The 71222-nt window shown below is 41.6% G+C and overlaps 4 protein-coding genes across 9 annotated transcripts in view; 2 read left to right on the top strand and 2 right to left on the bottom strand.

The window, feature by feature from the left end:
• The window catches only part of kdr (kinase insert domain receptor (a type III receptor tyrosine kinase)), an 18419-nt gene extending 240 nt beyond the window's left edge, over positions 1-18179 (bottom strand). Inside the window, exons 1-30 of one of the 2 annotated variants that reach the window (XM_069150692.1) lie at positions 17930-18179; positions 16818-16911; positions 16522-16724; positions 16195-16316; positions 15289-15457; positions 14896-15035; positions 14340-14523; positions 13168-13288; positions 12118-12284; positions 11869-12025; positions 10910-11030; positions 10678-10789; positions 10219-10563; positions 9523-9669; positions 9300-9431; positions 7437-7543; positions 6868-7003; positions 5990-6094; positions 5794-5907; positions 5435-5523; positions 5039-5201; positions 4845-4936; positions 4613-4735; positions 4413-4524; positions 4230-4329; positions 4024-4129; positions 1882-2024; positions 1698-1782; positions 656-735; positions 1-531 (exon numbers count right to left, since the gene is read on the bottom strand). The exon at positions 1-531 is cut by the window's left edge and continues 240 nt beyond it. In XM_069150692.1, coding sequence (XP_069006793.1) covers positions 315-531; positions 656-735; positions 1698-1782; positions 1882-2024; positions 4024-4129; positions 4230-4329; positions 4413-4524; positions 4613-4735; positions 4845-4936; positions 5039-5201; positions 5435-5523; positions 5794-5907; positions 5990-6094; positions 6868-7003; positions 7437-7543; positions 9300-9431; positions 9523-9669; positions 10219-10563; positions 10678-10789; positions 10910-11030; positions 11869-12025; positions 12118-12284; positions 13168-13288; positions 14340-14523; positions 14896-15035; positions 15289-15457; positions 16195-16316; positions 16522-16724; positions 16818-16911; positions 17930-17990 — 4047 coding nt within the window. In that variant the 5' untranslated portion in view covers positions 17991-18179 and the 3' untranslated portion in view covers positions 1-314. The remainder of the gene's footprint in view (positions 532-655; positions 736-1697; positions 1783-1881; positions 2025-4023; positions 4130-4229; positions 4330-4412; positions 4525-4612; positions 4736-4844; positions 4937-5038; positions 5202-5434; positions 5524-5793; positions 5908-5989; positions 6095-6867; positions 7004-7436; positions 7544-9299; positions 9432-9522; positions 9670-10218; positions 10564-10677; positions 10790-10909; positions 11031-11868; positions 12026-12117; positions 12285-13167; positions 13289-14339; positions 14524-14895; positions 15036-15288; positions 15458-16194; positions 16317-16521; positions 16725-16817; positions 16912-17929) is intronic. The other variant, XM_069150693.1, reaches the window with a different exon arrangement.
• Positions 18180-30537: 12358 nt separating this feature from the next.
• Positions 30538-34469, top strand: srd5a3 (steroid 5 alpha-reductase 3). Its single transcript, XM_069150688.1, has 5 exons — positions 30538-30767; positions 30953-31104; positions 32140-32325; positions 32408-32533; positions 33423-34469. Exons 1-5 carry the CDS (start codon positions 30544-30546, stop codon positions 33680-33682), a joined length of 948 nt encoding a protein of 315 aa, XP_069006789.1. The 5' UTR covers positions 30538-30543; the 3' UTR covers positions 33683-34469.
• A 612-nt stretch (positions 34470-35081) lies between these two features.
• tmem165 (transmembrane protein 165) lies at positions 35082-38763 on the top strand. The gene is made up of 6 exons (XM_069150689.1): positions 35082-35413; positions 35738-35963; positions 36053-36228; positions 36399-36581; positions 36787-36892; positions 38107-38763. Exons 1-6 carry the CDS (start codon positions 35270-35272, stop codon positions 38181-38183), a joined length of 912 nt encoding a protein of 303 aa, XP_069006790.1. The 5' UTR covers positions 35082-35269; the 3' UTR covers positions 38184-38763.
• A 2886-nt stretch (positions 38764-41649) lies between these two features.
• clocka (clock circadian regulator a) lies at positions 41650-70017 on the bottom strand. Of its 5 annotated transcripts, none has more exons than XM_069150682.1 (23): positions 69857-70017; positions 63105-63191; positions 55810-56022; positions 55636-55727; positions 55367-55426; positions 54508-54656; positions 54329-54420; positions 54155-54244; positions 53896-54016; positions 53654-53767; positions 53435-53553; positions 52733-52815; positions 51046-51152; positions 50790-50937; positions 50610-50685; positions 50371-50515; positions 50165-50265; positions 49918-50052; positions 48325-48483; positions 48011-48220; positions 47667-47854; positions 46418-46736; positions 41650-45511 (listed from the first exon to the last, which is right to left on the bottom strand). In XM_069150682.1, the coding sequence occupies exons 4-23, from the start codon at positions 55653-55655 to the stop codon at positions 45212-45214; spliced, it is 2736 nt and encodes a 911-aa protein (XP_069006783.1). In that variant the 5' UTR covers positions 55656-55727; positions 55810-56022; positions 63105-63191; positions 69857-70017; the 3' UTR covers positions 41650-45211. The 5 variants fall into 5 exon arrangements, with proteins under 5 accessions (XP_069006783.1, XP_069006788.1, XP_069006785.1 ...); XM_069150687.1 differs by having other exon boundaries at positions 49918-50049; XM_069150684.1 differs by lacking the exon at positions 69857-70017 and adding an exon at positions 69648-69723.
• Positions 70018-71222: the final 1205 nt, after the last annotated feature.

The raw sequence follows: 71222 nt of genomic DNA, 5'->3' as shown, positions 1-71222 counted from the left end.
ATACCATTTCCTGCAGTGGAGGAAGTAGGTGGATTGTGCCTCAGGAAGTGGGCGTGGCGTCGTGTTTAGGCTCCTCAGACGTTTTACTCACTGTGTAAATATGATAGAATTCCTCTGGCAGTCCAGAGAGAACTGCGTTTACAAACTTATCATACAACCTTCATTTTTTCCAGCTGACTTATTAAGTTATCGCTTGTGAAAATATCTCGACACCACAATGACTCCAGTTCTATTGCATGTGTTGTCTTTGTTCCGAGTGTGGAAAAGTAAACAAATACTGTACAGTGAAAAGACTTGTTGGGGGATGTGTGGGGTCAGACAGGCGGCGTGCTGTAGCGGATCTCCATGTTGAACTTGTCGGGCGTCTTGGGCAGCGGAGGCTTCTTTAGCATGTTGTGCTTCATGATCACCTCCTCGTTGGCATAGATCGGGGTGTCGGTGTCGTCAGAGTGGTATCCTGACTGATATCCACTCGTCTGGTTGGACGACTCCGAGGCCAGAGACTCTTTGCTCTTACAGCGCAGCAGCTGACTGAGGAGTCAAACCAAGATGGAGACACAGATTTTAAACTTGATTCACAGCTAAAAAATAGTTATTACATGAGTAATAGTGAGTGAAATGTATTGTGGATTATATTCTGGGGCTTCATCTTCACCTGAAGTTGGGTGTGGTTTGGATTTGTTGAGTCAAACTCTTCACTTCCTCTGGTGAGAAACCGCTGTCTGTGTGACCCTCCTGTAGAAGTGCCAACAATTCAAATGAACACTGATGGGTGCTGCATGGCAGTCAGACGTCAGGTCTTAATCACATTCTTTAGTTTCCACCTTAGTTTGTTTGTAAAGTTGGACTGCAATGATCAATTTCATTATTAACTTGCTGTTTCTATTAATCGATTCAGTTTTCTGTTCGACCAACACGTTATTACCAGACCAAAAGTCACTCCGGCCACACTACATTGGGGATTCTTTCCATTTGTTGCATCCTACTGGGTGTAGACTTCTGGATCATTTTAAAATCATCGGAGCAACCTTTAACCAATTGGCATTGAGCACCATGCGGCATGTGTTGTTCACCACCAATGTGATACCATGTCAGTAAATGACCATTGCTGATGTTTCTATAACCGTTCATATAGTTTCATCTAGCTCTACCACTGCCACCGTTGTTGGAACTACAATTAGAGACAAGAGTCTGCCTTTGACATCATTACACTTAGCCACCCCCACTGGGGTCAGCACTGTGACCACGAAGAAGGAGAAAAGACGGTCGTGTAATAGAGGAGAAAGAGTGACAAAGCCCACGTAAAAAAGAGGTAGTGGTTGGATTGAACATACACGTAATGTACGTAAGGTAATTTATATCATGTATGTAACATTATTTATATAAAATTACTTAATTTAACTCAAACAATGATCTTCTACTAAACCAAATCTGCTGGTTTTTCCTGCCTAAACCTTAGACACCTTGTGCGTATCTCTGAGACGCCAGCAGTTTGTGACAAAATGGCAGTATTTAACACCCTGCGTTGAGATTATAATGTTCATTAAAATGTTCTGATATTTTCTCAAATTTCGTGTACATGATAAAGGACAGTTACATTCAGAACATTTTGTTCTCAAAATAGTAAGCAGCTACAATGTGTGACAATATCTATTTTATGAACGAGGTGTTGATTGTGCAGATTCACGGACGCTCACCATGACACTGCTGTGCGCCACAGGGATGTCTTCAAACGTCTTCACACTGAGGGGCCGACTGCACCTCTCACTCTGCTGGGTCAGTCTGCACAGAGAAGATACGTCAGTGGGTCACCACTGAGAGCTTTAATATTTCAAAGTGGCAGCTTCAGTGGACAGCAACAGGTAAGAGAATCACACTTACCCAAGGGATGGCGGGTGGTCATAGTGAAGCTGAGCTTCCAGGATTTCCCCACTCTGAGGCCTGCTGTAGGGGGTTCTCAGCTCAGGGGCAATTGAGCATCCTTCTGCTTCACCTACTGTCAGGGGGATGTAGTCCTTACCATCCTGGAAATCAACGGTACTTTAATGCCTTTATGTCCAATATGTCAAAACTCTGCTCTTAAGTTATGACAATAACACACACACACACACACACACACACACACACACACACACACACACACACACACACACAGAGGCAGGTAAGGCAGGTGCTGTCACAAATACACACTGGATCAATGAATTTTGCATTAAAAGGTAGAAATATGAACTTTGAATTATCGTCAAAAAAACAGCAAACTGTTAAATACTGTCAGCTAGACATATTTAATACCCATTAAATCCTGTGCTACATAAGTGTTTGAATGTGTTTCAGCTTCAGATGATGACTTCCTGAATTTCCAAGAGGATTTTTGGCAGCAAAGACAGCTGTAACAGGAGCACGGTAAAAGACACAGACAGATACACTAACGAGCCACTTTATTAGGTACACCTGGCTAGTACCGGGTTGGACCCACTTTTACCTTCAGAACTGCCTTAATTTTTGGTGTCATAGATTCAACAAGGTGCTAGAAACATTTCTCTGAGATTTTGGTCCATATTGACATGATAGCATCAAGCAGTTGCTGCAAATTTGTCGGCTGCACATCCATGATGCGAATCTCCCGTTCCACCACATCCCAAAGGTGCTCTAGTGGATTGAGATCTGGTGACTGTGGAGGCCGTTGGAGTCCAGTGAACTCATCATCATGTTCAAGAAACCAGTTTGAGCTTTGTGACATGGCGCGTTATCCTGCTGGAAGTAGCCATCAGAAGATGGTCCACTGTGGTCATAAGGGGATGGACACGGTCAGCAACAATACTCAGGTAGGCTGTGGCGTTTAAACGATGCTCAATTGGTACAAAGGGGCCCAAAGTGTGCCAAGAAAATATCCCCCACACCATTACACCACCACCACCAGCCTGAACCACTGATACAAGGCAGGACGGGTCCTTGCTTTCATGTTGTTGACGCCAAATTCTGACCCGACCATCTGAATGTCGCAGCAGAAATCGAGACTCATCAGACTCAACTGACAGGAGTGGCACCCGGTCATCATCTGCTTCAAGGTTTGACGTGTTGTGTGTTCAGAGATGGTCTTCTGCATACCTTGGTTGTAACGAGTGGTTATTTGAGTTACTGTTGCCTTTCTATCATCTCGAACCAGTCTGGCCATTCTTCTCTGACTTCTGACCCTCTTTTCGCCCAGAGAACTGCCGCTCAGTGGATATTTTCTCTTTTTTGGACCATTCTCTGTAAACCCTAGAGATGGTTGTGCGTGAAAATTGCAGTAGATCAGCAGATTGTGAAATACTCAGACCAGCCCGTGTGGCACCAACAACTATGCCACGTTCAAAGTCACTTAAATCACCTTTCTTCCTATTCTGATGCTCAGTTTGAACTTCAGCATGTTGTCTTGACCATGTCTACGTGCCTAAATGCATTGAGTTGCTGCCATATGATTGGCTGATTAGATATTTGCGTTAACGAGCAGTTGAACAGGTGTACCTAATAAAGTGGCCGGTGAGTCTATATTACTTCACACATTATGATACAAATATTCAGTGTTCATGCAGTTTAGAGGGGGAGAGTGTAACCCACACGGTTTTCTGAAGCTACAATTAGATATACCCTAAACGCCTCACATGCAAGTACTTCAGCAGATGCTATTCAAACAGTCAAACAGGTGTATGGCCAAAAATTTAAAAGAGTGATTTAAGGCGTTCTAATGTAAGTTTTACCATAGTTAAAATTAAGTGGGTTTACATATGTGGGCAGATCGCCCAAGAGGCTACGTATGGTAACTGCTGTGGCTCACTGATGAGATTTACTCCTGCATAAACGTAGCAAAAGTTTTGCTTTTCCAAAAAAAAACATGTCTTCATGAACGTAGCCTAGGTGTAGAAATTTGGTACAGATAGACAAGGCATTTTTCAATTCTAGATAGTCCCAAAGCAATTCAGTCGGTGCCATAAAATATCATAATTATAGACAGAGTAGGTTTTTGTTTTGACCCCAACAGACCTGTTGGGCACTGGCCTGCAGCAGGTTTCCAAGATGTTCAACCAGTTCTGTGAACGTTGGCCTGTCTGTGGGACGATCCAGCCAGCAGTCCAACATGGTCTGGTATCTACCAAAACACGCAATTTGGATCAGAGTTAAGAGCGATTTAAGGAGCGAGCTACATTTCTGTGAAGTGCTCGGCTGCATCATGTGAACTTTCCCCTCACATCTCTGTGGTGGCGTATTCTGGGGGTCTCATCCTGGTGCCTTCCTTCAGCCTCCTGCAGAAGGACTCGTCGATGCAGACGCCCGGATAGGGAGAAGCTCCTGCAGGAGATACAACAGAGATGATGTTGCATGTGCACAGTGGTCATAATGTATTTATTGTAATGTATTAATACTAGGTTTACCCAAGGAAAAGATCTCCCAGAGAAGGACCCCGAAGGACCAAACATCACTTTGTGTGGTGTAAACCCGGTCAAATATGGTCTCAGGAGCCATCCACTTCAGAGGGAGACGGGCCTGTAGCAGCGATGACAGAGTAAATTTCACAGCTTCACTGGCCATATTAATGGAATAGGCTGTCTATATATCAGTTTAAAGGACCTACATCTCCTTTGCGGACATAGTCAGGATCTTTGTAGACATCTCTAGCGAGGCCAAAGTCGCAAATCTTCACCACATTGTTCTCTGAGAGCAGGATGTTTCGGGCTGCTAGATCTCTATGGATGCACTGCAGAGCAAACAGAGAAATATACATTTCACGCACCCAAAAATGTAAAATAAAACCTCCAGTTTGAATGCCAAGATGGACACAGAAAGTCAGACACTTGTGATTTCACCTTGCGAGAGGACAAAAACTCCATTCCTTTGGCCACCTGGAAGCTGTACCTTATCAGGTCCTCCATGTTCAGATGGTCGTCATCTGAACTCTCTGCAATCACAAGAGGCATTTCAATGTGAGACATGATGGACATCACAAAGTGTACACAAGGAAATAACTTGGTGCAAAATTGTGTTGTTCTGTCTTCAGCACCTTCCGGAGGGTCCAGGTTGCTGCCTGAAGCCTTTTCTCCAGCGCTGGAGCAGACAGCTGTTCCTGTGCAGATGTCCAGCTGGGCAATCTTCCCCAGACCCAGATCCCCTTCGGTCACATCCTCCCCTACAGACGCCCACCTCTGGCTATCCACTCGCTTCCTCTGTCAACCAGAGCAGAGTAGAAGCATTAGGCTAAAAAATATGTTTTCTTTTATTCAGGATGCTAGTATTGTTTGTATGGACTGCAATATGTGAGATACAATCTGTGGGCGAGTGCTGGAGCACGTCGCCATGTAACGATCTGTGGTCGGTGCTCAGCCGTCTGGGCTGCGTGGAACCACATCAGAGGGCCGGCTGCGGTTTATTGGCTGCATGTGGGTTACACACCATTTACCTTGTAGGGGCTGTACTCGCCCCGTTTGCTCTTCAGATAGCTGGAGAGGTTTCCGTGTTTACAGTACTCAACAATGACCATCAGAGGCCCTGCAGGGAGAGGGAAGAGGAGAGAGCTTGATGATCAAAGTAAGAAGGACCAACAACTCATAAGTACACCTCAGAGGGCCACAGATGACGTGCAGGCTGATTTAATGAGAAGTGTGAAGCATGTATAAATACCAGCTACCCCACATAAAGTACCATTATTCGCCCTTATAAAGAAGTTATTAAGGACCGCTGCATCCTCAGGAAACAAAAGAGGCTAACATCAAGAGGCTGGATGTAAACTACAGGTATGTCCTCTGTGTGTTGGCTCACCCCCCGGCTTCGTGCAGGCTCCCAGCAGGTTGACCACGTTGAGGTGATGCCCGATGTGGATGAGGATTTTCAGCTCTGACATCAAGGCGCGGTACTCACTAGTCGTGGCTCCCTCTGTAACACAGAGCGATAACATTAACTCCGAGAGGCTGAAGGCTGTCACAGTGTGAGCTGTCTGCGTGCAAGAAATACGAACCCTTGAGCATCTTGACTGCAACAGTGGTGCATGTGGTGGCTTTCTCGATGCCAAAGGCGGCTGCTTCTACCACCTGACCGAACGCCCCTCGTCCCAGAGGTTCACCTTCAATGGAAAACATTAGTCATGAAGACACATTTGAAAAAAAACTCATCCATTAACAACCCGTCATAGTCCAGATGTGTTTACTTGGATTTATTTTAAACTAGAAGATATGTTAATTACATAATTGTTGGACAATTGGCAATGATGAATTTTGTTTTTCACAAAATTTTTGACTTTGGTCATCTCCAGACTTTTTTTTTTTTACTGTCACCATTGTCAGTGGTTATTAGTTTGGACGAACATTAATGTCCACCTCAGGATGACTTCCACTAACTGTTTATCCACCGACACGTTGTCTTGTTGAAATAGGAAGGTCTAATCCCACACGTTTCATCTTTATCCCTCTATTGAATACTTGATATTCCTATTGCTTGATTTTCTTCACTTCCCGCATCACTGTCAAAAATGCTCATTTGTAATCTTGTTGTCTCTATTCTTGCTAAATTATCTCAGTCAGTCTCTCGGCTACAGAGCCCCGAAGTGGCCATAGGGAGAAAAAAACATTAAATCGTAGGCACAAATTATTAAATCGAGGCCACGAATTACTAAATCATGGCCACAAGATGTTATTTAGTGCGCACGTTTTAATTAATTTAATTTAATTTGTGTGATGAGCTCTTTTATGAACTCTTTGGGTGAGACAATATTTGTCTTTCTTCTCTCCACATGCTGAAAACTCTCTGCTGGGACTTGTACGTGGCAGTGCAGATGCTTGTTGTCACAGGAACTGTCTCCTCACTCACTCACACTTTGCTGCAACAGTATTTTCTCACCTAGCTTCAGCCTGTCCCGAGGGAACTCCCATTTGTTAGCATCGTACGTGAGCCTCTCGCACTGCTCGTCCATGGGCATGTCCTCTGAGTCCAGGATCATGGACAGGTAGCCCGTCTTCAGATCCCCTCCATTCGGCTGAAACAGTGACAGAGTGAGAGATATCAAAGACAAGCAGAGATGTAATGTGTGAATTAATGAGCTGCTATTTGTCTCAATTCTCCCCTTTCACTACAAAAAAGCTGTACAGGGTTTTTCCACTGACTCTGGTGCCCCTCGAATAAAAGGGGCCCAGTGAGTGTTGCGGGACTACGTGACTTACAGGAGCACAGAGTGGCACTGTTGTTTCTGGATACAAAAGAGAGCTGCCACTGAGAGCCAGACCAGTCACTTCTCATCAATCATACACCCTCACAGTGTATGTGCCCGTTCATGTGTGTGTGTGTGTGTGTGCGTGTGTGTTTAAACATTTTGTATTATTCTGTATTATTATTATTTATTTAGATGTGTAACTGAGGGTAAAATCCAAGGAAGAAAAAGGGTGGTAAAAGGAGGGTGAGGATGTTCTTACTCTCTTTCTTCCACGGATGACAAAGACGATGAGTAGCCAGAAAAACATGGCGATGACCACTGACCCAATAGGAACGATCAGCTCCACATTGGTCTTCTCCTGTGCACCTACAACGTAAACAAACAATTTGATTTGAGGGAGAATTCAAAGACTATAAGACTTTGTCAGAGAACAAATCACTGAACAAATAAGACAAATGTGGGGCCCATTCTTCAGGAAAAATCGTGGGACAGTCACAGAGGAATGTCAATTGTAATTTCAGTGACGCGCCTCGGCAGCGTTGCATAAAGTTCAGACAGGTTTGCAATTTTCTTTGGCCTGAACACATGTGTGTGCCTGTGTTTGGGTTGGAGGAAGGAGACTGTTGGAATCTAGACTGAAAGTAAACTGATATTTTATCTAGTCATAACAAATGGCCAGGAGTCAGCAGCAACAACTACTGCCAAAGACAACTTGGAAAAGGGCAATCACAGCCATAGTAGTGTGTCACTACACGCTGTAATGGACCGTTTCGCTCCACTAAGTCAGCTTAGGGATGGATCATGCAAAAGTAATTTGGGGGGGAAGATGGAGTCAGAAAAAGGTTACGTATGTTTGTTTATTTTTTTCTAAGGGAAGGATCATGTAGGAAGGAGGGTATTTCAGGGGACTTTATCTCACCCCAGATTATTTTGTCCTGTTTGAAATGTGTTGTTAAAAAGTTTTAAACTGTGATTTGATGTCAGACTTTGAATCAGGTCCATCAAAGGCCACTGAGTTGTCACCTGTGCTCATTATATGGCAGTAATATCTACTTATGTGACAATTCATCAATAGAAAGCGACCATTTTTTACAATTTTGTTATGTTTACAATGGATGTATTATTTCATTCTGTAGCTCTCTAAACCCAGCAGGCCTCTCTACCCTCCCTTGTTAGCAGAACTGGCGCCTGAGCAAAGCAATGAGCGGCTGTAACTGGGTCTACATTCTTCTGGCGTGGAAAAGGTCACGTAGGCCCAGCTTCTAGTTAACGCATTTGTTTGTTTTTCGCTGTGTGTCTGTGTGGACAGCAGAGCAGAGGCTGGAGCTGGGGCAGGGCTGGGCCTCTACGTTTGTCTTCCAGCCTCCTTATTGTGCTGGATTTAGAAACTCCAGAAGGATGTGCGTTAACTTGGCAATCTTCCTGTCATGCGGAAGGAAAGTTATTCTTACTCTCCATCTTTGATATCAAAAATGTGGTATGTGTGATGTGAAGCGGTGAAAACTTAAGGCCCGGTATAAATATCCAGTCTTTGTGACTATTGTTGGAGTTGATAATAGGTTACGGCTAAACTCTCTCACATGAACTACGAGAAATACATTTCTGACAATCTGCCGTGGATGCATTATTGCGCAGGAAAACGAAGAAGCCCCTGAGCCACACAAGACACACAAAAGGACGACAAAACAATGAAAAACAACTAGAAAGAAATGTAAGAAATTACTATGACATAGAAAACAGTTGCAAAGGGACACAAAACAGAGACAAAGAGACACAAAACAAAATCACAGCGAAGGACACACAAAAAAAACTCAGAACAGTTACAAAGAAATGCAAAATGATAACAAGGAGACACAAAACAACCCAAAGGTTTAAAACAGCTCCAAAGACACAGAAAACAACTGAAACAAAAGACTACAGAAACACACAAAAGGCTGCAAAGAGACACTTAACAACTATAAAGATACAAAAAAAGACTTCAAAGAGACAGAAAAGACTACAAAGAGACAGAAAAGACTACAAAGACACAGAGGACTACAACGAGACACTGAACAACGACAACTTTCAGTCTAGGGGTCGTATTCCTCGGAGGTGGGGTGTACCAGTTAAGGCGGAGACTGACCTTCAGTCGTCAAATAAGCCTGTGAGGTGTCACAGCCGCGGTTGTTACACGCAGTGCAGGTGTACAGACCGCTGTCCTCCTTCTTCACTCGTTGAATTGTCAGACTGTGGTTGTTTTGGCTCAGAAAAACACCTGGAACAAATGGTTTTGGTTTTAGAACTACAGTAACTAATGAAACGAGTCCGTCATCAGAGAAAAGCTGTTCCATATCCCTGTTTCCCACCTGAGCCCTCCACCACAGTGTGGTTGTTTTTGGTCCACACCACCGTTGGGTTCGGCGTCCCAGCAGCTTCGCAGAGGAGAGTGATCGTCGCGCTCACATTAACTTTTTGGTCGGTGAAGTTATTGAGGATCCTCGCAGCCTCGAGATCTAAAATCAGAATGGAAAGGATTCACAGCTCTGGTGTCTCTTTGAAACAGATTCAAACTGGAACATATGAATTGGTTAGTGTTGCAAAACGTTGCAGAGAACTATAGTCCTCATATTTGAATTGTGTTGTTAGCCTATTCTGCCTTGTTTAAGATAATGAAACGTGTCTTTTAACAGCTATGTGACTGTAACTGTAAAAAAAAAAACATCTCTTCCTATGTTTTCCACATGAGACACGCGATCACATGTTTACCACATGTTGCAAAGTACGTTGTATGATAAAATGGGAGAAATATGTGGAAAGGTTTTCCCATGAGAATCGACATGGACTTCACAGATTACACCATACAAATTTTCATAAAGCTCTGGTTTCCCGTCGGCAAAATACATGTTTCACATGTGCACAGTCACATGTGATCACGAGTTTTTGCACATGTGAAATGAATGTGTTTTTTCTGTAAGGGGTGTGATTTCCTGTATGTTCTTTATAATGAAATTATGGCTTTTAATGTCTCGAATCATACTTACCAAAACAACTGGAAGTCTTACCTCTGAGAGAAAGGCGGCGCAGCAGGCAGGTCCTCCCCCCAGTCTTGATGTTTACCACCTGACAGGCATACAGACCCTCGTCCTGACGGGACGCGTTCGGCAGCGACAGCTCCAGCGTCACGTTGGTGCCCCGCAGGGTGGGCAGCACGGCCTGCGACAGGGGCGTCCGCTGCAGCGTCAGGGAGCGACAGGGCTGCACCGGCGCCACCTGCTCCGACCCGGATATGTTGGCCACGCGGAACCAGGTCAGGTTGCCGTAGATCAGCATGTCGGCTTTACACCGCAGAACCACATGGTCCTCCTCCAGGGGCTCACTGGATGGAGACATACTCACCTCGAGGCCGCCTGAGAGTTTCCAGACGGAAACACAGGCAGGAATGAGAAACGACATGATGAATGCTGAACTTCGGGATTACAGAAAGAGGCCACAAGAGACAAGAAGGAAGAAAAAGCGCTCACGTGTCACATGGAAAAAGATGATGCGTGAATCCTCTCCTACTTTGTTGGCAGCTGTGCATCTGTAGAGGGTGTGAGCCTCGGCCTTCTGAATCTTCAAAGCGCTCATGATTTTCTACAGAAATGCATTTAATCAATTTTTTTTTATTTACTCCACATCAAAGAGTTAAAAAAAAAAATCTGGTTTCTTGGTAGAAAGCAGAGGAAAGGGGTGTAATCAGGAGGAATTGTTTACCTTTTGGCGATGATCGATGTCAGTTGTAATTCTTCCTACGTGGTTGTGACCGGTGCTGTTGCTGATATCTCTCCAACCTTTGCACTTCTCCAGCTGTATCTCAGACATGATCAGCCCTGACCTGATGGACAAAAAGAACAGAAACCAGGTGAAACTAAAACATATGACACTCTTTCATAATTATGGCTGTTTTCATGCGGAAAAACTGAGGAGCGCATTTTTCTTCTTCTTTTCTTCTTCTTTTTGCTGCATTTTTCTTAGCTGCAAAACTGCTGTCACCCCAAATTACAGTAAGAAATGGAAAACTTTTGAGTACATTGCTGAAACATTAGTCATGTGATAATAGGGGAAAGAACGTATATAAGAAACGCAGCTCTGGCAGGAAGAAGCGCTATTTTTTGAAAGAGAGGAGGATGACGGGAACAACAGGAAACGCAGTGCAGAAACTAGGAAGTTCTCGGATGTGTAGGCAGAAGATAAGGAACCTGCTGCTGTTCTTTTCTGGTCAAAAGCAGCTACACACACACACACACACACACACACACACCTCCCTCTCTATCAACATTCGTCAAATCCCGGCAGGAGTAACTCATGCAGTTGTGTAACCTCTGAGATATCCTGGCAGGATGGACAGAGCTGCTAGATTGTGGTTTGAGTTTTTGATTGTACAAAATTAGTAAGCACATTGTGCACCTCAATAATTGATGCCCTTCTAAAAATGGACATTGTGAAGAGAATGAATCACATCCGCTGATCTGCATCAGGTCAGAATGGGCGCTCATTGTCTTTTCTCTTGTTTTTGTCAACATCACAAAAGCAGCTATTTCTCTGCTAAATCAACAACCTGTTGACAATGAGTGAGTGAGAGTCATGTGACCAATGCATGCACACACAAAGGAAGGCCCTCTTTCTCCTTCTTCTTCTCTCTCTCACACACACAGTGAAGAAAGGGGACCTACAGGAAGGCCTTGGGACAGTCGTCTTTGGACATCCACTGCCACTGGATGTATGCCGGTGTGGGAAATGCACGGGCGGTGCACCTCAGGCTGGGGCTGCTGCCATACGGGTATACATCAGTGTCCATTGCCACCTCCTTCTCCATGATATGAGGAGGCACTGTGGAGGAAGACGTAGAGTTATTATTACTGTCTCTTGACCGACAGCAGCTGAAGAGGGAATACCGAAGAGTAGGAACACTGGACACATACTGTTGACCAGCAGCTGGAAGGAGCGTCTCTGCTCCTCTTTAGTAATCTTATTGGTCAGGACCACTGTGTAATTCCCAGCATCCATTTCTGTGACTCCACGGATGATGAGGGCATCAATTTTCTGTCTGATTCTGTAGTCATCCTTTAGTGGAAAGCCATTCTTCAACCTGGGCACACAAAAGGGTGTTACAAAAAGCATCTAACATACATTAAATAACCTTTTCACATGTTGTCAAAGCATAAAGTTGTATAGGATACAAACTAGATCAAAAAGTTCAGAGTCTGTTTCTGTTACACACGAACGGAGCGCAGCACAGTGATGTGCATGGAGCAGGGGGATGCTATAACTTTTGTGAGCAAGAATTTCAGGTTACATCCCTTGATGAACATCGGCACGTGTTACCCACGTTTTTATGACCTCTGGTAGGCGCACATTTGCAATTTCACCATGGACTTCTGCAGAAATGGCACCTCCAATTTTATGTCAAACTCAGGAATTTTGCAGCAGAGATCCATGAAATGCTTCAGAAAATCTGAAGCAATGAAGCAGTGAGCAGGGCAAGGAGTTTTACGCAGGGTTCATTTCAAGAAGGGCACAACATCCAAGACCGAAGGAACTAATTTTCTGAAGGGTCTGAGGGGAAACTGCAGCGTGATGGCAACTGGATTTTTAACTATATCAACGCGTGCTGAAAATGCACAGATTTCTTGCCCTAAAAAAGATAAAAGTTGCATCCATCCCACCGAGTTTTCAGATTTGGCTCTCTGCAACTCTTTCTAATTATACAAACTTTTTATGTGCATTCTCGGCTCTAGGTTCAGATCCATGGCAAAATTTCAAATGCATAAAAACATGTGTAACACAGGTGCTGATGTTGATAATGCAATATAACTTGGAGTAAGTTATCTTCCCTCTGTTCTTTGCACATTATTGTGTTGTGCTCCATTCTTTTGCAACAGGAACGGTCCGGTAAAATATTGATCCCTCCTCATACAGCAGATCAACTGTGACTCATACAGAGAGAAAAAAGTATACTGCTGTGAAACTACCATTTACAGCTGGGCTCAGGGTAGGCCGAGTACTTGACAGGGATCAGTGTGGATGTTTGATCTCCCACGTTTACCTCCCGCACCTTCGTCCAGGGCTCCTTCATGTCAATAAAAGGCTTTTCTGGAAGCACAAGAAAAATCACAAAATGCTTTGAGAGACATAAAACAAATGGTAAAAACATGAAATGATCAAAGCCAAAGTAGTCAATCACATCAATGACTGAACGATTGTTGCCGGGAAAAAATATAAAGTTCACATTGGATTTTTTGTTGGTCAAATTTACACAAATGTTTTAATTATATTAAATACAATTTTAAAAAAGAGATGGGTGGAGGTTTTCAGATTAGCAAACGGGTGTATTTATGATTCCCAAAGCACAGCTGAGTAAAAAATTATCAGATGCATCAAAACTATAACTGAATATAACAATATAAGTCACTAAATAATTGAAATTGATTGATAAGGAAGACAGGAACCAGCTTTGCACAAATAGGTAATGTACAGTGCAATATAATATGAATGACTACATTTGTGCCAAACAGATATGAAAATGACAGAGTTTAAAATGAGCCAATCAAAGACAAACAGAAGAGTGAAGTCAATTTCATTTTAGGGGGGGGGGGGGGGGGGGGGACAACGATTAAATGAAACTCAAATTCCTTTTAACTATTAAACCATCAGTGTGATTAATGATTTATTTTTGACAACCTTTTATGACATTCTTTCAGTTTTAGGGCTCCACTGGGTAAATGCAGAGGGGGAAAAAAACAAAGAAAAAACTTTGTAGAAAAATATGTAAAAAACAACTTAAAAATGTTAAAACTTAACGGAAGGTCAGCTTACATGATGTTTAACTCTCCAACTTACATACTGCTCGGTCCTTCGTTCTAAGTTTATAAAAGGCCACTCAAGAGTAATCAACCAACACATTCTGAATCTTTTGGCCCAGTTAATAGCTACGCTAAAAATCGTCTGCTGCCTTTTGCAATAACAAACATGGAACCTGAAGAGTTTTCATGAAGGTAAAATTATTGCTTTTATGGTGTGGAAGAGTTTTTGGACGAGATAAATAATTTTGGGGAATTTTGTAAGAATGTTTCTGGCCATTGTAAAAGTACTGGTTAAATCCTGACAGCTGTCCAAGATAACATGATGATTTCAGTGCACCCACCATACACCTTAAGAAATGCTGAGGCGCTTTTGTCCATCTGCCCGCTGGAAGCCGTGCAGGTGAATTCGCCGGAGTGATCCACCGTCACGTTCTCTATGGTGAGTGTGTTGGACAGCCTCAGAGAGTTCCACAGCTTCTCCTTGTGGGACACCTTGTGGGACGGCCTCGAACCGTTGACCGAGGTCTGACATAGGGAGACACAACACACGTAATTTGTCTTTTATAAGAAACACAAATAAAAATGAGGAGGATCTTTTTTTTTCAAAAGAGAGAAGAGTTGAAATATTAGCCTCAGCCTGCAAAGCTTTTTCTTATGTAAGCAGTCAGAACATCACAAACACATCTGGTCACCTTTGCACTTTGACCTGCAGAGGTCTGAAGGATTCCTGAAAGCAGGAAGTAACGAATATGTGTAAGAACAACAGGAAGTGATATGTATCACTTCTGGTATCTGTCTGTGTTCAGTTGTAAGTCAAACAGACTGATTGAATGCTGTCACACAAGTTCATTGAAAGTATACAAGTCCATTAGGAGGACAAGGGGCTCGGGCACTGACCAGGGCACCGCCGGAGTGTGTCCAGTTGAATTCGATGCCCACATTGAGCTCGGTGCGGGCGGTGCAGTTGAGCACCAGCCGCTCCCCCACAGACAGCCTCACTTGCATGGGGGTCAGGGTGAGGTCGTAAATCTTGTATCCTGCGGAAAAGGGAGGGAAGACGCGGTGGTCAGCCGACAGCCTATTGTTCTCCAGAGAATACAGACTCTCTCTGCACCGACTCACTCACTCACTCAGTGCTTCACCCACTCACTCTGTAAACTAATCATCACTCTTGCACAGAAAAAAAAAATCTGAATTTCCATTAGGTTCTGGTGTTTATTAAGTAAAACAAACAGTACATTACACCTACAATTTTGTTATATTGTTCGATGTATCTTTTTTCCATCTTACCAACAACTGCCACAATGTAGAGAGGAGAGTTAAAGGTCTCATTTCCAATACGAGTCTGGCAGGACACGACGCCGGCATAGCTGATCAGATGAGTAGGAACAGTGAAGCCCGTCCTGGCGTCCCACACAGAGTCCTTTCCATCGGGATGAAGCTCCTTGATTGGATGCTTCTGACAGACACAGAAGTTTGAAAAAAAAAAAAAAAACATTAAAAAAAAATTTTTTACACACGAGCACACTTATCTTCGTATAAGACACACCAGGAAAAAGAAAATAGGAGCTGAAGATAATAGAGGAAGTCATTTTAGGCCTGAAAATGTATTTTCCACAACGCTGAAAGGCCTTTTGTTATTGATTAAAAGGTTCATTCCACCAGTTTTACACATAAAGGTCAATTTATTCATCATGAGGGGTACTACACAGCCTTGTATAATTAACTCTGGGTCTGGAGAAGCTTTCTAAAGTCTGAAAAATAAGACCATCAACCAGGATGATGATGTTGGAAACTACAAATGTGTAACAAAAAGTCTGTTACAAACTGGGGCTTGGATTATGAACAAATTTAGGAATAACCAGGCATCAGGGTAAAAAAAATTATGCTACATTCTGAGAAATGTAGGGCCCCGGTGTTTTTGAGACTTGGTCATAACTAGGTAAAGAGAATTATAGCACATGTCCATCTCTTTGGCTTTTATTTTGACCATTCTTTTAAAAAAAAAAAAAGTCTCTTCTGAGTCCCCCAACTCACTCAATGAAAAACTAAATTACTAAAATTATTGTGTCTTACGAAACAATAAAGCCTTAAATTTGAAATTCTTTAACTGCTGTGATGCTTTTCGCCTTCAAGAAGTTGCTCCATCTACTAAAACTCTCTTACTAAGAATAAATTAAAGAAACAACTTCTTACAATGTTGAGTGTAACATTGAGATTCTCCACAGAGCCGCGGCACGGTATCACCACCCGCTCCCCTTCACGGATGAACACCACCTCATACTCCTTCTCCAATGGCACAAATGGCACTTTGTAATCTGAAATAAATGCAAATTTAATGTAAATTAGGAGAAATTTAAAGAGTGAACTCGGCACTAAGAGGACCACTGCTAAGGAGTCTAGTCTTGAAATGCAGAAATACAGCTGTTCTAACTCAGATTTTCTTGTACATGACCGGATGTTTGAATAAACACGCTGCATTAAATGTAAAAGCCCCCCTGAGTAACTTAAAAGGATATATACCATTCACAAACACATAAACCGACACTGAGGTCTTGCCATCTTTGACCTTCAGGTCTCTGTAGGAGCACTGATACTGCCCAGTTTCATTGACAGTCGCATTGGTGATAGTCAGTGTTGTGCAGAAGAGTCCTGATCCACTGCAGTCACTGGTGGAGAAGCGAGTGGTTGTAGGAGGAATCGTCCACCTCAAGTACTGACGACCTCTGCCAGAGGAAGACACAGAGAGTTGAAGTACACAGAGTAGATGTTTGGGTCTCTGAACGGATGGAGCTTAGTAAGGGTAAGTTCTCAAATACCTGCATGTCAGTTCAAGGTTGTCAGATTTGTTCATCCTGTGGATGCCGTAGATGTTGAGTGTTGGTGGATCAGGCATAAACCGCAGATCTATGGCTGGAGGAATCAACAGTACAAGTCAATTACAGTGAAGACTCACTATAAACAGAATCGGCAGGGATGACTGTCAAACTAATCCTAAAGGGGTCAGAGGTTATGTCACTATTGCTTTTGAAAACACATAGTATGGAAATTAAAACAGGTCAAAAGCACCTGGTTGAAACTGAAAGTGTGAGACAGAGGCGGGGGGGGGGGGGGGGGGGGATTGCGATTATGGAATGTCTTGCACAACTACACAGGGGCCATTTTTCCACTACTGCAGCAAATGGCGGAGCTGTGTCAAAACAGGAAGCAGGGGAAGATGGGCCGGGTCAGGCTCAATAGCCCAGCACAGTGTGGCATTAGGTGGGGTTCCTGTTTCTGATAGGATACAGGCTGCCTACGCCTCCCTGTGAGGACCTAAAGCACAGAGAGCATTGTATGGAAAAAAAACAAAAAACTCATCACGTATTATACATATTTTCCTTAATAAGCCTTAAATTTACATTTCCACAAACTTTGTGGAAACAAATTCCATTCTTTGTCAGACAGGCACACTTTCCCTCCTTTTCTGCACATTAGCCGAAGCAAAATGCTTTTTACATTTCACATGTACAATTTAAAGAGAGTTCAGTGCTGTTGTAAAGTTTTAGCCACTTTAAATGTTTAGATCTATCACTCAGTACCACCAGTACAACTGATCTGTCCCAAATTCATTCTGCCGGGTTTCAAATAGCCCCAAACATACAGTCAGTCATGCAGAAATATGCAACAGATGTCCTGATATTACCCTCATAGAATAAATCAGCGATTAAATAAAGAGACAAAGGACACTGAGACAGTCTAAATCCATAGAGAAAGTGTGGCAAGTTTTCCAGGATGTCAGAAAACTGTGCGCAAGTGCACCTTGGAGAACTGGTACTGAGAACTGGGAAATAAAACAATGGCAGCACATTTTGACTACAAACTTCTGTATGTTATTCAGCTTTGCTCGTTAGGGTAAGCGATTTGACTAACAGTCATGTTATTGTCTTACCAGCAACACAAGTGATTCCCAGAATAAGTAGTGGAATTACGGAGACAGTCTGCGCCATCATCGGACAGAAGACAGAGTCCTCATCAAAGTCCAATTAAAAACGGTACTGCAGTGATAATAATAATCCTACTGCCTCATTACTAATCCACTGTCCACCGATGTTTCATATTCCACTCCAGAGTAAGTGTGAGAGTCATGAAAACAACCAACGGCGGATGGTGATCAGCGGTGAGTAAAGTGTGTGTCCCCATGGAGCTGCTGCTGCTGCTGAGGATGGAGAGAGACACTCAGTCTGAGCAGCCTGCAGGGGAGGAGCGTGTCTCTCTCTCTCTTTCTCTGGAACTAAACACTATATGACACTCCTGGACTTGTTGCTGGTTGTTGGAAGGCCAAACACTGAACTGCGACCATAACCTTTGAGGGAAAACCTCACCTAGTGAGCAGCAGTAACTAAACCCCCTGATAACGACTCTACAAGTGATAATTAGGCTATTAGGCCTGGTGAAACTTAAAAACTTAGAAGGTTAACTGAGAAAAAGTTCCCTTATCTTTATTTGAAATAAAAGTAAGAAGGGAATATGGCAGTCTTGTCAGCAAATAGTTGCCTTGTCACACCTAAAACAGATATGGAGCACCTTGTTATGATTCCCATCAATTTCCGTTTTTGTGTCCACCTCATGAGTCTCTAATTTTAAGTTTGTGTTGGTTGCTAACTCCTGAAGGAAATGCACAGTGCTTGGTTTGCAGAGCTTTTTTGGCTCAGAACAAAAACATCTGCCAAAATCAACGGAGCAAAACAGTTGAAAAGTTGCAGGTTAGAAAATAGAAAAACGTTTTTGTTTTTTTTAAAAAGCTCAAGGTTGCTTTTAAACCCTTCATAACTTTGGAAAGCTGCAGAATTAGATGGCCGTTATTAGATGATTATTACCGTCACTGACCAGTAGTCCTATCACCAATAAACATATTGATTAAAGCCACTTTCATAACAAATAGGTCATTACAAAAGCATTTTTATTTTTTTTTGAATGACAGAAAAAACATCTAATTCAAACATTTAATTAGACATTGACAGCCTATCATCTATAGTTATCTACCCAACTGAGGCAAATTTAAACAGGTAATGACCTTATTTGGAAAATTAAAAACGAGTCCTTTGTGCAGCTAATGGCAGCAACTGTATTGAAAAACATTCTTAATGGTGCCAGTATAAGGTTTTGCTGTGGCTATTTTCTTGCTATTCTGGTCTGTCTAAAAATAGAGATAAGCAAGTTGTAACATAAACTTAAAGCTTAACCAGTCACCTTTTTTTATGCACAACTGCATCCATAATATAATTTTACAATCGTTAGTTTGATTTTTTTTTTTTTTTTTTTTTTTTTTTTTAATTTTTAAAGAAAAAGCCAACTACTAACTAGCTGCAGGGCAAGACAATGCAAAAGTCGACCAATCTGCCAAAACAATGAGAGCCGGACTGATGGCAGGCTGCCTGGACGCGACAGTGACTCACTATCACCTCTTAATGTACAAAATGGTGGCCTATTACAAGACTTAAATCTTACATATTGCATTTTTAAGCATTTGTTTGCATACTAGTTCATAAATAGAGTTTAGTACTGATATAATTGCAACTCTTTGTGACAGAAAACCATCATATATGTCATATTCCGTGGGCTGAAGTTGTTTTTCAGGGCCAAATGAGTCAGTGGATCAGGTTTCACTGCTGATATCTGATATCTGATATCTGCAAAGGCTTGGAAACAGAAACAGATCATTTGGAACAGTGCCACAAAAAAAAGTCAGAGAGTAGCGTACCCTAAGATGAAATCTTCATCAGAGTGTATGACACATCAGCTCTGCCTTGACAAAAGGAAAGCGATGAAAGTTAAAGTTGTGTCTGATGATCGTGTTTTTTAAACAGAAATTCCAATTTGCCCTCAACATGATGAATGTGTCATTTCACCTGATGAGGAGGGAGGAAGCTTGTGTGTTTTTTATGCTGGCATGAGTTCAGCAGGGTTTAGATGATGAAGTTGTATGTTACGTGCCACATCCACATGTTTCCTGGCCTGGTCACTTCTACAGGGACTCTCTGCCCACTAATCTGCCTACCCTCTTCCAAACTTCCTGGAGGACACTCCTTAACAACTGCCCCTCTGGAAAAACTGGAAACAGAAACATTTTCCAGTTTTCAATCTGCTGTTGTTTTCCACATTCAATTTGAGATGATTGCTTTGAACTCTGGCCGACTCACACACAAAGAAAATAGAACATGATTTTTAAAGCATTAAGGGAGGAGGAAAGAATGGGCAAGGAAACATTTGCCATTCTGTGAAATAAAACACACCTTTTATTAATAAAGTATTGGGTTTTAATCAGGGAAAAAGGCTTGATGAAAGTGATATCTGCACCTCATGGGAAGGACACTCTCAAAGGCAGAAAACAAGACACACATAAACCAGGAAAAGAAACACTCAAAAAAGAGCACTACTAAAAAATTATATGAAAAAGAAAAACATGGCAAGAAAATCCCCATGGGAAAAAAATCTCAAAAACATTATTGCCATTAAAATCACATCTCAAAACAAAGGTCTTTGTAAGTAAAAAGCTCTGAATTGTCTTGGCACTGTTTGGGTTTATGTTCTGAAATCACAGGAGAGAATTCAAAGGTCAATCTCCCTCAATTCAATGCAGAAAGAATGGCCACAAAGCGTTCGTACACCAAGAGAGCGAGAAAGAGAGAGAGGATGGGAGAGGGTTGTGTTCACTTTGTATTGTTGCGATTGGTCCGGAAAAGAGGCGCAGATGGCATCAGGGAGGAGAAGCATGCAGCACTGACAGGGCTGATGTGTAAATCAAAAAATAATTCCTCAGTTTTGATAGTTAGGTTATGATTATGGTTCATACAGAGATTGAGGCAAATGGTTTTCTTTTCAAATGATGGGAAATTGAAATCTGAGTTTTAAAGGTTCTGGACACATTACTCATCTGAACTTTACTTAATATCACTTTAAACACCACACAGTCAATGGAAAGTACAATACAGAGCAGAAAGAAACAGGACAAAAAGAAAGGAGAAAGTAAGATTTTTTTTTTTTTTTTTTTTTTTTTTTTTAATGAAAATCAGTTATTACAAACAACTGCAAAGAGGCAGCAAAGATTCTGAAAAATACAGGAATCGTGAATAAAAGAATAGTTTAGTATTTTGGGAAATAGAAGTATAAACTTTCTGGCCAAGAGTTAGATGAGATCGATATGACTAAAAGGACAACTGTGTTTATTTTATTAATTATTGATATAGTTCATGGATTTAAGTGTGCGGCTATCTCTCCTGTTTGCGCTTATTGATGGTTTCAGTACCTCAGCAAAGATGGAGCAGTGGTATTCCTGCATCATAAACCACAGTGATATAAAATATATACATATATTTAGTGCACTTTAGAGGTATAGTATACATATATGTTTTTACCCAGACAGAGTCACGACATTTGTTTATCCCAGTTTTCAAGCTCCTGGCTCAGTGTTTGACCGGCAGCTTGTGTAACTTTCAACTGGGTAAAAGTGTATTTGCATGTGCAAACCGTGATTGAAGTAAAAACTGCATGGCAATAGGAAGTCCTGAATTAAGGCATAAATCTTGAGGCCCTTTGGTAGGCTTGTGATGAATATGAAGTCAAAAAGTGTAAAGCTCTGTAAACAAACAACAGGACGTTTGACCTCCCAATTTAACACCTTCTAATGTGATTTCTCCTTTTCTGCAGCACTTTTTCAGAGTTTCCTTAATAGGAATACTTAAACATGAAGTTCAATGTTTGTACAGGTTTATCGTGTAACACAGGCATCTGGATATTACCCGTACTGTAGGCGATGGTGTGAAAGACGCAAAGGGGAGAATGTAAAGTCGAATGTTTCTCTGAAACTTTAGGTTATTTTGGGTTCATCGATTGTCGTAATCTAAACACAATTATTTGGATTTTCACAAAATGTACAGAATAAACCAAAGAAACAACATCTTGACAACAAAGTGAGATATTTCTGCAATCTTTGGGGTCCAAAGAGGGTCCATAACTTGGTACAGTAAAAAAGAAGAGGACACTGAGGACAGAGGAGGGAGGGAGGCAGGAAACAGTCCACACTTCCTCAGACAGGATACTGCGCTCCTCTAAGAGGCGTCCTGGAATCCAGTGCCTCAAAGGCTTCAGCAAGTCGGTCCTTTTCCTGCTCTGCAGCAAGAACTGAGAACGAGTGAAGTACAGAGGTCATTAGGTCGGCTAAGTATCTTTGATAACATCGTCCTTAAGATCAAATGTGATGAACTGATCTCGAGAACTGCCTTGAGTAACCACTTCTACCAGTTACGGCATGAAAATACTTTTGTTATGTTAATCAATCACTATTAATTATCCAGAAATATATAATGTCTGTGGTGAAGTAGCCTATATTTTTTATATGAAATTTTTGTGAAGTGAAAGGTCAAAAGACTTTAGAATCTTAATTTGAGCTGAAATTATTATTCAATTACGTGATTGATTGAATATTTGATTGACAGAAAGTTAAAAGGCAGCTATAATGATTAATCAACTGTACGAGTACATTTTTAAAAAACAAATCTAAATATCAGTAGATCAAGCATTTCAAATGGCCATATTCAGTTGTTTTCTTTGGGTTTATGACATGTCATATTGACACCATTTGAATGTGTCACTATGACATTTTACAATTTACGATTATTGATTAACTGTGAAAAAAACGAAGTGAAAATAATCATCCGTAACCCTGATCTGAATACCTGTTAATTACTTCATTGAATTTTTCATGTTCAAAGTCAAACTGATGCAAGTTTAGATAGGCTCATGGGGTGTATGCCAAACATGGTCATATAATTTTCAATACATTACTTGCCATATGGAATAACAAAACCGGTCTCTGAAATTATACAAGATCTCTGAGGCAAGATGGATCTTGGTCATGAAGAGTTTTGTGAGTCAGCATAATTTTAAATTCTATTATGGATTTTACTGGAAGCGAATGAAGACAAGCTACGAGAAATATGACAAATGTGTTAAATCACAGTACTCTCAGTACTCTCCCTGCAGCCTTTTGGATCAACTGCAAACTTTTAAATGAGTAATTTGGACATGCTAACAACAATGAATTACAATGATTTAGCCGGGAAGTAATAAATGTGTGGATTATCTTTTCTGCATCATGCTGAAGCAAGATGTTCCTGATTTTATTGATATAGATGAAAGAAGGCAGTCCTGGATAATTGCTTCATATGTGAGCTAATGGACAAATCCAAGTCACTTTACATTTGTACTCCACCTCTTTGTTCATCCTGAATAAAGATGTTTTCACAAGTTAGCATTTGTGTTCATATTGATATTCAGCACATCTGGAGAAAATAGATTTCATACATTAGAACTACATATCGGGATCTGTTGTCACATCAATAATGAGAGTGATTGTAGTACATCAAATGAAACAACTTAATGCCACGTCACTTTACATCAGATTACATACTAGTGACGTGTTGTAAAATAGGATGTTGTAGGAGTTCCAGTGGAGAATTATTCACCTCAAAGGTTTGAACGGGGTAATAAACTTTTTTTTTGTGGAAAATATATTAGACACATATCAATGAATAATGCACATTATGAGAAGCAGTTTTGGAAGTTTTTGGTAAACAAAGGATTTCAAGCGGAGTAAGTGTTATACTGAACATACAGATGTGTTTAGTTCTGTTGTATGTCAAGTGCAACTGTCAACTTAGTTTAACATATGGGCTAATTAATTAAAGATACAGTGGTTGTGCCACATGCGTAAATTCACAGAGCTCGCTTCCTTTGGAGACCCTCATATGGATCCTGCTGCTGTGTGATACTGCAGGTAAGAAAGATTCCCCTTAACAGCTGTTTTAAAAAAACTAAAACAAAAAACAAGCGACAGCTTATCAGCATTTAGTCAAAACTGAACTAGACCATGTTTTATTGGTGGATCTCATTAAACTATAGAACGAAGTGACTGACGCACAAGAAAGGGCCTTCGTTATTGTGGAGAGGTTTTTAGTGTGCACACGCCCCTACGTTAACTAAACCCTCACGCTTGATCTTTGGATTATTTATGGAGCAATGTTGCTAAATGTAAACATTTTGTCCAGTCACCTGATCAATTATTATTATTATTATTATTATTATTATTATTATTATCAATTATTCTTATTATTATTACTGGAGTCGTTGAAGCCCACATCCCATTGTCATGGTGATGACTGATGTGAGGCGGCACAGTGGCACAGCATTGTCGCATCACAGCAAAAAGGTTCCGGGTTTGAATTCGGGCCTTTCTGCGTGGAGTTTGCATGTTCTCTGTGTGCCTGCGTGGGTTCTCTCCGGGTACTCTGGCTTCTTCCCACCATCCAAAAACATGTGTCTCAGATTAATTAGTGGTTCTACAAATTGTCCTTAGGTGTGAATGAGAGTGTGAATGGTCTTTGTTTCCATCTGTCTCTACGTGTTGGCCCTGTGATGGACTGGCGATCTGTCCAGGGTACTCTGCCTTCGCCCAATGTGAGCTGGGATAGGCTCCAGCCCCCCCGTGACCCTGTTCAGGATAAAGCGGGTATAGATGATGGATGACTGATGTGTTCAGCTGCTCCTATAAAAGCAGATCCTGAAGTTCTGATGTCTGATGTCATTCGGCATCTGAGTCTGATTGACGGAAGCGAAACTCTTCAACTGCGTTAAAGTAAAAATTTGTTGAAAAGTTTATAAAATCCAGTTCTGCGTTGAAACCGAAAAGTGAAAAAGCAGCTGCCCAAGTTAAACCGAGCATGGCCTCCAGAAGAAAACACATGCACACAACAACACATGCTGACCGTTGGCATCGTCCGTGTGCTGGATGACTGCTATGGTAAAACACATCGGAGCAAGCCCAGCTATGGCGAGCTAAATTAAGATATGTTTTACTCCAGATCTTTATCGAATAAGGCACATTATAAAACAGTAAGATGCTGTGGATAGATGACACGGCGCTGTGCATCTGTCTAGTGTTTAAACCACTTTTGTATGGAGCGTCATCACATTTAGTAAAGTTATATTTTATTTTGATGGGTCAAGACTTCAGGTAGCGTGAATTTTCTCTATACGTCTCTTTTTGAATTCATAAATTTAAGAATTTTATAAACTCATATGGGGTGTAACCATCACTTCTGGACTGTTGCTGTATTAAAATAATTATAAAAGCATACATACAGTGAGTGGTAAATATGAATAGCATGTGACTATTATTGATGGGCATTTTTATTTTGGTCCCTCATCGCTTTTTTCTACACATTAATCAAAGTAAAGTTTATGATAAATATGACCATTTGTCTTTATTTATCACACACTGACAAACACCACCATCTGCTTGAAACATGGAGCTTAGATCTGGATTGTTTTTAAATCTCTGCCCAGCACAGCAGTCCTTTCAGTTCATTTTTGCTTTAAGCTACTAAAATTTCAAATATTTATAAAAGAAATACTTCTAGACCGTGACAGCAGCCTCCAGGTGAAAGAAGCATTTTCATTTTTATTTTTTTTTCCTTGTTTGTTCTTTCCATCCAGCTCACCTTCTTCGCCCATCATGAATTCTTCAGCTGATGGTCCCCAACCTGATGAACCGTCCTCTGAGGAGTACAAGTCTGGACTCCATGAGGCAGTCAGTGCTGAACCTGATCACCGGCTCGAAGGACTTTCCTGTCATCCCATACAGAGGGTTCTTCCGCACGCTTCAGGTGGCCACACCTTATCGTGCACGTGGAGCCGGAGCACACGGAGAACACCACACCAGCTCCTTTCATGGAGGGCCCAGCAGGCATTATGGTGCCGCCTGCAGGCTCCGGTTCTGTTCCTCCACCAATATTCACTCCTCTTCTGCCTGGGAGGACAGAGCTGGGAGCCCTGTGGGCCGACCGCAGGAGCTGTGTGCGGCGCATTGACTTGGAAGGCAGCACCGTCACCAGAGTCATCACCTGTGTTCTGCTCCAAACCGACAAACCGCTGGAGGGTGAGCGACTACGGGGCAGATTCACAAGTCCTCATGTCTGTCCTGTGTCGCTTCACCAAGGAGTCTACGCAGTGTGCACCGACTCCCATGAAGAGGAACGATGGGATGTTCTGACTGTTCTCATTAACAAATTAGGAGATCTGTTCATTCCTCAAGGACCTGCAGGCTGCAGACTCTTGGATGATACTTTTGGTCGATCCCGTCCATCCTCCCAATGTCAGTTTTAGACTCATAGGCTTGGAGGGATCCCTTGTACATATGATTGACACAGATTCACAGAAGGCATTATTTTATTTCTTGAAACTAGCCTGTGCGTCTGGCCGGGCTGGTGAGGCCCCTGGTAGCATCTTGCACCAGGCCCTCTGACTGAGATTGTTGATTGTACAGCACAGGTCAGCGTTTTTGGTGCATCTTGCACCTTTCTTTATTTCTTGGAGCTGACCTGTGTTTTTTTGGACATGCTAGAAAGCCCAGCAGAGCTACGAGGAACACACTGCTGAGATCCATTTTAAAGAAGAAGATTCAAGTGTCTCCAGGATCAACTGGGAAATGTCAGCTGCCTCTTAAATCAGTGTGTGTTGGGACAGTCTGCCTGCAGTTCAGATGGATTTCTTCACTTCACAAAAAATGCTGACTGTGTTTTCTTAATCCAAAGATACATCCAGCTTTGCTTCATGTTGCTGACTCGTCATCAGTCCAGATGAAGCTTCAGACTTCAGTCTGAGTGAAGAATGAGGATTACAGCTGATGGCTGTTTTTGGACAAACTTGTCCATGCATTCATCTTCAGTAGACTCGACTACTGTAACGGTGTGTTTAAGGGTCTCTGTAAAAAGTCAATCAGACAGCTGCAGCTCGAGTCCTCACTAAGACCAAGAAAGTGGATCACATCACTCCAGTTCTGAAGTCTTTACACTGTCTTCCTGTCCAACAGAGAATCCACTTTAAAATCCTGCTGTTGGTTTATAAAGCACTGAATGGTTTAGGGCCAAAATACATTTGTGATCTGCTGCAACCTTATGAACCCTCCCGGCCCCTCAGGTCGTCTGGGACGAGTCTCCTTTCTGTCCCCAGAGTCAGAACTAAACATGGAGAAGCAGCGTTCTGTTTTTCTGCTCCACATATCTGGAACAAACTTCCAGAAAGCTGCAGGTCTGCTGAGACTCTCAGCTGCTTCAAATCAAGATTGAAGACTTTTCTGTTTGTTGCCTTTAATTGAACCAGATTCAAGGAAATTGATCAATTTCCTGCATTTCTGCATTTTATTACTATATTTTATTTCTTAAACTGCACTGCAACTTCCATTCTACTTTTAGCTTGTTTAATGTTTTAATGACTGTTTTTAATGTTTCGATCAATGTTCTTAATTGTTTTTAAATTTGCGTTTCCTTTGCCTGATGTTTTGATGCTTTTAATGGTTTTATGTGAAGCACTTTGAATTGCCTTGTTGTTGAAATGTGCTATACAAATCAACTTGCCTTACCGTGCCTTACAGCTGAGAAGGTTCAGCTGCAGAGACAAAGTCAAAGCCACAATACCACTAAACCACCGATGATTGCACAAAGCCTGTGCATCTGGCCAGGCTGGCGGGGCCCCTGGTAGCATCTGGCACCAGTCCCCTGAGGACAGGAGGCACCATATGAATGTTCAGTGGAGTGCACAGGTCAGCGTTGACAGTGCGTCCTGCACATTTCTTTATTTCTTGGAGCTGGCCTGTGTTCGAACCCCCTGGAAACTATGGTGGACCCTGCTGCTGAGATCCCTGAAGAAGATTGATCTGACACGATACCAAGAATGAACAAATCAGTAAGTAGTTGTTTACAAAGACTCCTAATAGTAAATATATTTTGTTTATCGTGTAGAAAATATGATAAGTACCTGAAGGTCTTAGCTGTTGTCTTCTTTTTTTTATCAGATGTTTGTCTTTAGAAAGAGAAAACAAGACAATAAGAATTAGAACCATCTCATTTGTTTCTTTCTGTCATTTGTTTTTTTAGAGAGTGGAGCAAATAAATGAAATAGAGACACCTTCAGACCATGAAGACAACAAAAGAAGAGAAGGAGACAGCACAAACTGAACTCTCTCATTTATTCTATTATATTCTCAGTATTTCTCTATTTATCAATATTTATTGAGTCCACATGATTGCTGGAGTTATTAACTGGTGTTCCCTCATATCTGTCATTTGTCTTTTAGAGAGAGAGAGAGAGAGAAGAGTGCAGAGGAGCCTGAGACGAGACAAGAGGAGGACGACAACCATCTTTTTTTTTTAAAGGTACGTTTGAACTCATTCTAAATTATCATCAGGAAACACAGCAGGTCCTTTAATTTAATGTGAAGTTAACTATTGTCTCTACTGTTCTGTCATTTGTCTTTTGGAAAACAAAGAAGGAACGAGACAAGACAAGAAGAGAAGGAGAATATATGCCCTGTGAACGCTGAGAGGAGGAAGACAACCATCTAATATAAGAAGGTACATCTGAACTCAATAGATTGAATCTAGAGATTGATATCAGGAGACACAGCAGGTCATTTAACTTACTGTCATTTAATTTACTCTATACTAAGCCCCTTCTGTGAAGCCTCTTACTTTAAAAAAAACACATTATTCTGTGGCATCATCACAATTTATTTTATTGTCAGGAGTTCTCCTCATTATATCATTGTTGAAGTTACTCTCTTTCCTTCATCTGTTTTTTCTAATTTAAAGCAAGAAATTGAAATTAAACTAGGAAACAACAACAAAAAGACCAGACGCGACAAAAAGAGAAGAAGGAACACTCTCATTTAAAAAGGTAAGCACACATTTATTCTGACATTATATGTTTTGTTTGGTTTATTGCTTAAGTTTTTAACTGTTGTTCCCTCTTTTTCTTTTCAATCTATTTCCATATGTGTCCTCATCTGCCACAGCAGTGTCACACTTTACACTGTTATTCTGGAGATCATCCTGTCGGTCATCACACACACATCCAGCTGGACTGAAGCCTCCACAAAGTCTGAAAAGTGCTACTGAAACATTTGTCATGTTTTACACGGTGGCATCATGTCGTGTCATCTTTAAGGACTTCTTTATCTTTTGGATTCAGTTAATCAGTTTTGTTTAACTAGTATATTAACTATAAAGAAAAATGAGATTGTTTCCTTTTTTTATTCATATCAAGAAATCCAGTGAAAAGACCTCAATAAACAATGACTTTGTTGTTTCTCTCAAACAACTACTGGATGTCACTTTATATAAATGCTGAACATGGGTTTATACATTACCATTTGTGTTTGTATTGATATTCAGCACATCTGGACATGATGATCTAATCTGTTGTTGTCAAATTAATAATAAGAATGATTGTAGCAACTACATGTTATAAGTATAAAAACTTAATGAAACAACTTGGTGCCACATTAGAGGTTACATACTGATAATGTGTAGCAGTAAACAATTTTAAATGAACAGTATTCTCTGTTTAGATCCCTGCAGTACGTCTCAGTCTGAAGTGGCTGTAGATGGTTTAAAATGTATTTTACTGTTGATTTTATGCTCACAATAAAGGATGACTTTCTTCAGTTAAACCATATGAAGACCTCAACATTTGAATGACAAATTCTAACAATTAAAAATAGTTTTTACAACAGATTGTACTACAGAAGATCAGATTTCAGGAGATACACACTGATGGTCATGGTTTTCACAATTGAGCTGATCACACATCTTACTGAACTAGAAAAATATCAAGAATGTTCAAGCTGAATCAAAAAAGGGGAATTACTCTGGCTACATCAAGACCAAAAAATATGCAATCAATCACTTCTTATACATTTTAGAATTTTTATGAAGACTTGTTTTTCAAAGTATCTTAAAAATTAAGAAATGACTGCTGATTTAAATACTCTTTTCTACAAGAGCTCCATCTGGTGGAGTATTGCTATTAAACTGATTGGCAGGTTGGATGAGAGACAGGACACAATGTTCAAGTCTTCAATTCATGTTGACATCGACCATTGTCAAACCCATCTCAAGAGGTGGACCCTTTCAAATAGGAAATCAGGGTGTTACCCTGGTTGATGTCTTAATATTACACGTTTGTGTTAACCTTCCTGACACATTCACTGTGTTGTTATCGTTAACGGAATGAATATTGTCCTAAAAGGTGATAGCCGGTGATGTGTAAAAATTCAACACAGTGTCAGTTTTACACACAATGGATGAATAACACATGCCAACAAATCTAAATATTATTTCTAAATATAATTCTCTGTCAGGTTTATTCTATTGGACTGTTGAACGTGTAGATCATCCACTGTGTGAGAGGTGTTGTACTCTCTACAATCTGCTGTAAATTCTGGTGATCCTGGCTGATATAGAGTGAACAAAAGGCAGCAACACCATCATAAAAGAAAACATAGCTACTTAAAGTTGGGACTTTCATTTCAGTCAGTTTCCAAATAACTACCTGGCATTTCTTTTTTTTTTTTTAATCACGTTTCATCCGGAACGGTTGCGAAACGTTTCCGACGGTCTCTTTTCCGCGTTGCACAAAAGCAACATCCACGACCCTCAAAGCTCAAAAATGGAGTTGAGCTCCGTCGGTTGGATTGTCATTGATATCTTGTGGGCTTTTCTGGCTTCGTGCTTCTTTGCAGCTTTTTGTGCTCACAAAATTTCACCGCACGTGCCGAGAGGACATGAAACACGTGGCGTGCACATGTTGTTTCAGGACCTCATCCGGTACGGAAAAACCAAACAGAGCCTGAAACGAGACGACTGGCTGCGTGTGTTTGACGTCCCTAAAAGGTGGCTGGATTGAGAAAACTTCAGTATCGTGTATTTATAACGTACACCGAGTTATTTACACATTTCTAATGCGTTTAAGTGGGTTTGAGGATGTAAATATTATTGTTTACTTCTTATATTTGTAACGGATGTCGGCGCTCGTCCAGTTGAGGTCGTTTACCTGAGTTTGGTTTTTCCTCCTTCAGGTGGTTCCTTCACTTCTACGCCATCTCGGTCGGCTGGAATGGTTTTCTGCTGGCCTTGTACCTTAACTTCACATATCAGCATCAGTCATATCCAGTATGGCTGAGTAGTCTATTAGACATTATAACAGGTGTGCAACGCAATGAGAGTCCAGGTAGGCTGACAAACCCTCTTCTCTGCTCTCATGGGCTCCGTTTGTGCCAAAAAATAAATAAGTAGGCTCGTTGGGGCGAAAGAACAACAGCTGCAATCAAGTTGGAGAGTTTTCAGCAACCTTCAGTCTGAACAGGAAGTTACAGAAACACTCACATCCTGTTAGCCCCGATCCACATCTAATAAAATGTTTATCAGACCAACATAATAGTTTTATACAGCCTCCAATTGTTTCAATTATACCAAGGGTGCCTATGAGCATGTTGTACAGGTGATGAATCAAGAGCAGATCTGTCCCTCTCAAACTATATCAATAAAGTGTGAACTTTAATAAAAAGTCAATTACAGAGGAAATAAATACAACTTTCATCATTGATAAGATCAGAATACTGCATTCACCTTCTCTGACTGATCAAAGTCACCACTAAACAAGATTTATTCTGCTCACAGAATAAATTACATGTGAGAATTGCATGCTTCAGATTACATGAGATTTTTTTCAAATACTATCTGCGCGGTCAGATGATTTATTTACAGGATCATACAGATACGATGCTGATTAACTTCAGAATTTGTGTAAAATGGAGGTTGAACCATAACGAGATCACAGATCCCCTGTACAGCATTTCAATAGGTTACTGTCATAATTGATAATTGAGAAATATCAATCTACTCTCCCTGTCATATATGTTGTAATAGCACCACGATTAAATCATTATGGTGGATATTTGACAGACTGTCCAGAGGTCAGGACACAATGTGTAATCTCATGGCTTAGTGGGGGTTTACAAGAGGGGGAGTACAGTGCGCTTAATAACAGTCAAAACAGACAGATGATGATGTGCCCAACAACAACAACATGACAGAAATACAGTTCAAAGTTGAATAGACTTTGACAAATGTTTTGTCACATGTTGAACTGACATAACCAGTGCGCACGTCAACATATTTCTGGCCCAAATGGATCCCCGTACTGTTTATGTGTGTGTTTTCCTGTTTGATTGACGCTAATGTCTGATGTCGGTGCTGTCTGCAGTCCCACAGCTGTCTACTCTCCTGGTGCAGCTGCTGCTTTGTGTCCACTCCCTCAGGAGGCTGCTGGAGTGCCTGTTTGTCAGCGTTTTCTCTGACGGGGCCATGCATGTGGTGCAGTATGCGTTCGGCCTGGGGTATTACATCGTGCTGGGGTTGACAGTGCTCTGCTCGGATCGTGTGGGAAAAGGTTAGACTGATGTGAGTCCTCTCTACATTCAGTATTAAATGGTTCTGCTTTGTGGTATTGATGTTTGCGCGGTTCTTTTTAGGCACCGGTACGCTCCTCTCTCAGCTGGACTGGCTTCATGTGGCTGGGTTTGTACTTTTCATCGGGGCCTCCCTGCTGCAGCATCAGTCCATTGCCCTGCTGGCCCGGCTTCGCACTGGAAAGTCAGGTAATTAAATGATTGATTACTGCTGAGCCTTTCCCAAAATACCTCATTAGACTCTGTAGGTGTTTTTGCTCTTTTCAACACTAATACTATCACTAATCTTCATTCTTTACTGGATTGGACGCTACACAAAACATAGCAGAGCCTTGAAGTGTGATTATGACAAAAGAATCACAGTGGACCTCATACGTTTGCTTTTATTGTTGTCAAGAGTCTGTTATTGTTGTCAAGAGTCTGTTATTGTTGTCAAGAGTCTGTTATTGTTGTCAAGAGTCTGTTATTGTTGTCAAGAGTCTGTTATTGTTGTCAAGAGTCTGTTATTGTTGGGGCGTAACACCAGATGAATAAAAAAAAATCCGAGGCGTAAGGTAATGTTCAGAGTGACATCCAAAAACATTGTAAAGATGCTTCTTTTGGCTGCTTTTGGGGCAAGCTGAAACATAACACTGACATATTATTACTTTACTAAGTTGTCATGGTGAACATGTTAGCAAACAGTTGCAAATTGCATATCCAGCAAACACAAAGCAACATTAGCCTTGATTTAATGGTTGTTTTGGTCTCCACGGACTCCTGGGAAAACAAGTGGCTCTTTAGTTGCTGCAACAAATGTCCTACAGTCCCGTGTTCACCAGCTAGTAGTACTTTGTCAGACTGCTGTTTGTGTGTAGGGAAGGTATCACTGAGAGTTTTGCTGAAAACAAAATCACAACAATAAGAGATCTGTACAAAGAGGCAAAACAAATCCACAGCGGAGAGGAACTGCAGGGCTGTCTGTGGTTCATCTCTATGATTAGTGCAGCTTCAACTTCACACTTATATAAACGCTTATATAAACGTAGATGGAAAGTTACTGATGTGTCTGTTTGCTCTCTTTCATCACATCTTGCAGGAGCAGTGGAGACTCTGGCTCACAGAGTACCACATGGAGGCTGGTTCGAGCTGGTTTCATGCCCACATTACTTCGCTGAGCTGCTGATCTACGTCTCACTGAGCATCGTTTTCGGAGGTCTATCTCTAACCTGGTGGCTTGTGGTCCTTTGTGTGCTCTTCAACCAGGCACTGGCAGGGCAGCTTTGTCATGACCTTTACATAAGCAAATATGAGTTGTACCCAAATCATAGAAGAGCATTTATACCCTATGTACTCTGAATGGTCTGACATTGCAGTCTCCTGCCCTTTTGTTGATATTAATGGGAACTGTAAAGTCCTCGAACAATGTCAGCGATGTCTGAGGAGCTGAGGACGTTGGAGTTAAACTCACTTCTTTCTCAGCATTGATCGACAAGGACCTCTCAGTCAAATGCACCTGAGCTGCTAACAGAGCAACACTGGATATTTAAGTGGAAATGTGAGTTCTGGCAGAAGTCTGTTGAGGTGAGATGTGAGCTGTTTCTCAGAGACTGATGTGAAGATGTTACGAGGAAAGTCACCTCAGTTCATTTCTTCATTACAGTGAGAATCTGTTTTTAACTAAGTACACTATGTCATGATGATATATATTTTTATTATTACTGCAGCCAGCTTATGTTTTATGTGATTTTGAAGTTTTAAATGTAAATATAAAAATATTTGGCAGAAATCAGAGAAATTGAGGCTCTGGTTGAAATGTGTTGTTGTTTTCACAAAAAACATGAGCAAAAAACATTTAACAGCATATTTTGGACTATTATTTTAAAAACAAACAAGTGGGTATGTTGAAGAGAGAAATTTTGTTTTAAGGAAAAAAAATTCTTTTGAGCATTTTGAACATTGGACAGTTGTTTATTAATACAAAAATGTATGCACTACAACATAAATTCTAGTTTGCTGTAGTTAAATTCTACAAAATAAAAAGATTTTGTGAATCCAACAGATGGCAATGTATGTGACTGTGAACGTTTGGCCTAAAAACTATTTAGGATTACTTTATTTGAAGAAGATTACAGAACGTAGGCTTGCATTTTATTATACAAAGGTGTTTTTTTTTTTCTAAAATAACTTACAGATTATTTTGACTTTTGAAGTGATCAGAGGTACTTACAATTACCCTATTATTTAGTATGACAAACACAAGGTTGAACTCATTCATCTTGAAGGAAATTATTGTGGCAAAATTTGATAATAAAATAAAAACAAAAGGATAAAACAAGAGAGTAATAACTACAAAGGGTATAGGGAATACATTCTGAATACCAGTACCAATAATTAAAGTAAGATGAATTTAGTATAATTAGATAAACTAAAATACAAACGGAAAATTAACATTGAATCATTTTGTGACATTGACAAGTACCACTGGCAATTATTTCGGACTTGTACATTTAAATAGTCGTATTTTAATGACTTGAAGTGATAAACAACCTAACATGATCACGATTTTTTTTTTTTTTTTTTCCTCCAGTTTGTCTTTCTCACATTGAACTCAACTACTTTTAAATAGATCCGTAACTGACAACGAGACGAACCAATCACTGGGCAGCCTTACGCGTACGTCACCGCGCACGCCTACGTCAAACCTATAACGGTCCAATCATCTGTCCGGTTTAGTTCCTGACTTGCGGCAGCAATATCCCAACTTCCCCCCCCCCCGTCGGCCCGGTCGGTCTGATCGTGACGTGTATCACCGAGGAGTCCCTCCAATTTGAACAAGCGACTAATATGAAGTTACCGAGTTCGTTTGCGGTGATTATGAAGTGATTCACGGGGAGACGAAAACCACCGCAAAGATCGTGTTCGCTCGGTGTTTGGGAAGCGACGATGCCTCCCGCGGTCGTCGGAGGAGACGGACGGGCTGACGTGATGCGCTTCGTGGTTCCGCTCGCCGCCGTGTTTTTGTTGACGGTCGGAGTTGCCGCCGTCGAGGAGGAGCGCAAACCTGTCCAAGAGCTGCCCCCGCAGGAGGTGAACGCTTTTACTCTTACTGTCCACCCGAGCTCGTCGTTATGTCGTCGACAGGAAGTGGCCTTTTGACGCGAGGCGGTACCGCTGCTTCCTCGCGCCTCCCGTAGCTAGCCAGCACATGCTAATGGAGACTTCCGGGTGGGAGGTCAGCTGAAGTGGGCAAAGTTTACGTTTTCATTTCTAAAAGCCTCCACCTCCACCCCTCCACCTCCACCCCTCCACCTCCCCAGTGTTTAAAGCAGCGAGGGCAGATCTTTCTTGACTTTCACTTTAAACTGTGTTGCTCAACTCTCTGTTGCTCCACTGTGTTTGTTTTCTTTGCAGAAAGCCTCAAGCCCCCATCCCGTAGGCCCAGTCGTTTCTGAAGATGGCTCCGGCAAAGGAAACCTGGGTTTCATCCACGCCTTTGTGGCCTCTTTCTCCGTCATCATCGTCTCCGAGTTGGGAGACAAGACCTTCTTCATCGCAGCCATCATGGCCATGCGTTACAACCGGCTCACCGTGCTGGTCGGAGCTATGCTGGCTCTGGGAGTCATGACCTGTCTTTCAGGTTTGTAAAAGGAGATGTTTTGCACAGTCGGTTGTTCCTCCCATCGCTTGCTGAGTAACAAGGAATTCGCGTTGCCTTCGCCCCCCCAGTGCTGTTTGGGTACGCCACCACCATCATCCCCAGGATCTACACGTACTACGTGTCCACTGCTCTGTTTGCCATCTTTGGGTTGCGTATGCTGAGGGAGGGTCTGAGGATGAGTCCTGACGAAGGCCAGGAGGAGCTGGAGGAGGTGCAGGCAGAGATCAAGAAGAAGGATGAAGAGGTAAGTCGACTTCTGACGCTGTTATTCCTGGCACATCACGTATGACAACTACAGGGCTCCTACAGTTTATTGCGTACGAGTAAACGTTCTGCAATGTTCCCACATTTAAATTAAAGCGTTATGTCCAATTTGATGAAGCGCAAGCCTTTTGACTTTTGTTGTTGGTGCAGCTCCAGCGGACTAAACTTGCTAATGGGACTCCAGATGTGGAGGCTGCGTCAGGGACGACCTTGCCTCAGCGAAAGTGGAACAGCTTCATCTCGCCCATCTTCATCCAGGCCTTCACCCTCACCTTCCTCGCTGAGTGGGGCGACCGCTCGCAGCTGACCACTATTATCCTGGCGGCACGGGAGGTTCGTTCTGTTTATTCTGAAGCACGCAGTTGTGCGTTTTAACACCGGATTGTGGATCTCACAAATATACCGAGTACCTGAGTTTTCACTTTAGATGGCGCCAGTGGGGCCACTGTTGTAAATCACCCTCAAAGCAAAGTGTTGTATGATTTTCTTCAAAAGAAATGTGATAAAGCCATTTTCTTTTCTTTTTTTTCATTCCCAGGATCCATTTGGAGTAGCAGTGGGTGGTACCATTGGACACTGTTTGTGTACAGGACTGGCCGTGGTAGGAGGGAGGATGATCGCCCAGAAAATATCTGTCAGAACAGGTGAGGGTTTTTTTTCCATTATTAAGTTACTCTATTGGATTTAGGAATCTTTTCACCTCTGGAATTAAAGTTACAGGAACTTTCCGAGGGGTAAAAGTTCCTCCAGCGCATTGTCATTTGCTTCTCTCCAGGAGGGCCGAAGCTCCAGGAAGGTAAAGCAAATTAGTCCACTGACCTACCAAAAGGCACGTTGGCGTCAGACTCCTTCTGAATGTCGTCGTCTCAGTTCATCAGTGTTGATGCTCCATTGGCGACCAAAAGCTTCAAGCAGAGCGTGTCTGCAGTAGCGTGTTTATAAAAATGGCCGGTGCGTACTGATGCTGCAGGAAGCTCTGCTGTAATTGACCAGTCTGCAAAATTCAGGCGTTCAAAGCTCCGCATGCAAAAGTTCTGAACCCTCAGAAAGCACAACCCTGGAGCAGGGACCTTTTTAGGGGGAGGAGCCGCTTCCTTGTAACATTATTTACGCCCCGGTTCCTCTGGTAGAAACTTAAGTAGGAAAACCGAGAGCCTCGCAAGGCTCTTGTTCCCCAGATGAAGCTGCTGTGGTGGAAACACACCTCCAGACACGGTGGGCGTAAATATTTGGAGACAAACATGCGATCGTGTGCAGGTTTGTTGGATTACTCGGTACGAGTTATTTCTGAAATCTTAGCAGGTGAGAACAGAATTGATGAGGCGGCAGGAGCACTGCTTAACTAAATATTACTGTGGCCTGAAATGGTACATTACCCACAATTCATGATGACAATCTTTTTATATATATATATATATATAATACCAACATAGTTGTCATGGTTTTGTTTATCAGCTGGTTGTATTGTGAAATATAAATGACAAAAGATAACCAAAGTTTCAAAGTAAAGTGCTGCTTTAGTGACACGTCACTGCTGATTATTCATCCATTCACTTTCTGAGCGGTCGACGTGCTCGGTGTCGTCGCCGGAAACAGAGCAGCTGCTTCGGTACGATCCCTCAGACCTCTGACGCAACAGCAAAATCAGCTGGTTTGTGACATCATCAGGTTTTCTATCAAATGTACCGTTTCTAATGAATGAAGATCAGCGTGTTTATCAACCGTTCTTGTTTGTGCACGAGATGTACAAAGTGTCAAAATAACAATGTAATATCCCAGTTGATGTTTGATGAGAAAGTTCGAATGCTGCGTTTGTTTATCTAAAGCCGACTTTTTTTCTCTTGTTTCGTTTCCATAGTTACAATCATCGGAGGGATCGTTTTCCTGGCGTTCGCCTTCTCGGCCCTGTTCATCAAGCCAGAAGCTGGATTTTAATTGGACGAAAGACTTTCAGGTTCACTCTGTAAATACGTGTAAAATGTGGTGGAGTTGCTGTAGAGAGACTTTAGTTCTGACTCGTTACGTGTCCCAACAGAAAAGAGCCGAAGTCCTGTCCTCCTTTCCTACGAAGCCTCTGTTCCTTTGCGAGTCTGTGGGATTTCCCACAGAGGTCGAGGTCAGCATTAACCATTTCCCAAGAGTCTCAGCCGGGAGGTGCAGTCGTCGACCCGCTAACAAACTGGGTTTCCATCTTAATCAAGTGCAGCGGTCTTGACATTGAGCTTTGAAACTTTTCATCTAGTCTGCTGAAGTTAACCGCTAAAGAGCAGTAAAGAGCGAGGCTGGCGGAGCAGACGGCCGGCAGGACAGGAGGCAGGACTCTCGCTCTCGATATCACGAGGTGTGTGAGGGAACCCAGACGGGACCGTTACTGTCCGACTCTCTGCAGCTCAGACTCTGAACCTGAACACGCTGTAACTTTCTTCCCACTCTACCGTCTCTGGTGTTTTTTTGTTGTTGTTGTTGTGTTTTTTTTTTGCTACCATAAATTCTTCCCGTCTCATTTAGGCACCAAGTCCATTGAAAAATCCTTGCCTTTATTTTTTTGTTGTTAAGTGTTGAATGGTTGATTTGTGTTTGTTTAAGTTGAGCCGCGGTGCTGTCGGGCGACTGCTGACAGGATGGCGTGCCGAGCTGGCGTTGCTCCGTCGTTTCGGCCTTCCTCTGAGTGACTTCAATGCATTAACAGCTCAGAAGAAGTGAGCCTACTTTACTTATCGTGTGTAGGCTTTCAGTGGATCTACTCGCAGAAGTGAAATATAATATCCCTAATTATGTTTTTAATAGTGTATAATCACCTGAAACTAAGAATTATTGTCTTTTTGTTAGATTCAGCCCTTCATATGTACATGAGCAGCAGGTCCTGGGTGGGGGGTGGGGGGGGGGAGGTGTTACAGAGGGGTGTTCTGCAATCTGCGGTGTCGCCACTAGATGCCAGTAAATCCTACACACTGCTCCTTTCAGAGGAAGCTCACTGAAGAGAGAGCCATCAGCACACAATATAGAAATCATGTTTTCGTGTTCTGATTTAAGTTGAGATTTTATTTGAGGCAGAAGACAACTTCAACTTTTTATTCCTGAGCTTTACATTGTAGAAGTCTTTTAGAAAGACGCGAACCACTAGAATACCTCCGAGTCCAGGTGTCGCCACGGCCATGTCGGGATATCTCTCACCTGCACCTCCAAATGGTCGTTACACACTGGAGACTCTGATCGGGGTCCCTAGTATTTCCTCCTGCTTGGTTTCAGGTGCCGACATATTGAACCAGGATCAGGTTAAGAAGGGCCAGTCGTCACCTTTACATATTTACTCCTCCTCTGTAGTCGAAGCCTTTTTCCGGGCTGAACCTCGCTGCCTAAGCTGTTGCTGCCTCACATCTCGGAGTCAGTGACCCAACGTAAACATGACTCCATCAGGTACAGAGCAGGTGACCGATCCCTACACCTAACCTGCAGTAGAACGTGACTCCTTGTAGCGACGCCTCAACGCAGATTTCAAACCTTTTTATTTAAAATGGTATTTATTTAGCCTCATTTTCTTTCCTTCTTGGTGTATGTACTGTAGACACAAAAGGAGGGAGAAGTCACTGAACAAGGAGTGGAACTATTTTTTTAAGTAAACCGGTTCAAGCTGCGCTGTCAATATTTGACAGCCCGTGCTCAGCTGTGAAATACTTCTGTTTGTCATACAGGTTGGTTGAAATGCCTATAAATCTGAAATGCTCAATAAAAAGGTTTCACGTGTTGTCTGATTTGTAAATCGGTCGGCTTTGGGCTGAATGGTGACAATGGACTCCGCGCACAGTGAATACAAGTCAGCAGAACAACAGAGACGTGTCGTAGAGATTTATTTTTTAACTTTCAGGGGAGCAAATGAGCGATACCTTTGCCTTGGGAAGGGAATGTTTAGATTTATGGTTTGGCTCAAGAAATGAATGCAAGGCGCACACTTGTTGCAGGCACGACATTCATTTATGGATAACGGTGCAACACACACACACACACATGTAGGTTTGCTTCACAAACTCTGTAGGACTGAAATGAAACATCTAATTTAGATTTTTATGAGCGAGACCGATTGAAGAGTTTCAAAACCCTGCAGCCCTGAAATTGTTTGTTTAAAACCGACCAGCAGGTGGCAGCAGTCCACGCTGATAAAACAAAGGAGCCACCAGTCTTCGTGCCTCCCGGTCGGAGAACATAAACGTGCAGTTCAGAAAGTGTATGTTTTTGTAGTCGTCGTATAACGTGGAGATTTGGAGATTAAAGTTGTAATGGATGGTTTTAATTATTGATTGTGTTTACAGGCTTAATAGTGTCCGAGTTTTATGTCTCATCCTGGCTACGATCGTGTTCATATGGTGTTTACACGGACCAGCACAAACCCCGTTATTCATGATCACGACACTATTCAGGTTTCTGATCATCTGTATGCGGTTCTGTGTTCATTTCTCACATTTCAGCCTCAGAGACTGTTGAGAAACCTGAAGCACTGCAGGTTCAGATATTCTCATGTTCAATACATAACCCGCATACTAATTTAAACAGTGATTACATGCAATTTACTATTGCTTTATAGATTAGAGCTGATCTGATGATTTTAATTATAGATCAGTGGATTATCAAATCAATTCAAAATGTAAGTAATTTTGAAAGTTCCTCATTCCAGACTCCCATGAAAAAAACATGGAAGATTAGCGATTTTTGTGGAAATCAAAACAAGACATTTAAAGATACCATACATTAGCCCGACTAATGAATGGAGGAAGTAACCATGAGGTAACTCCCCCCCCCCCCCCCCCCCCCATCACTGTGGCTTTTAGGGTGGGTTAACCCTTTAACAGCATCAGGTGTTTTCTCTGTTGAGTTTTCCGCCTCAGTACATTTCTTGAGCCAAACAAAAGAAGCCACAGAAGTATGAAGTGAAAGCATTCAGAGTTTCACGTGTTCAGAACTACAACATAATAAATAGACCGCGTCCTTCTGTTTCGGGCTCGCCTCTCTTTGGATACCAAAACCTTTTACATTGAGTTTTTCAAACTTGGTATTGACCGACTAATGAATGCAAAAGACAAAGTTATCCTTGAATATCGTAGGTTCTGTAATTTTGTGTTGTCTTTTAAAATGACAATTTTAACAATTTCCAGCATGAAGGAAAACAGCTTGACTGGCAGGTAGACTCAATATTAACACTGAATCAAAGCTGCACATAACCAGACTCAGAAGTAAGCAGCTTTTTCTGGGGGCCACAGTTAGTTTAGATCCTTCACATTAAACCTGGATTTAGACCTTCAATTTAAAATCAGTGTTTGATTTCAGTCACCAGTAATAGAAAAACAAGTTCTCTTATTTACTGTATATCTGATCACATATTGAGCAAAGTCTCTCACAGCTACACGTCTTCTCGTGCAAAACACTTGTGTCAATGATATTTAATACATATTTGTAGGTACACTGCACCACTTATATCACAGTCCCCAGGACCAGGTCCACTCTACAGGAGTTTACACTGAGTGGAGACAGATACTGTCTTATTTTAATACAGATATGTGTCGCAGTACCGAGAATGAATTTAAAGAAGAGGGAGAGTGGAGCGCTGTGTGGAAAGTCCAGACTAAATGAGTTGTGTCTACACTCTAATTATGGACCTTCATGCATCACAGAAATAACACTGTACAGAAAGCAGGTTTTAGGGACTGTATGATACTTATTAGTAGGTTCAGTGAAGGAGAAGGTGGTCTGTCATTTTTGGGAGGGTAAGAAAAGGTTGTTAATAGTTCCACGTCCCAAATTTCAAATTTGATCATTTTTATTGAGATTTAGTAAATAAAAACACAGTATTTTGACATCAAAATATTTGTGTCGATAACAACCACTGTGTGCAAAATGGGGCTGGGTACCGATTTCAATACTCTCCTCCCTCTAAACTGCATTAAACTACAGATTTGTTCTGTAACGTATGATGTAAATTGGCATCGTAAAAAGTATCAATCAGGAACTGATATCGAAATCAAGGTATCAGTAGCGGTGTTTACATTTTTTTAACGATATCCAGCCATGGTGGGATAACAAAGGTGTAAAAACTACATGCTTACGTTTAGCCAACAGACACCTTCACTTCATTCTGCATTACAACAAAACTTATGGTCAAGTTAAATGTACTATGTATATATAATATAGTAATATCAGTTTGTGAGCTAGTAATTGGTGTAAAACAATATTGTTGCATTAAAAGTTTAATCTTAAAATCTGGTTTGAGTTGAGAAGTTCGGGTGTTTCTCCGAGATGCAAATGAAATGGCCATTAATACTGCCTACCAAGTCTTGATCTTTTTGGGGGTCAATTGGACATCAAGTTAGCCTCCCTCCCCTCCCCAATAATTATCATACAGTCCCTTATTGTAGGCGTCTGAAAACTGCAATTTGAAAATGAATGAATAAATAAAGGCGCCGTTGTCAAACATACATGATGTAACACTGACACTGGTTCTAACATGTGGCTGACTTTATTCGAGGCTGATAAAAAGGTATCTGTTGCATGTAATAGCTCATTTCTTCCATGACACAAACAAACTGAGGCTCTTCAGCCGGTTAGAAAGGGTTTCTGTGTGATGAATGTTTTCCTCTTTCAGTGCCTGAAAGTGTTGAATAGGACAGATTTGAACTGACACAACAGATACGAACTTCAGTGTGACACTAAAATAAAAATCGACCTTAAATAAACATACAGGACCGCTGGGCTTCACGGGGTTTCCCCGTCATGGACGCTGTGCTCAAACATTAGAGGATGCTGTAAGTGAATGTCGCATCACCAAACATCTTGGACTCAAAGGTCAATGACGGACTTCGAGGGCGCGCGTTGAGCCCGGACCATCACTTCACACAGATGAAGAGGCCGAGCTGTCGGCTTCGTACCATCTGGCTGGGAGTTCGATCAGATGGCGAGGAGGCTGTCGGGCGAGCCCGCCGAGCCGGAACGCAGGTCGGCCCGGGAGCTCGGTGCCGGTCGGAGACCGTGATCTCCTCAGTGTCATCTTCAGTTTGAGGGAACAAATTAAGGCAACTGAAAAGCACATAACTTAAATTTAGGATGGATTCTGTTGTGACTGGGTAAAGAGAATTTGTAAACCCGTCTTTCTCTGGGTTTTTTTTGGGGCAGATTTAGCCTCATAATTACACTGTAACAAGTGTTCTGAAGGAATCTTATCCCAAATATATTTTTAAAGTGGTTATCATCCATATTTTAAACACATTATATATATATATATATATATATATATATGTTTTAACAACTTTCATCTTGATCTTTCGGTTTTCTGGCAGCAGATTTACTGTTTTTGCTTGTAATAATTTTAGATGCAGCTGTGGTCTTAATGTCTGAAAAACGGTTGTGCATTACTGCCCTGCATCAGTCAGCAGACAAGGTTAGTATCCTGCTACTGAACACACCGCAGCATCTAACAGCCAGAGAACAACTGATCAGCATGCCAATGAGGAAAACATTTGATTAGCCTTTCATAAGAGGAATTTACATCAGGTTTTTAGCTACATCATCTGAAATACAAATATGCAGAATCCGCATCACTGGAAAAAAATAAAATAAACAAAATTAAACTGGTTTCTTCATCAAGTTCTAGTTTGTCATTTATGAAGGAGCTCAAAATGGAAACCGTGATTTTTTTTTTTTTTTTTTTTTTTTCTGTGAACCTAGCAACAGGTCAGTTTTTTTTTTTTTTTTTTTTATAATATATTTTAATAATTCAATATATTTTAAAGGATAAATGTTTGTAGGTACCATACAGGCCTTATGGATGGTCGTGAAATGGAGGGAGGGGAGGGGGAGGATTTCACCAGATGTGCTAAAAATGAACTCATGATATGCAGGTTTATGTTGGCAAATTGTTTTGTTGCACACGTTCATCTTAAACTCAGTAGTTTCCAATTCCTTCACAATATCTGACTCCCTTTGTATTTGGAGTTCTCAGTGCTCGGATTGTAAGCACATCTTAAAAAGCTTGAAAAGACTTTAAAAAGACCTTCGTCTTATCACTTTGACAGTTTTATGAAATTGTGTGAAAATATGGGTCAAGAATTTAAACAAACTGTGACACAACAAACAGCATCGGCCTGGTCTGCTGTGCAGATGCACAAATCAAACACATCCCCTGGGAGAAAGGAAGTCTGTGAAAATATCAGCCACTGAGCAGTTTAAGATCTTTTTTTCTTAGAGGACTAGAAAAAAAGCATATTCAAAGCTGCAAATAACAGACTGCATTTCATCTCATGCATCATATAAAATATTAGTTATTTCTTTTCAATATATTTACATTATATATTACACATGATATTCTGTACAGTAAAATTTCAATCTACACCACATTCTTAAAAATATTTTCTGACCCATAATTATTTTTACATGAAAAACAAGAATAGGAGAAAACATCCAAAACGAACAACCCTCTGTGTTCTGCAGGACGTCCTTCGAGTGAAGACACTCTTCACTGGAGAGCTCTGCATGAAATAATCCTGGGTGGAGGAGGGGAGATGGGGTGGGGGGGGGTGACGACTGGAGCGCGCGCACGCACACACACACACACACACACACACACACACACACACACACACACTGAACACACAAGGAGAGGGCTGGGGGAGGAGTGAGGTGGAGGTGGAGAGGGGGGGGGGGGGGGGGGGGTCCGCTGCAGGGATTGGGGCTCGCTGTTTCCTTGGAGGGAAAGGCTCCGACCCGGAGCCAGAACCTCCTGGCAGAGCCACAGCGGGCCGGTCCCGGGTTCTCTGCCGCACTCTGTGCTCAGGAGTTCAGTGCAAACCGCTAAAAAGTCCTCGTGAGAGAAGGGAAGCCGCGGCCTGCCCGTCCAATCACTCGTCAGACTCCTGTTTAGACTCCCGCGCAAAGGCAGCGGCGCCCAAGTTCAGCTAGTTCCACTTCTTGTTACAAGATAGCTACTGAGAATGTGCAGCGGAGCGCTCAGACAAACTATCTGCTCTGTGGGGGGCCAGCTGCACCTGCTGCTGCTGCTGCACCTGCTGCTGCTGCTGCACCTGCTGCTGCTGTACCTGCTGCTGCTGCTGCTGCTGCTGCTGCAACTGCTTCTGTTGCTGTTGTTGTTGTTGTTGTTGTAACTGTTGTTGCTGCTGCAGCTGTTGTTGGGCTGCAGCAGTGAAGGTGCCCTGCTGCTGCAGGGGGAACGCAGCCTGCAGGATCAGCTGAGTGGACTGGTTTCCATGGAGGAGTCGAGGAGCCTTAACAAGAAAATGTGAGGTCAGCTGGATAGAATTTAACCCAAAGGGCCATGAAACAACACGTTAATAGTTGTTTCACTGAGAAGGAAGACAGTTTGCAACAATCATTGATACCAAGAGGCAGGCAAACAAATGTTTTGACAGTAAACCGTCCATAAAAAAAAATGGATCAGTAAATATTAGCTCATCACGGGTATATCGTTGTCCGTGTGTATGTTGGCTGAAGTGACAAGAAACCGCAGTAAAAATTGATAAACAAGGTTTCAGTTCATTTCAAATTTAGAATCGATTTGTCAACTGTGAAATGTCCTGTCATAGATCTTGCTCATCATTTTGTAAAAAATAAAAGGGTTTCATGTCAAGATTGTTTATGGTAAAAACAAAAAAATGTATTCCAACGATGGGTCATCTATACCATCTGTATGATGTTTTGGACAATCAGTCTGCATGGAATATAATTCATATCTTGACATTCTTAGACTATATATGTCGATACACAATATCTGTCTTGATAATTTGAACTCTCCTCTACTTGATTTTAGTCGTCCTGACAACATACGTCTGCGCTGAAACCTTCATGTTCATAAAGCTGGGTGACATGCGCAACATCAAATGCACATATAGACAGTGGGATGATATTGCAGTGATGACTATTGGTGCTTTCACTGTCAGTGGTGTTTTTCATGCGCGGTGACATCACAGATCTACCCACCATTTTACTTTACTGTGATCTGAATAGGGTGAAGCTATGAGCACATTCTGATATAACTCAATTTAAACTTGACATTTACAAGCAAATGATAAAAGATCACTTCAACAACACACTGCCTGTAGTTAGGTTGATAAACATGAGCTTACCAAATACTTTAGCACTGCACATGACAGATGGCTGAGTGTCGGTGTTACCTGTAGGAACTGGGTTTGCTGCTGGGTCAGAGGAGCCTGTCCCGGCTGCATGGCTGCGACCTGTGACTGCACCTGCTGCTGCTCCTGCTGCTGCTGCTGCTGCTGGTGCTGGTGCAGCTGCTGCTGCAGTTGCTGCTGCTGCTGCTGCTGCTGTGGTGGAGGAGGCTGTTGGGAAATGCTGATGGTCTGTGTCTGGCCCTGCTGAGGAGCGAAGGCCGTCACCACTTGGCCCATAAACATGGTGGTGGGCACCATGACTGCCCCACATGTCATCTGTCCTGTAACCAGCTTGGTGAGCAGCTGAGAGCCCGTGGGAAACCTGCAAGTGGGCCAGAACAGGTAAGTTGAACCGGTAACAGATTTCTCTTGGTTTTTACTGATGCACATTGAACTGCCTTGTAAGGACACTTGTACAACATAAAAAAGGGAATGGAGCATGGTGGTGTAATCAGTGACCTGGAGCTCTATTTGATACTAAATTCACTTTCTTCAGTAGACTCGACTACTGTAACGGTGTGTTTAAGGGTCTCTGTAAAAAGTCAATCAGACAGCTGCAGCTCGAGTCCTCACTAAGACCAAGAAAGTGGATCACATCACTCCAGTTCTGAAGTCTTTACACCGGCTTCCTGTCCAACAGAGAATCCACTTTAAAATCCTGCTGTTGGTTTATAAAGCACTGAATGGTTTAGGGCCAAAATACATTTGTGATCTGCTGCAACCTTATGAACCCTCCCGGCCCCTCAGGTCGTCTGGGACGAGTCTCCTTTCTGTCCCCAGAGTCAGAACTAAACATGGAGGAGCAGCGTTCTGTTTTTCTGCTCCACATATCTGGAACAAACTTCCAGAAAGCTGCAGGTCTGCTGAGACTCTCAGCTGCTTCAAATCAAGATTGAAGACTTTTCTGTTTGCTGCCTTTAATTGAACCAGATTCAAGGATGTTGATGAATTTCCTGCATTTCTACATTTTACTACTGTATTTCATTTCTTAAACTGCACTGCACAGTTTATTATATTTTTTTTTTTAGCTTGTTTACTGTTTTAATGACTGTTTTTAATGTTTCGATCTCTGTTCTTAATTGTTTTTAAATTTCCTTTTCTTTTGCCTGATGTTTTGATGCTTTTAATGGTTTTATGTGAAGCACTTTGAATTGCCTTGTTGTTGAAATGTGCTATACAAATAAACTTGCCTTGTCTTGCGTGAAGATATAAAATGAGAATAAAATGAGTAGATTTAAATGGAGATTCAAACCTAATCTGAGCGGCACGGTCCTGAGCAAATGTTGCCACAGCGGGAGTATTGGGTCCAGTATTCTGTGGCAGGCTCGTGGCAATCTGAACCACATTCGCAGGGCTTTGCTGAGGGATCATCATGGTGTTGTAGACAGACGCAGGCAGTGGATTTTGTTGAGGCTGCAGAGTGAGAGACGACCGCTGAGACTGAAATACACAGAACTGGAGTCAGTGACATGAGCTGTAGCCTGCTGCGTAGAAAAGTCTGTAAGAAACAAAGCTAAGATATGAATAAAATGTGCCGGTGAGAGGCAGAGTTAGATGTTTGTAATGAACGGCAGAAAGGAGAATTGTCTGTCTGACCTGTGAGAGTGCAGTGCTCTGGTCCCGCATCAGTGTCTGCTGCTGGGATTGGGGCTGGACAGTATGTTGTTGCTGTATGCTGTTCTGTAGAGTCCCTGCAGAGACCACCTGGCCCTGCATGCCCAGTGTCACCCCCTGCTGCACGGCGTTCCCCTGGGCCATCTGAACCGAGCTCACATTCAGTCCTCCGGCTCCTTTCTGCAGGAACATCTGAGACACACAGTGCAGATTCAGACTCACATCAGAACAGCAACACATTCATCCAAACAGTAGAAAAAAACAAAAAAAAACCCCACTGCTGAGCAGCTCCTTACCTGCAGACTCTGTCCCTGCACCCTGTGCAGCTCGTCCTGGATCTGCCGCAGTTCGTCCTGCTGCCGCTGAATGTTGTCCTCGATCAGCCTGGTCCTCTGCTCCAGCTGATCCTTCAGATTCTGCATGGCTTCTATCGGGTTGGAGAACTGCACCATCGACTGGAAAAGAATAACCACGTGGAAACATGAACAGAGATATGGCAGTCACTGAGGCTGTCCGTGTGGTCAAGGTGTTTATTTCAAATGTTCTATTCAGACTATACACCGATCAGCCACATTAAAACCACCTCCCTAATATTATGTAGGTCTCCCTCGTGTAAACAAAACACCTCTGAACCATCGAGGCACCGACCCGAAAGACCGGTGAGGGTGTCCTGTGGTACGGTGCAGGTACGGTGTAAGTTATGAGGTGGGGCCTCAGTTTTCCAACACATCCCACACATGTACTCTTGATGTTCCTTAAAACATTCCTGGACAGTGTTTGCAGTGTGGGAGGGCGTAGTATCCTGCTGAAAGAGGCCACTACCACCAGGGACTACTGTTGACCTGAAGGTCATGATCTGCAACCATGAGGTTGGTGTTATGTCTCATTGTAACATCCACATGAATGCCAAGACTCAAAGTTTCCCAGGAGAACATTACACAGACCATCACACCGCCTCCACCGGCTTTAGCATATCCTCCCCTGGTAAATGACACACGCAGCCGGCCATCCACATGATGACTCATCAGGCCACCCTCTTCCATTTCTCCATAGTCCCAACCTCTCTACCATAACCAGCATCAAGTTCTTGACCAATTTGTACTACAGTAGCTTATCTGTGGGATCTTTGAGGCCTTTGGTACCCACTCACATCAATGAACCTTGGACACACAGGACGGTCACTGGGTCACTGGTTTACCAGTTGTCCTGCCTTGGACCACCTTTGGTAGGTATTAACCACTGCTGACTAGAAACACCTTACAACACCTGCTGTTTTTGAGCTGCTCCGACAGTTTGGCTCTGGTCAAAGTCGCTCAGATCCTTATACTTGTCCATTTTTCCTGCTTCCAACACATTGATTTCCATGTTGAAATGACACCTTTCAATGTTATTCACTTGAGTTGTCAGTGGCTTTAATTTTGTGGCTGAGCTGAGTATATTTATAAAATAATTTGCCTGAAACAAATTACTTCTGACATTCTGTAGAACAGAACATGTTCATGTCTACTGTATTCATTAGTTCTTCCGTTGACCTACAACCAAGGTTTAAGTCTCCAGGGAGCTGTGAGATGACGCCATCCCACAGTAGCTCCCTGAAACTGGGCTTCAGGTGTGTCTGGGTGAACCTGCCTGTATCAGTAAAATATGAGAACCACTAGGCAGGGGAGAAAAGTAATATCTCAGCTGACTTTAGAGTCACCCACTCTCCTGAAACAATTCCACTTGTAGAACAATTTTACATAACTTATACTATGGGAAATTAGATTTAAGAATAAATCCAAACATGAGGCTCCCCCAACAGAGTCAGCAAAATCTGATGAGGACAAAAAGATGTCTGTCAGGCGGCTTCTATAATTTAAGCTTTAAAACAAAAGAGATAAGTATCTTACTTGGCTGCTGGTCTGAACTTGTTGCTGTTGAGGCTGTTGTTGTTGTTGCTGTTGCTGCTGCTGCTGCTGTTGTTGTTGTTGTGAAACCATGGATGGTGCCATGTTCTGTCCTGTATTTTGGGAGCTCATCGACTGCTGAAGGAAACAATACAGACAGCAAACAGACAAATTCTTGAAATCCCTCGTGACCCCGGACACAGTTTGTCCGACATTTTACACCAGACTTTGTTCCTGTCGCCTCACTGACCTGACTGCTGATAGATGATCTTCGTTGTGATGTCATCTCCACGGCGGAGACAGACTGGCGACCTGGTGTACTCCTATCTGCCTGAAGCTTCATCTGTGATGCTGAAGGGAAAATATAAACACGATGCTCAGATGGAAAAAAAAAAAAAAAAAGTTTCAAACAAAAGTTGTGGAGATAATGATCAGCTGTTTGTTGAATTTGCTTACAGGCTGGGTCAGATACAGCGGTGTGCGATGATTTGCGGGAGCTGCGCGACGAGGCCGAGGGCGTCCGGCTGTGGTCGAAGTGCTCCAAAGCCTTCTTCAGGCTGGAGGTGTTGAGCTGGGACTCGGAGCCCGAGTCCTGGGACTGCTGTTATAAAAAAAAACATCGGAACAGCTCGCAGCTTTGCTCATCTCTTTATTAATTGTTGCAAAACTGAACTCCTGCTGGACAAAAGTCTCACCTTGTCAGCTGTGATCTCAGGTGGTGATTTTTCAATTCCCTGCTCTCTACGCTGTTCTGCTCTCACTTCAGCATAACTGCAGAGCACACACAGAGAATCAAATACACACAGACATTTATATGACATCACAATTAATGAAAGAGGGACTTTTATATCCAGGATGGTAAATATTCCACGTACCTCACAACAGTGTGTGTGCAGACAATAAACTCTGGTCTGGAGTTCCACTGGTGATAAGTGATGTAGTAATGGGTCTGAAGCCAAATCCACTGCTGCCCTTTGGTGAGGAATCTGTAGTAGCAGGACTTTCCCTTGCCATACTGCATTACTACACAGAAGAAAAGAGAGGATTGAATTTTAGTGTTTAAAAGCTCAGGAAGAAGCTGAGAGCTGTGGACCAACACACTTTATTGACGGCTGACAGAAGTGTACTCACAGTGCTCGTGGCATTTGGCCAGCGTCTCCAGGTCATCTACATGGTAGTAGTCATATCCTGATGTACCCAGGACCTCGAATGGGAGGTAACCTATGATGGGTGGAGCTCTGGACAAACAATAAAATATTATAGAGATGAATCGCTTGAAGTCTTTTCTGCAGACCTTCTCCCACTGTTTAAACTACGCATGCTGTAGCAACCCACTGTGACGTCACCTCTTGGTTTGTTAACTGCCGCTGTGAAGCATTGAGTCTGGCATTTTGACCATCGATATGATGGTTTTTTTTGGTACCAGAAGTGACCATAGTTGGATGAGCTGGGGAGGAGCAACGGGTGGAAACCGCACTGCACCCCAAGCCTGGCAATCCAACCAGACCCCCCCCCCCCCCCCCCAAAAAAAAAAACATACCTCTTTGAGTCCTCATATCAAATTAATTATGGAATTATTATTATTATTAAGGACAACTGAAGCACTGATCATAGAGGAGTGTATTTAGCAAATTACACTTTTTGAATGGAAGTCTAAGGAAAAAGAGGCTTTCTGGAGCCAGCTACCGGTGGCCCTCAGTGGTATTGCACTTTAAAGCACTTCAACATCTGCTAATTATCATAGTGCTCTCACAGTATGGGGGAAACAAAGTGTTTTTGTATTTTTGTATTTTTTTTCCCAAGGTCTTACAGCAGCATACTCCGATGACGAAAGCAGAGCTTAAAGAAAAACACCCTCTATCATAGGATTTGGGATCATTTGCTGCCATGTGATCTGATCCCACCAACCCTGACCATTACACCACAATGACTCGTCTGTACTGTGGTTCACAGTTTAACCTTCCACTAGTCCAGATAAGCATTTTATTACTGCTGCAGGGATAAAAATATGCTTTTCTGATTAAGATAAACAGACACACTCAGAGAGTTAAAAGCTGTGACCGTCACTAGCATATTTTAACCAACTGTCTTGACAGGCTGGCTTTGACAGACAAACATCAAGCTTCCCGAATCAGACCTGTAGTTCACTTTATTTGGTCTATTTTAAGGGGAAATGCAACATACTGTACAATGTTGCTTTTTAGTTGTGGTTCGGTTCATGTTTACACTCCTACTCAAGAGGAGTACGCATGAAGTTATACAAACTGACAGGTACCTCTTTGATTGGACAGTTTTGATGATGTCATCCTACATCATCAGCACTACAATATGTCAGGCCAGGCTGCCCTTATTGTTCTTAACAAGTTTAATTATGTTCTGAGTGACAACATGCTCATAAAGAGCAACTCATCGTAAGCAAGACTGAGTGACAGAGATGGATCAAAAAAGAGGCCTTTTACAGTTATATTAAAGGAATAGTTACTGTGTTGCCACTGAGTTTTACTCACTATTCACTGGGGAAATGCTACAAAACATGGAGCAGTACACTTCTTTTACAGTTCATGATCAGCAGATAGATTTAAATCATGTTGTGTGGTTACACAATGGTAAAAAACTGCACTACAGCCAAGCTAGTCTTTTTCAGGCGGTTTTACACCAGAGTTTGATCATTTGAACCGAGCCAAAGAGGATAGTTGTGGGTGTATGCTTAACAAATGATCCATGTAGTGTAAACATCAAAGCAAATACACAAGAAATAAAAACACTGAAATCCTTTTTTTCTGAAAGGTTTTTGATAAATTAGAAAAAAAAAGTGTACCTGTGGTCCAGGAAGAGAAATTTCCACTCTAAACTATGTCTGGAAGTGAATTCCTCATTAGGCTCTTCTACAGTGCACATCTCCTGGAAGAGACAAAGGAAGAGTAGAATTTATTCAGACATCATCTATTTTGCTCTAAAGAATGTACATACACTCACTAAAATCTAAAATATCTGAGCCAATGTTGAGTTGAACCTGCCGGACACATGGTGAGTCAAACTGCTGTGTATATGTTGGACACCTGTTGTTGTGTTGTATGACAAATGATCAAAATGATTAACTGGTACCTGGGACTTTTTATTCCGGTTTTGGTGTCTCACTTCCTGCACATTTGTCTCGTGCATTATTAAATGATGCTGATGGGTCATCGCTTAATTTTGATTCCATACTTAATTCCACAATTTCAAACAAAGGAAATAAAATCAACAGAAGCTCTTTAACTCAGCTGGAGGAAAGATTTTACACAGCAGGCAGAAGACAAGAAGATAAAGTGTTTTTAAAACTAAAGAAAAGTCGTTGCCAACAGAAGCAACAGGAGACTGAACATAATGGTTGTAAAGAGCCCAGACGGGTTTGCCTGAGGTGACTGAGCTGCCATTACTGTCAAGCCCTGTCCTAATTAAAACAACCTTTTTCAAACCCTGAAGCATGAAATAGAATGTGTGAGCCAGATAAAAGTAGAGGAGGAAGAAGGATTCTCACCTTGATAAACTGTGGTTTGGCTAACCTCACAGTCGCTATGAGACACACTCTGTCTTCAAAGGCAGAATGAAGCGATCGGTGGATCACTCCTTCAAAACCGTTTCGGGTACAGTTAGGCACTGGTGACAAAATGAACCAAAGAAAAGTTGAACCTTTCAAACACACACACACAAAAAAACAAAAAAACTCTGGGTTCATATTTGCTGCAGTGTAACTCACCATTATTCAGGGACTTGAAGTTTCCAATGAACTTGACATATTCGTACACGGGGGGCTCTTTGGGGTCAATTGTCCCTCGGAGCATGTGGCAACAGAACTCTAGCTGATTTTTTGCTGAAAAATATAAGTAACAACATTTAAAATTAAGACTTAAAGAAAAGAATTGCTCGCTGGGATGATTGAGTACGCCAGTAAAATAAAAATAGTAACATAATACAACAAACTGAAAAGATCCCACTTACTTTTTAGATATTCAGGTGTCAGCGTCTCTCCCTCCATGACATGAGAGGACAGAGCTTTGTACACGTCTGAATGCTCTCCCATCGGCAGGAAGTTTAACAGGTTCTGATCCACAAGATCAGACTGAAACACATAACACCCACGAATATTTCAGCATATGTAAAGCAGCAAACAAGTGAAACCCTTAGGTATTGTTTTACATTTAGAATGTACTAATGATCACCTTATAATTAATTCAGAACTGAAGCAGCTTATACTCACAGGTAAGTGCTCTAGGAGGGACGTGACACTCTCAGACACGTAGATTATGTTCCCATCAGTCATAATTGCGAGGAAAAATCCATCTAATGCCTGACAGACACAAAAATATCCATTTGAATTCACTTCTATTACTGCATGGAAACAAAAGGAAAGCGAGTATAAAATCTGTCTCACCTCCAACATCAGCTGAGTGAACTCTTCATTACTAAGAAAAGGAGGTTTCCAGTCTTGTCTGATCTCAGTTGACTCTGACTGAGCAGCGATTTCTGCCAGAGGAGACATAAAACATGTGACTAACAACTCCCTGAATCTCAATGCCAAACACATTTCTGGCAACCATGAGAGGTTCTTACCTTTGTGTTTGTGCAGAAAGTCGATGCTTTTCTGCAAAATAGTGGACTTGTCCATCTTGCGGGTGTTGCCCGGCAACATGGTGCCCAGCTCCTTGATGAGGACATTGAACTGGTCTCTGCGTTTCTTCTCAGACTTGTTACGTGACACACTGTTGATTTAGAAGAACACATTATCTTTTGATTATACCGTCTGGCCTTCAGTTAAAGAAGAGACCTAAACTGCACTGAATTCAGGCAATGAGCTCAATTCACTGGTGCTTAAACAGGAACATGGGATAATATAATGTACTCCTACTTCATGATTAAGGTGACGAGGCTGACTTGTTTTTCAGAGCTCTACCAGTATACCAGCTGGGAGATTTTATTGGCTGATATCGGTCCATAGCAGATATATTGTATATGTTGGTCAATATGAAAATGTATTTTTAAAGAACATTATTCATAAAAAGTTGCTTAAGGTTATTAGAAGTTGTTCTATTTATGTTTTTATAGTTATTTACAATAGTTAAATTCCCAGTAAAGTTTCCTGATTCACTGCACTGATGTCAGTGTAGACAATAGACTGTCAAATTTCCTGCCTCCGTTACATATCTTTGTGTTTGATAACGACATCTGAGGGCCCATTGCAAAATATGTTTATCTACACTGTATATGCAGTAAATATGAGAAGAATATTGGCCAATATACAGATATCAGAATTTTCTCACTCGCAAATATTGGTATCAACATCAGCCGTCAAAATCTAGTATCAGTCGAGTTCTCATTTTAAAGTTGTAAGTTACAAAAGCCTCAAGTCTTTTAACAAGTAGAAAAGTCATATCATGGGGATTGTTTTGTTTGACTTTATTGTTGAACTTACCGTTTTGCTTTGTCCTTTTCATCTTCTTCCATTAAACCATCAAAGATACTGCTGTCATCCCTGCAGAGAACAAAACAACAGTTCAAGTAGATTGTCTAATATTTGCTCTTCAATCTGTGGTAATTATATTAAATCATTCATAAATCATTCATTTAGTGAAAAAAACATCACAGTGAAATAAATACATGGGAAAAGGTGGGTTTGGACATTCTGTACGCTGCATTATTATGAGAAAAGAATACTAAAAACAAGCCAAGTGTTGAACTCACCGGTCAATGCTCGAGGTCATTTTGTGTCCTGTTCAGGATCGCAGTGTTGGAGAGGGGTCTTTTAATCGTGAGGTAGACATTTGTGAATGAACCTTTGAAGAAAAAGACCACATTAGATCACAGCTTGTCTCAATCTCACTGCCACCTAAAGCAGATGGTAAAACTAAAACGTACCTTACTGACAGTATAGCCAGTCCTGTGAGAGGATGAGGAAGGTGCTGCTGTATGAAGGTACAGTGGACGCACTGACGGCCTCCGTGAGCCTGGGAGGAGAGTCACTGAAGGTTTCTTCGATCGGGGGGCAGGAAGTTGCTAAAAGGTCTTCGATGAGGGGAGTTTTTCTTCTGCTTCGGGTGTAAGTGTGGCACATGGCAGCAACATCTGAGTCTATGAGAGATAAGGAGAACTTGCATGAGGTCGGATACGAGGTCCAACTAGGCAACATCTCAATTTGTATTGTTGTCAATTTTCAACATTGGAGAGAATGGACATAAGTGATTGGACACCAAAGAGACCGTGCTGAAAATGTCATTTATTTAAAGTTTTACTGATCAGTTACTAATTGTTTAATTGGAGCATTTACTGCCTGCTTTTACTTCCTGTTTGCTGGATTTCATCAACAAGCACAACCATTATTCATTCTCAGCAAAATTACATGGCGGGTACAACGAAGCAAGACTCATACTGGATCAGGTTTTACAATTCGATTTCAATCTGGAAGTTGTTACTGATTTTTTAGATTTCAGTCCTGGTTGATTTGGCAACACTAAGAGCAGCAAACACTCCTTCGGGAGTATCTTTGTCAAACCATGGTGTGTTTTTCCAACAGGAGGAAATGTTGGGTTTGCACTAGCTGTAACTTCAAACAGCTGTGACACAGTGTAAAGAGAGTGAAGAGTAAACAGAGATATCAATTACATAAAATCCCACAGGATTACATGCTGAACTACTTCCTCTAAATCCTTCAATCACACAAAGGCAATCTGAGTCAGATGTGGCAGTAGCAGACTTCACCTCCAACAAACTAAAAAGAAACCCCTTTAGAAAGATGTTAATACATTGATTGGCTTTATCTAACATTTACCAGCTAAAAATAGCATCAAAAATAGAAGCTGATGTCATGAAAAGCCAAACGGAGCGCAGGCTTTATTACACGTGATGTCCTGGAGTGCACCTTTATTAATGTCACATACTGAAAGCAGCATTAAATATTGTGTTTGGTCGCTAGGTATGATGCAGCTTACCAAAGTAAGGTAAGCTATAGAACAAAATTGGATTCACATCAATTATATTATAACCCTATCATAACTGAATATCATACAGATATGAAGCTAACTGGCCACTCTAACATGAGAGACCACATGGGTCACTTTTTCTTCACATGCAGGACTCCAAATGGAAAGCTAACTTCTGAGGCACGATGGCATCTTGAGCTAAACTCAGAGTGATGCAGCACTCAGGCTGAGCTTTTCTAAGCTGCATCCCAAAATGACTTGTCATATTTTGTCTTTCGGTCCAATTACCCAACTTTAGCAAAGAACTGCAGCAAAGGAAAAAAAGGAACTCTAATGTGATCATGTGCCAGGGGAAGCAGAAAACAGCTTTCAATTATCTCCAAAGTACTGAAGAAATATTCATAAAATTGTACATAAAGTATGGGGGGGCCAGGATTCAGTCAGGACACTGAACTAGTCTCACGGTATGGTAATAACAGCCAAACACCAGTTGGCAGCAAACGGCTTTGTACAAGAGTGAGGGATCCATCAGCTATCCTCTGGTGTCCCTTTAAAGTGAGCAGCATCGTCATCCCAGTAAAAGTCGAGAGCATTATTGCTTCATATTTGGCTGGTTGACTGCCGATGTAGCCAACACACACACAAGCATCTACGTTGATTTAAATCAGCCACAGATGCAGCCATTGCTGCCTGCTGAGTATTCTTCCTATCGCCCAACTCCACCGTTTTGCACAGGTACACCTGCAATAGATGTCAAATTAAAATGAGAAGGCCTGCTGGGTCTCTAGCCTACATATTTGACCCATTTACTTCATGAACCAACTACCGTCACAACCTGTGTGGGAGGTTATCTCACCATAATGGCATGTTTGTGTTCGTGAGAAAATCCCTTTAGGAAGTTACTCCCCATGTTTCTCGGTGCACAGACATTTCCATTCACGCCATACAAATCTGACTTTATCTTAAATGAAAATGTACTTTACTTTTGCCTATTGACATATTGAGAGTTGAAAATTAGGGCTGTTATTTGTGCAACATTTGGTAAAGCCAAAAACACCTGCACATATTAACATAGTGGAGTTGACCCCCACGTTCACATTTAAGGTAGGTTTCCAAAATCTGCCACCACACAAACGATCAAAACAGACTTCTGATTCTAATATTTCTGCTTCATTTGTTTTTCATAACAGCCCTGATTAGTGCTCCAACTTCAAAAGCAACAAGACATGTTTTTAACAGACAGCATCATTGCCTAATATAAAACATATAAGAATAAGATAAACAATAATAAAATAAAATCCATCAAAAATGACTGATGATCTCGTGTGAACATATTTTTAAACTCATATGAACTACAGACCAGAGCTCTCAGTGTATTTACTGGCAACTCACCATATATGTGTTTTTCAGCTCTTAGAAAAGCCACCTTTCTGTTGCTTTAAATACACTTACTGTCAAGTTCATCCATAAATAAAGAAAGGAAGTGAGCGCTGAGAATATTTACACCTTCGTGTTGACACATACAAGGAAAAAAATGACAGTTGAGGGAGGAGTAGGTTTCATCATGGCCCGTCGACTTTCAGCTATGCGGGTGTTATTTTACTGCTTGCTGCATGCGACTCTTTGGACACAAAATATGTTACTGAGAACGGGTGCCTTATCTAAGATTACTATTTTGTCAACACAAGTGGCAGCCTTTGCTTTGCAGCAGCTCTATAAAAGGGAGTGGAGAGTTGTAGTAGAAAGCTTTATCTATAGATTTAGTACCGACTGAAGAACAGGAACAGACAGCTTCTCCCTTTGGGCTCAACAGCATCTTAATAAGCTGCCAAGCTAACTGGACACAGACTTATAAGGCATATAGAAAGACCAGAAGCCAGAAAAATAAATAAAGACATTAGTATTATGAGAGTAAAATAGAGAGGGAGGGAAAATGTTAGCCAGTGACATGAGTGTAGCAGCAGTAGCCTGAGCGCAGAGCGAGCGTTGTGTAACAGAGAGAGCAGGGGTTGTATAACTGTGATGTCATCCGTGCTTCACTGACCTGCTGGCCCAATGACCTACTTTCCTCCTCCTCCGATCTAACTTAATCACAGCTTCGCAGGCAACTCCTTCCTGTTCTCACCAATAACACTACACTCTGTCAACACAGGTCCTTTAAAAGCCCACTATTTTACACAGAAAGTACTTTCACAAAAGGTGTGAGCAGGGGATCAAACCGCCTGCGTCTCATGTTTCCTCATTGAATCACATGATACGCAGAGGCTTCCCGGTGTTCACCGAGCCTCAGTGGGCACTTACGTCAAGGAAAAAAAGAAAATGGGCTGAATTTTAAACAGCCGATTATCAGTTCTTGGAAATGTCAACAACATAGAGCACCAGGTGGATTGAGATAAACCCACCTCACACATGTAGAATATCCCCCCCCCCCCCAAAACACGTCAAACCACAGACTGATAACCCTCTTTCAGCATAATGTTTCTATTGCTCACACAGCATTGTTGAATGTCTCGGATCAGGCGTGTGTGTATGTGGGTGTGTGCACGCATACTCAGATATAGGCCAGCAGAGCTCTGAGGATATGAGTCACTCTGAAGTGGATCTATGGCGCCGCTCATCACGCAACCCGCCACACCCCAGCACTGAGATGCCAGCGCAGCAACTGTGCCAATAGGCAACACCATAGCAACCGGCCTCACTGTGCAGGGTAAAAATAGCCCGACCGAATTCCTCCACGGCTGATACTCCCTCCATCATACCCCGAGAATTATTAGACTACAGACGGCGACTCTCTTTGTCATGAACTTGTGTCTTTGGATGTAAAACGACCGTGACACGTCAACCTGTGCAGCACTGCAGTGACACACGTGTCCTGTAAACATCACTGCGCTGCTCTTTCATGCAGTGGACATCACTGTTAAGTCAGAGGGCAACGGAAACAGAGCAGAAAAAAGATGGGGCATATTAAGAAATAATAAAAGAAAGAAAGACATTTAAATAATAGGTAACATTAAATGTACAAGGTGAAAAAAAATTCCAAATGGAGAGCAAAGACTATAATCTACATCCACCATGTATACAGCTATTAGAGGTTTATACTCTACTGGACATAATGCATTACTGCCTACCACTCTAATGAAAGAAGAAACTACTTGTTGATATGTAAACTGGAGGCTGGAGCAGCAGTCAGCACTGCAGAGGCAGACTGAAGCCTCAAACAGCTTGACTGGCCTCTTTAAAATGTCAGGGTGAATATGCGTTATTAAAGTTTTTCTATTATGTTTAAGACAAAAAAAATATGAACATAATTGTATGAATGACATTTTATGTCAGTCTTTGTTTAGAACATTGATACAGCTGATTAGTAGGTCAGTTTTTATATTGACTATAATGTGGTAGTTTGTTTAGGACTGTAAAGGGCATAGGGACATTTGCTTGGTATCTTTCTAGCTATACAGAAATTTACTAATGACTATGAAAAGACTTTCAGTTTCAAGCATAAGAAAAAAGAACAAAAGGTAAAAACCAGATGAAAATACTTATATATATATATGTACACACATGTATACATGAATACACATATACAAAGTGAGTAGATGAGTAACTTACTCAAACAGTAAGTTCCCCAGTAGAGTTATCGGTGCACCCAATCAGGTCTTTGAATGTTCTTTCAGCCCATCAGAAACCTGATCTGACGGTCTAGACTCTTTCATTCTGTTGTAAAATATGATAACATTTTCATGTGAAACGCTGTATAATTTTCAGTGTATTTATTATCTTATGAGCAAATAGTTATCAGTTAATTTCCCTAATATACCTCCAAATCACTCAAAAACTGAAAGTTTTCCTGAACTTTAAACCCAGACTGCAGACCACAATGTCTGGTGGGTTTTGAATCACATAATTATGTAAACTCTGGTTTCATAGCAACCCTTATGTTTTCTTCATCATCCACATCACACCCTGACAACTGAGAGCAGGGGATCGGTGAACCGTCATAGAACCCAGGTGTCACAACAAAGACCACAGCTTTTTCAAGATTAGTAGAAAACTAGTCCACTATGTCAACCTTAAAAACCCCTCTTGGTGCTGGTGAACATCCCCCTCAATCCTCCATCCTCCATCCTTCATAACACAACACACTTGGTACTCAGATTAGGAGCATATAAAGAGGATGGGGGTGTTCAGTCTGCTCTAAGAGCTGAGAAATATCTAGGATAATGTTATGCAGTTTTAACAACCAGCAAGCAACAGACTCGCTGCCAAGCAGGTCACACAAATCAACAACACTTTAACAAATACATTACTCAGCCACACATCCTGTGAGAGGCAGCTTCAAGGTCTGCACATCTTGGTGGCATCCGCAAGGCAATTAAAGACGGGGTTCTCTCAGTTTACAGGCAAAGCTCCTTCCTGCCGGCTGCTGGAAGATGCAACTGACAATAGTTTTTAATAAAGTCACTATCATTCAGCCTGTAAACAGTAAAATCCACAACACAAGCTTGTCAACATTGCCCACCGTACTGCTGCACGACTGTACCAACCAAACTCCCATCGCTGGGCAGCCAGCTGTGTTTCCACTCACTGCACACACATCCGCAGGCCCAGCAGCACAAAAGCAGTCTTTATTTTTGCATTTTCACTCCACAGCACAGGGACAGGAATGTTTGAGAGGCAAGCAGCAGTGGTTGGCAGGGGCCCCTCGACTGCTGCTGGCCTCCTGTCCCAGAGGAGCAGGAGCTCAGCCAGGGGCCTCATCTTGATGCCAAGTGGGTCAGTGGAGTTCAGAAGGATGACTGGCAGCGCAGGGGAAGCGATCAAGAGTAACTGTGGACCTACAGCCCTGGAAGCCCACAGTTAATGGTAAAAGTATGTAACTGACATGTGACCCCCAACAACTATCTGGTATATAAATGCTAATTATGCTAAATACAACAATAATCAACATTTTGTTCCCAGCATATAGTAGAAAAAAAAAAAAAAAAGATCCTTCTACTTGACTTTTCTCTATTTGTGCATACAGTATGGCCTCCTCTTTTCCCAGAAGACTTTGCACCACATTATATTTTCCTCCAAAGATTAATATCTCAGGGCACACCAAGCATACTTTGTCCAGGCCAAAATCACACTTTAGTGCCTGCAGTTAATCTCTGATAAAATAGCACTTCTATTGTCTGCCTCTGCATGATCTTGAATTAAACATCACTCATCAGGCAGAACTGTCAAACAACAGAATCAGATCATCTCATTATTAAACATGGCCTGTAGGAAAGGCTACTTGTCGGTGTAAGTGCTGATATATTATCCACTTAGTCAATAGACAGAACCAAAAGTAGCACCAGACAAATTTGTTAACTCTAGCTTCTTATACGTGCAGATTTGACAATTTTGTTGAAAATGTAAACAACACTTCTTATGTATAGTTTACAAAGTTAGTAAAATTGTTGAGGTGAGGTGAAACAAACCACCACTTTGAAGAGGTTACCTCCAGCTCTGACAAATGTGGGCACCAGGTTTTGACAAGAAAGACTGCTGAGAATAGAAAAAAGCAGATATCTGTGGTTCTGCTGCAGACAGATGAAACTATCTTACCCTTACTACAACATTATGCAAAAACACTTAAATATATTAACTTAAGGCAGCAAATATTACAAACATTATATCAAAGACTAATCTAAGATAATAGCCTCCAGATTATGAAAAAGAAATGATCAGCTAAGATTTTCCTATTGAGTAGAAAAAAGATTAATCCAGACGATAAACATTTAGTTCTTCTTTGTACTGAACATTTGGACAACTTAGCCAAACAATGTGCACACTGCAAGCAAACACACACACACACACACACACACACACACACACACACACACACACACACACACACACACACACACAGTAGTACTACAGGCTAATCGAGAGCATCAACAGATTCAGTCACAGAATACTGGAGAAGTGGTTTCATAGTAGTATCTTCTCATGAGAAAATGATTTGAAATACTCTAGTGACTCAGTCAACACCATTTTCAGTTCATATATTCATTATTTCCACAACGATAAACTTCAAAACACAAATGGAGCACTACTGAAACATGGATGAATAATGGCTCTGTAATGGATGAATTACAATTCAAACCCCTTAATTAGCTCAAACTTTCTGAATATTAATTAAGAATTAAACGATCCACAGCTGTAACCAAGAGTCAAATTCAGTGGGTTGTTTCCAAGTGCTCTTACCTTTTGTCTTTGAATGGTGGTTAATTAGCCGACTGCTTCACCTCGTGTCGGATCACTCTGTAGTTGAGTCTTGTCCAAATTCTCCACCTGTTGAACAGAAAGACAAAAGTTAAATTTACACATGACGGGTGTACAGAAAAAAAACTCACATTACTGAATCAGAACTAAAACATCTAGGTCATCGCCAGCCTCCCACAGCACTGCGGAAATAGGAGGACAACTCTGAACACACACACACACACACACACACACACACACACACACACACACACACACACACTAGTACTACAGGCTAATCGAGAGCATCAACAGATTCAGTCACAGAATACTGGAGAAGTGGTTTCATAGTAGTATCTTCTCATGAGAAAATGATTTGAAATACTCTAGTGACTCAGTCAACACCATTTTCAGTTCCATATTCATTATTTCCACAACGATAAACTTCAAAACACAAATGGAGCACTACTGAAACATGGATGAATAATGGCTCTGTAATGGATGAATTACACGTGTCTCTTTGAAGTTCATTCTCCGGCGAAGCCACCGGCCATCAGCTGGGGAACAGTCAGCATCCAAGTCAATGTAAACATCAACATCTACATGAATGTAAACCTGCATGTTACTCTGTGTCATTGCTATGACATCATGCTACCATAACATAGCAACACGATGCATTTACTGCCCACAGGGTACAAACAGCAATCAACTGTAGTGTGATGATGTGTCATACAGAGACAGTGACGTACAGACTCTGCAGGGTCCGTGTAAAAACCTGGGGTTGGTCGAGTTAACCAACTAACTGGAGACAACTCGCTTCAATTGTATTAAATCCTGTATTTATTTGCTTTATTAGCTTCTGCGGCTGGTTTGCAATTATAGCTACTAACTTCTCATTGCGATAAATTCATTGTGCCGTTTTAAACAACCACACTTCCCACATCACACGTGGTGTTGAAACAGATTCAGATTCCAAAACAAAATGACTTACTTATGTCTAATTTGCGTAAGGAGCAGCCATCATTGATGATGATAATGTTACAATCATGTTACCCTTCTACCCACATTACGTTTTAGGAAAACCCAAAAGACATGACCCAATTTGTCTTGATCAGAGAAACACCAGATAGCATCGTTCTCAGATAGTTTGCGATTGACCTTCATCTCCATGTAGGTCAACTTTTTCCATTTGTACAAGAATCAAGTGCTGTCTCCAAAACATGTAGTGTTCCTTGTTGTCTCACCTACAGTATATTAATACATTTATTCCACTTAAATGATGATGTTACTGTCATAAAAACCAGGCACTTCATGCATTATTTTTCCTTTATTTTATGGTATTCTAATTTAGGTTAAGTTTCCAAAATAGTTCTACTTTCTCTGCATTAAACTCAATGTATATTTTCTCCTTTTTAAACAGTATGGTTGAGCAAAAAGAGGAAGTTGTGTATCAAAGCAACATCACAGCAGAGCTGTACGGTGTGACAATGTACACACCGTACAGTTTTGAGTGATCAAAACTGGGTAAACATAAATCATCGTAACAGAACTTAAGAAATTCATAAATAAAACTGGTGAAGAAGGCCGGCTCCATCATCGGCTACAAACTGGACAGCCTGGAAAAGGTGGTGGAGAGGAGGACGCTGAACAAGCTATTATCCATATTGGATAATCCGGTCCACCCTCTCCACCACCTGCTGCAGAGACAGCGGAGCACTTTCTCTAAAAGATTCCTCCAGCTCCGCTGTCACAAGGACAGATACAGGAGATCATTTCTGCCGACCGCAATAAGACTGTACAATAACTCACCTCTGGCAAAATCCATCACATAACAATAACACTGTTGACTGTGTTTCTTGGTTGTTTGTATATAATATATGTAGATATATACTGTACTCTATATACTGTATATACTGTGCATTTTATATTTTATATTTTATATTTTTTTACTGCTATTTACTGCTATTTTATTGCTTTTCTATTATTCTATTATTGTCTTATTGCTTCTGTATGCTGCTGTAGCAAAAAAATTTCCCCTCGGGGATTAATAAAGTAACTACCTAACCTAACCTAACCTAACCTAACCTAAATATGCAGTCCAGTCCTATCTGTGTTACAGGTGTGCAATCATCAGCTCGGTAACCCGTTTTTAAAAATTCAACATTAAACAAGCCTCTCACTTCACCTCGTCAGCTTGCATTACTGCTTCATCACTGTACAAACTGAAATAAACTCCAAAGAGATGTTTTGTTTGCCAAGTAATGGAGCATTATTTTTGGTGTGTTAGGCCACGCAAAAGAAATAACAGCTGACAAAGTCTGTGAATCTGATTTATGTCTACAAGAGGAAAAATCTTCTCAGCTTTCAGAGAAAGGTCAGACTGACAGAAACAATCCTGTGTGGCGAAAGGATTTCTCTGCAGCTAATGATGCTGTTTCTTACAGCTTGAGATCAGTAATGAAAACCAGCAGAATGGATTACTGGTCGCCTGTAGACACCTGGTTCATGTATTCATTGACAAATGATATATGTGTTCCCATGCTTGGCCAATAAAGCAGCTTGACAGTAAGATAATACTTCAGTTATGAATGTTGCTGCCATAATCTAATGAGTTCATCTCTGTGACCAAGTGAACATTTGTGGCAAGTTTAAAGAAATGTGTTGCTGTCCATGTACATAAAGCTAGACTGAGATTATGACAATGTTGTTTGGAACTACATTAAAACATGTTTAATACAGGGCACATTGCATGGTGACTTACAGTTTCATTACAATAAACATGGTCAGTCAAAACACAGAGTTCACACCTATAGATCCCCTAAAACGGGAACTTTTCAAAAAGCTGCTGACCCTGTTTTAGTTTGAAAACTCCAGGATTGCTTTATATTTTGGACGAGACGGAGACTTTTGAAAACGATGACACAAACACTCACGTTATCTTCCTGACTGGTTCTTATCAATGATGACGTACTTTGATGATTAATTATGCCCCTATCATGTAACATGGTGAACAAACTACACACACTATTCACCTTCTTCTTTATGCTACCGGATGCTGTGCTGTTAAATTCAGAATTTTATAATGTTCCCACATGTGATTGAGGCGAGCTATTTTTTTTTTTTTTTTTAGCAATTTGTAACAAATCCTGTGTCCAGCAGAGTGATCAGCACGGTACACAGTCAACCTTGACTAATAAAATTAGTTCTAAACTCAAAAGACAATTTCAAAGGTTGTGACACATGAAAGTCTTGTGAATGTAAATCTGGGGTATGAATTCTTTACAACTGGTTGCTGTGGCACTGATGTCGGCAGGAAGATTCCCGAAGTAATGATGCTATAGGAGTCGTCCTTGAGACTCTGTGAATGTGCAGTTCACATTCAAAGCCACCGCACTTTCACACACATCCATTATCTTTACCCGCTTTATCCTGAACAGGGTCACGGGGGGTCTGGAGCCTATCCCAGCTCACTTTGAGCAAAGGCAGGGTCGGCAGTCTATCACAAGGCCAACACGTAGAGACAGACGGAAACAAAGACCATTCACACTCTCATTCACACACTGACAGTCATTCTTATATTCTACCTAAGCTGCAGAAGGACAACGTGAAATCATTGCACTGTGATTTCTAAACTTTAGCAGTCATTCGATCACCTCTAAGGAACGCTCCAATCTGCTGACTATCAGCATCCACTTGTGATGCACAGAACCAGTAGCACTATCTCTTATCAGTCCCCTGAATGACTGAAAGTTGACTGTATTTGTCCAAAACCAGAGGGCGTTGCATCTGAGTCAGCACAGCCTCCTCTGAATCAGAAAAGCCTGAAATGACGAGCGTTTGGTAATCACATTATTAGGCGTAGCATGTTATAATGTAATCTGAATGTGTTCCTCTCCCTCCCTCACAGCAGATGGTGTTATCTGTCCCACATCCTTCTCTTTTCTAGAAGAAAACGCATTTGCAACGCTCCACTGCCAAGTTTGCCCACTTTATTCTAACTACTGTACGCAATGCATAAAACACCTATAAACTGTAAATGGGTATAGAGTGTAGGTTTTATGATGCACTCAGACGAACTTGTGAACCTTGATAAACGTAAACACAACAGACAATAGTGACAATCTACCAAAGCAGAGGAAGCACAGATCCACAGCAAGAAATAGAGCGTCCCTTTTTCCTCTGCTCACCTGCAGCACATCATCGTGTCAGCAACAAAAAAGGTGTCAAAGCATTTTTCCATGATATACTAACAGCCCCAACAGCTCTTTATGGTAGAAAATGGAGCAGTAAATTTGTATTGTGCACAAAAACAGCTCCAAAGTATTATTACTATCGCCTGACCTATACTGGATTTTGTATGAGAATAAAAAAAATTATAATAACAATAATAATTCATTTTTACCATAAACACACAAAAATCTTGATACAGATGGGGCTGTCATGATTGGGGAATTAAGAGTTGACGATTAACTGTCGTACAAATAATTGTGATTAACAATTTAATTGTTCAAAAGTTGATGCCACTATTATGGTATAGTAAGCTTAATCACAGTTCAAAATTACACCTGGTTGTAGTTTTTGGCTTTGCAACTAAATCCATGATGTTTACGTCAACAGACGCTCAATATAATGTGGATGGTTGAATATTAAAAGTTAAACGCCTGGAGATAAATAGTTGGTGGTAATAACTCTTCACTCATGTGCCATTAAACCACAGCAGAAGACAGAAGAAGGGAGCGCAATGAGATGAAGTCACTAATGGCACCAGTCAAACGGTGGAAAATCATGTAGATCTCGTGATGGAAATATGACGTAGCTTGTTGGTGAACAAACAATGCAGCAGAGACACTGCATTTAATTTGACATTTCTGTACTGTCGTTGTTACTCATCAGCCAACATGTGTCATGCCAAATGAAGAAATACACACTGACTAATATCTACAGTGAGCTCATTTCAGGCAACATATTAGCCTGACCACTTTATCAGTCTAGCTCAAAGGTCTCACAGCATCACTCTGATTTTACTATTTTTACTATTGCCTGCGGCTAAGCAATTATACGCAATTATTTTACAAGGTTGGCCTTCAAAATAAATCACATTGAGTTGTCCAATTATTTATAATATTATTTTAATTTTTTTTTTATGGTAATTAAAGTAATTTTTCAGCTTGAATTCTCAAGTGTAAATCATTTTGAATGAACTCTTAATCAAATCCAAAGCCAATACAAACAAACTCTATTGTTTATAATACAATAACAGAGGATTAATAATGAATACTGATTTACTGATGGATTTCTCTAAGATGAACAAATGAAACTCAAAAAACATTATGCCACGTTGATATATAGAAACCCATTTCAGTGTGCTACACCATTGACGTATGTCTTCGAGTAAAGATTCCCTCCTGCAACAATTCACACTAAAGTAGATGCAACGTGAAACTGTTGGCAAATGAATGCACTTCAAATATTGCTGTACTGTATCAAACCATACATACTAAAAGGACTTTGATTATTGATTAATATTGAACTGTGCATCTAATTGGTGTCTGAAAAAAAGAGAAAGCAAGAGGTTCACAAAAACACAAAATCTAAGCTTTGAAACAACATGAATCTTACTCAGAGATTCAGTGTTTATCTGCATGCAAACACAGCTCCAAAGTATTATTGTCTCAATAAAATGACAAACGTGACCAACAATCATCACCGAAAACACAAAACATCTTGTGGCAGCACCTATTCTGAAAAGCCAAATCCAAACTTCCCTTTGATAACACAAAGCTGACGTCCCTCTTACCCATTTGCTTGACATGCATGCAGCAGGTTCACCAGTAAGACATGTTTGATGCCTGTATCAGAAAACATAATTCATCACCTCGTCCCTGCCATTATTACCAGGTAACAATCCAGGTTCATCAAGTCGCCTCTCAAACAAGACACAGCTGTGCTGAGACACATCTGGACGAGCCTGACAGGTAAAATGGCAAACGACGTGCTCAATGTCACATCTGTTGAATGCAGAGCAGCTGCATTAGAAAACAAGACGGATAATCTGAAGAGAAACGCAGCTTCAACAGATAAATTGAACAACAAAATACAACATACCCTTGACAAGACGCGTAAACATGGAAAGAAAACAACAACTATGCTGATGATGAGCGCGGTAATAAAACACGCACAGTCAGCTGAACTGAGGTCTGCCTTTAAGTGACAAACACAGGTAGGGCACATCTGTCTGTCTGTCTGTCTGTCTGTCTGTCTGATGCCGGCCGGCACACCGGGCACTGGTTGCTAGAAGGCTACCGCCGCCTAGCTCGCTTGCTAACATCAATGACAGCAGCCAAACAACAGCTCCATAGTTCACCACACTCACTGCGACGCATGACGCGCGCTGCCGGAGGAGCTTCATCCGCCAAACAACGGACAGCCGGTATTTTTTTTTGTCCCCCCCCCCCACTCCTCCCCTCCCCTCCGCTGGCTACCGACTTTGTAACGTAACGTAGCGAGCATTTAACTCGTTTGCAGCAGTAATGTGTGTCAACCCACTTTTAGCCGGAGCTAGCGAGCTACCGTGGAGCATTAGATAAGGATGTGGGTCACCGGGCCTCTCGGCCGGTCGGTCGGTCACCGCACCGGAGAAAAACACACGGTTCCCTTCGCACGTTCACGCCCGTCGACGCAACGCAGAGAGGCTGCGGACACAAGCGACACAAAATGCGGGGCAAGGACTTCGCCGGTAGAGATGTGACACTTACCCCGAGCAGTCTCCCCTTTCATCGGGATATCCCTGCAGCCAGTGGCGCTGCTGACGGTTGACTGCGCAGAGCTCAGGAGGACCGGCTGGAGTTGGAACTGGAGCCAAAAGGGCCTTAACGCACACATAACGCACACTGCCTCTAACAACACACACTACCTTTAACAACACACACTACCTTTAACAACACACACTACCTTTAACAACACACACTACCTTTAATAACACACACTACCTTTAACAACACACACTACCTTTAACAACACACACTACCTTTAACAACACACACTACCTTTAATAACACACACTACCTTTAACAACACACACTACCTTTAACAACACACACTACCTTTAACAACACACACTACCTTTAACAACACACACTACCTTTAACAACACACACTACCTTTAACTCCACATAACACACACTACCTCTAACAACACACACTACCTTTAACAACACACACTACCTTTAACTCCACATAACACACACTACCTCTAACAACACACACTACTTTTAACAACACACACTACCTCTAACAACACACACTACCTCTAACAACACACACTACCTTTAACTCCACATAACACACACTACCTCTAACAACACACACTACTTTTAACAACACACACTACCTTTAACTCCACATAACACACACTACCTCTAATAACACACACTACCTCTAACAACACGCACTACCTCTAATAACACACACTACCTCTAACAACACGCACTACCTCTAATAACACACACTACCTCTAATAACACGCACTACCTCTAATAACACACACTACCTCTAATAACACACACTACCTCTAATAACACGCACTACCTCTAATAACACACACTACCTCTAATAACACGCACTACCTCTAATAACACACACTACCTCTAATAACACGCACTACCTCTAATAACACACACTACCTCTAACAACACACACTACCTTTAATAACACACACTACCTTTAACTCCACATAACACACACTACCTCTAATAACACACACTACCTCTAACAACACACACTACCTCTAATAACACACACTACCTTTAATAACACACACTACCTCTAATAACACACACTACCTCTAACAACACACACTACCTCTAATAACACACACTACCTCTAACAACACACACTACCTTTAATAACACACACTACCTTTAACTCCACATAACACACACTACCTCTAATAACACACACTACCTCTAACAACACACACTACCTCTAATAACACACACTACCTTTAATAACACACACTACCTCTAATAACACACACTACCTCTAACAACACACACTACCTCTAATAACACACACTACCTCTAACAACACACACTACCTTTAATAACACACACTACCTTTAAC

Source organism: Embiotoca jacksoni, unplaced genomic scaffold (assembly GCF_022577435.1).
Source record: "Embiotoca jacksoni isolate LCO1_2020_lvr unplaced genomic scaffold, fEmbJac1.0.p SCAF_16, whole genome shotgun sequence".
In the NCBI taxonomy this organism is placed as follows: Eukaryota; Metazoa; Chordata; class Actinopteri; family Embiotocidae; genus Embiotoca; species Embiotoca jacksoni.
Note: the sequence above shows the minus strand (reverse complement) of the source record. Positions and strands in the feature narration are given on the sequence as shown.

Excerpts from the sequence above, each read along its gene's own strand:
- srd5a3 (XM_069150688.1), top strand. The coding sequence starts at position 30,544 with ATGGAGTTGAGCTCCGTCGGTTGGATTGTCATTGATATCTTGTGGGCT. Across the intron at positions 30,768-30,952 it reads GTGTTTGACGTCCCTAAAAG|GTGGTTCCTTCACTTCTACG; the intron begins GTGGCTGGATTG and ends TTCCTCCTTCAG. Across the intron at positions 32,326-32,407 it reads CTCGGATCGTGTGGGAAAAG|GCACCGGTACGCTCCTCTCT; the intron begins GTTAGACTGATG and ends GGTTCTTTTTAG.
- tmem165 (XM_069150689.1), top strand. The coding sequence starts at position 35,270 with ATGCCTCCCGCGGTCGTCGGAGGAGACGGACGGGCTGACGTGATGCGC. Across the intron at positions 36,229-36,398 it reads TCAAGAAGAAGGATGAAGAG|CTCCAGCGGACTAAACTTGC; the intron begins GTAAGTCGACTT and ends TTGTTGGTGCAG. Across the intron at positions 36,582-36,786 it reads TTATCCTGGCGGCACGGGAG|GATCCATTTGGAGTAGCAGT; the intron begins GTTCGTTCTGTT and ends TTTCATTCCCAG.
- clocka (XM_069150682.1), bottom strand. The coding sequence starts at position 55,655 with ATGACCTCGAGCATTGACCG. Across the intron at positions 55,427-55,635 it reads ATGACCTCGAGCATTGACCG|GGATGACAGCAGTATCTTTG; the intron begins GTGAGTTCAACA and ends TGTTCTCTGCAG. Across the intron at positions 52,816-53,434 it reads CCAAACCACAGTTTATCAAG|GAGATGTGCACTGTAGAAGA; the intron begins GTGAGAATCCTT and ends TGTCTCTTCCAG.